This window comes from Poecilia formosa, unplaced genomic scaffold, assembly GCF_000485575.1.
Source record: "Poecilia formosa unplaced genomic scaffold, Poecilia_formosa-5.1.2 Scaffold250, whole genome shotgun sequence".
Taxonomy (NCBI): Eukaryota; Metazoa; Chordata; class Actinopteri; order Cyprinodontiformes; family Poeciliidae; genus Poecilia; species Poecilia formosa.
In genome coordinates, this window is record NW_006800189.1 from 631,479 (window position 1) to 688,747 (window position 57,269).

Genomic DNA, 57,269 nt, shown 5'->3' on the forward strand with positions numbered 1-57,269 from the left:
ATCCTTCCTTCCTTCAAGTTCTATCCTTCCTTCCTTCAAGTTCTATCCTTCCTTCCTTTAAGTTCTATCCTTTGTTTTGTCCATCTTTCCTTCCTGCTTCCTCTTTCCCCCCTTTTTCCTTTCTTTCCTTCCTTCCTTCCGTCCATCCATCCGTCTGTCTGTCCATCCCTCTCTCCCTCCCTCTGTCCATCCATCCACCCATCCATCCATCCATTCATGCTTCTTTAAGGCTCCAGTGGCCCCTCAAAGTGTGAATAATATTCGGTAAGGAGTGACGCCTAAGTGGGAAAGCTTTTAGCACATTATCCACTGCCAATTGCGCGGTAATCTCATTTGCCAGTGCAGGTCTCTTATTAAATATCTGCACCAGCAGATTTGCATTGAGGAGTCCCCTAATAGGTTTAGCTGCTTGGCCGCTCTTTGGCTCGCTGCTGGTGTGAGCCGCCGTTTCGCTGAGGGGAATAAAGGTGACTTTGAGGACACACGCAGAAACAGGCAACACAGAGGTTACTGCTTTGGGAACAAGGTGCCAGGTGCTCCTGGAAATAATCTCGGCTTGCATTGGATCGACTGTTTCAAGACAAACATTTACATGTTTTTGCTTCCCAGAGGGGGAAAATCTTGTGTTGGGTTTGTTTTTTATTAGTGACTAAAGTGAGTGACGGTCAGATGTTAATGTTAGGGATTCTGCATATTTTCAATCTGATACTAAGTAAATACAGGACCCATATCATCAATATTAATACAATATTGTATTTTTTATTTAAGTTTGTCATGTTTTTATGGTTTTTCTTTAAATTGTTTTGTTCAAATCTAAGATAGAATTTGGATAAAGTCAATCAATATCTATAAAAATGCTTTAATAACATATTAACAAGATTTGAGTTCACCTTCCCAAAGTAATCAAGAAATATTATTTGAGAGCAAATTAAACAATATGTTTTTTTGAGTTAGAGTTGAGAAACTGCAATTCAAAAATAGTATCAAATTTCAAAACGGGAATCTGAAACTAAAGTATCAATCTTACCAGGCTGATATTGATCTGATACTGATATCGTCTTGGTATCGATATTATAGATATTTTGGATTGATCCGATTTGTGGTGCTGTCTTTTTAAATTATGATTTTGCACTGAGATTTCTGTTTTACAGCCCTACTAAAAAGTGACACTTGATTAACTGATGACAAATCATTGATGATGTGACGCTTAACAGATTATAGACTTTTCAAAATAAATAAACTAATAAGATGAGCGCAATAGCGCAACAATCTGCTGGTGCCTGCCACACAATGGCAACTAATTCAAAGTAATTTTCCTCTCAAGTTTCCAAAAACCTGCCAACTGTGTGAAAAGCAGCCCAACTTTTTACAACCTGCCCAAAGCACACAGTGGCTTTCAGTCTCCCTCCAACCAGTCTATATGCACTCTCTGGAGGCGTGTGCGCAAAATCTGGCCACTTTTTAAAAAATGCATATTTATCTTTATTTATTAAAAGAGAGAGTTGTTTTGATAAAACAAAACAAAAATTACAACCCAGCAACAATACAACCAATTCAAAAAATGGACTCATATTAGCTTTTGTTAGCTTAGATGAGTCAAATGAACTAATAGCAAGAGCAAGTTTTATAATATCTGGAATGGGAATAAATCATGTTGTTTAGCAGTAGATCACACAAGGATTTTGTTTTCATCTGTGAGTCAAAGTCTGATAGACCATTGATTTCTCAAATGACCTGGATGGGAATCAATCAACACGGACACAACATAAAATGTTCCAATAATGATCTACAAGGAAATAAAAAATAAGATTAGATTTTTTTTTCTACATTTCATCAAAAATACCTAATTACTAGCAGAATTAAACTAAACTTTGCTCAAACTATATTTCTCAGTTGTTATTTATTATAGTTTGGAGTGTGAGTGTGCTGTCTGTGTTTGTTTTTATCTTTACTTGAGTTGCAGATCGTCCACCTGTGGGGCGTGGTCTGGGCAGGGGGCGTGGCCTGTGCAGCGTGTTGCCCGGACCACGCCCTGTTGTCAGACCACGCCCCCTGCCCAGACCACGCCCTCTTTGCATTCTCCTAAACCACCACAGAGCAAAAGGGAGCTTGATGGTCAAGCAAGGATTGAAGAAAAGATTTCTCAGATTTTTCAAAGCGTTGTTCCATCTGAGACCTCAGTGTCCTCCAAAGCTTCACTCCCGAGTCCTCTGCCTGCTGGTCTATTCAAAACTGTTTATCTCGTCCTGAGTGGTTTCCTGCATGTGGGTCAGAAAATTACCTCACACCATGACAACATCAGAGTTAACGGGGAACTTGCTGCGTTCACCAGAAAAGACCTGCAAAAACGATCCATGTTTGTTCAAAATCCAGAAACAGCTGACTTTCCTAAATCATTGCAGGAAATACATTTTTGTTTGTTGCAGCCTCAAAGTAAAGCCTCACACTTTTAGTTATTCATCACATATCAGCTATTCTGACAGATCTATTTGATTAAAATGTGTATTTTAAATGTTCTAGGCATCACTTACACTTCTCGACTTTAAGATATATATATTTTTATTTTCTTGTGCATGAAAGATGTGACACAAACCTCAAATATTTTACACTTTCGCATTTAGGAAACCAAACAGTAAACTGCTGCATGAAACTACAGCAGTACATAATTAATAAAATAAATATAAAAAAAATAATGAAAACAATATGCAGGTTAAATCAGATTGCTTATATTTTTGCCAAAAAATATTTAAGTTGTTTATTTTTATTTATGCTAAGTCTAATTTTTTGTGCAAAACATGCAAAAAACAATCTTGTTATGAAAAGTTTGATAAGTATGTGCATCAGAAATATTTTTTCTGAAACATTTACCTAAAATCATCAAACAAATCACAATATTTTCAAATAAATTTAAAATGTTGACAGTATAGTTGCACAAATGATCTTAAATGTACCCTTAAATTTTTTAAAGTTAACAAGAAATAATAAAAATAATTATTCAAATCATTTAACACATGAGTGAGATTTTTATTCTACAATTCAATTTCAGTTTCTTCTTTGGTAACTTTCACTCAACAGTCTGACTTGATATCTAAAAGAACTGAGAGAAAATAAAATCTAAGGAAAGGTTAATACAGACTTTCTTTTATTTTACAGGACATCAAAGGATTTTTCCTGCATATATTAGTCATTTCAATCTGTCATCAGCCCCTGCAGTCATAAAATTCTCACATTATTACTTACAATCTCCCTCTCTTCTCTGTCTCTGCCTCCCTGTCTGTCTTTGGCTTGAAAAAATAAAAATAAAAAAACAACAAAAAAACAGAAAGCCTGGCAGTAGCAGGTGATTTAATTGGCTGCTCGCTTTCAGGGCCGCTGTGAGACAGTGAAAGCGTGACGTGGAGCCAGAGGCAGCGATTGGAGGGCAGACTGGAATAATAAGGGGAGGCTGGACCGGAGCAGACTGAAGCGTCCCAAAGAGCCGCCGGCCTCAGGTCTGACAACCCCCAGGAGTCAGCCGTGCGCTCTTCCTTCACCATGAATCCAGCACGACCCCCACATCGGCAGCAATAACACCTTTTTGCTGGCTTTTTGAGTGCTGATTGTTAACCTGTCTGCGCCTGTAAACTCTGAACGCAAGAAAGTCCTGAAATCTGGGAGAAACTGCGCGCGTAATTCCCTCAATCTTTACTTCCTTCTGCCGCTTGGAGCCGAAAGCGGCCGGTATTTCTGGAGGTTTTCTGCTTTTATTTTATCAGAGGAGAATATTTTTGCCTTTTGACACACCGACATGGAGTACACGTCATCCCCGAAGCCGCAGCTCTCATCCCGGGCCAATGCTTTCTCCATAGCCGCCCTGATGTCCAGCGGAAAGTCCAGCAAGGACAAGGAGGCGGAGGAGAACACCATCAAACCTCTGGGTGAGAGGGGAAGAAATCCAGCTTTACTGTTTGAACATTTGTTTCAGTTTGTTGGGGAAAATAATTACAGTTTAAGATTTTGTACAGTGAAGCTCCAAAATGTGAGAAAAGTTAGTGATTGTATTTAATTTTCTTCTTTTGTGACGAAATCCTGTGATTACAATGAACTTCCTTTTAAGCACTCCTATTTATTCAAGACGCCAATATTTACTGATGGAAAATATAAAATCATAATTTTATTTTCTGAAAATACAAGGGCCTTAAATATATATATATATATAATTTTGTGCGACAAAAGAAGTCTTCGGAATTTTGCAGACGAAAATGTGTAAATAGGGATATTTTTTCCTAAAAGTGATGTGTAGTTTTCACAGAAATCCGGTTTTTGTTCATTTATTTATTTGTTGTTCTTAGTGGACTTACTTATTATAAATGATAATATAATATAATATAATATAATATAATATAATATAATATAATATAATGTAATATAATATAATATAATATAATATAATATAATATAATATACATTTATATGATTGTTTTTCCAATTTCTGTTCGAACTGTGATAGATTCTAAAATATAAAACGTAAATTACATGAAGGATTTGTTTTTTTCTGTTTGTTTGTTTGTTTGTTTATTTGTTTTAATTCTGTAGCTTGTGCACGGTTTTATTTTTGGAGTATATTTAAGTTTAGAAATTCGTATTATTGATGCTTTTATAATTTTAGAATGGTTTGTATCTCTTTTTCTTACTAAATAATTTTAAAATAACATCAGGACGATCCTCACGCTTACTCTCCATTTCTTTTTTCATTTTTACGCATCCACGTTTCTGATAAAACCAGAGCAATTTGTGGAGAAATCCTCCTGCAACCAGCAGGCTCTGGCTGACCTGTCATCCCTGGACGGGCACGGGGACTTCAGCGGGAGCGCGCCCGCGGTGTGCACGGAGCCCCTCATCCCCACCAATCCCGGCATCCCCAGCGAGGAGATGGCCAAAATCTCGTGCAGCCTGGAGACCAAAGAGCTGTGGGACAAATTCCACGAGCTCGGCACTGAAATGATCATCACCAAGTCTGGAAGGTAAACTGGATGTGCTGCTCTGTAATCACTCCGATCATATCAAATACCACAGAATACAAAATAAAATGAGGAAAAGTAGAATAATGATATAAATGTTTGTTTTTTATATAAAGACGAAAATGCATGCGCAACTCTCAATTTTGTTTTCTGAGACTGCGGAGGAATAAAATGCACAACAATATCGCTTGCATGTTATCACCATTTGCCAATTTGTTGGGTCACACACGACAGAGGTTTAGGTAACAAAATATTTAATTGACAGTGAAAGTGCTGTTAATTATGTTATATTTGGAGGATAAACACCCTGAATTTTCTGCATAATTCATGATGCAACTGAAGGGATTTTTACTCTGCGCACATGCAACTTCCTTAAATGTGACATAATTCAAACAGCTGAGAAAATGTCACTAAATGGCTTTATTATATCGCAAATCCTCCACAGTTGGGAAGTCTCGCCTTACATGTGGATCTAACATAGTTCTCATAATGTGATCTTAACACAATATTAGGATGTAATTTTTTCAGTCGTCCAAAAATCAGATTTCAGTTCTCTTACTGCTGTTTGTCCATATTTTGTTTTACTTTAATTCTTACTTGTTGCGTACTGCCTTCTGTGTCGTGTTTTATGCGATTGCCTATTTTATTGTCTTTTCTGGTGTCAGTATGTTCAATTATTCTTTTTATTTTACACCCACCAACATTATATTGTTATTTGTGACTAAGTCAGAATAAAAAAAAAAATATATAGACTACTAATTTAATATTAATGTTGTATTTTATTTAGTTTGAAATAATATTTTATGTTGCAAAGCGGGACTTTTTGTTAATCTTTTTTTTTAAATAAATAAATAAATAAATAAATAAATAAATAAATAAATAAATAAATAAATAAATAATATGTCTCATACAGGCGGATGTTTCCTACCATCCGGGTCTCTTTTTCCGGAGTGGACCAGGACTCCAAGTACATCGTCCTGATGGACATTGTTCCGGTGGACAACAAGCGGTACCGCTACGCCTATCACCGTTCCTCCTGGTTGGTGGCCGGCAAGGCCGACCCCCCTCTGCCCGCCAGGTAAAGACCCCAACACACTCCATCTGTCCAGGTGTCTTCAGGATTACTTTGTCGAATAACTGGCAAAATGTAGTCTTTAGTCGTTTTTAGCTCTTTAAAATTAGTGAAAATGTAAAGATTTAAACAAATATTATTTAAGTTCGTCTTAGAGGCGAATTGAACGTATCAAGTCTCAGTGAAATTTTTGATTGGGATGTCTGGAAATAATAATGCTAATAATAGAATAATATTAATTTAACATATATTATCCATAACATTACCTAATTAAAAGTATATAAGCAAATTAAAGTTGTATTTTTGTGTTTTATTTATTTATTTTATATGCAGGATGATTATCTGTGTAGTCTCCATGTAACAACCATACGTTTGGTGCTTACCTATTATTTGTTCAGAAGGCCAGTAGCATGGTCGTTTCTTTTATCTATTGAAAAAAGAAACGACCATTCAGTCATCTATTTTTCATGTAATTAACATGCTATATAGCTAGTTATATAGCTAAATTATTTCAGGATCTGGATAATTATTCAGATTCTGAACACAGTCAGTTCTTACTAAAAATAAATAAATAAATAAATAAAAAATCACGTCAATATTTTCCGTCGTTACTATACACCTGTATGTTAAGAGTAATGTGCATAAACGGCGATAATCAGCGTGATATCATAAATCAAATTCTGCAATTTTTCAAGAAAAACTAAATATTTTATCCTTTAAAAACGAATTTCTTCCTCACGACAGGTTTAATCAGAGGTTTTACGACGAAACGTTTGATAAGTGCCAATTAGAGTCAATCAAGATCCGCGCGTTGATTGGTCGTGGCGGCTGCGCTTGAATGCCTCTCGGCCAATCAGATGTGAGATGTCGTGCTCTCCTCCGGCAGGTTGTACGTCCACCCAGACTCTCCGTTCACCGGAGAGCAGCTGATGAAGCAGATGGTTTCCTTCGAGAAGGTCAAGCTGACGAACAACGAGCTGGACCAGCACGGACATGTGAGAGCAACTTTTATTTTCCTCCGAAGATTACAACAAATAGGTTTTTATGGAGCCGTAAAAAGAATTAAAATAGCAAACACAGCCTGACTTCGGTGTTACGGTCAGACAAAAACATACAAATAGTTCCTAGAATGCACAAAGCAAACAGCTAAAACAAGGAAGTACATAAACCCTCACGGAGTCATTCATGTCCAACAAAAACAGAAAAATACTTTTTTTAAAAATCCAGTTTTATTTGATCATACTGTCTTAATGTTTATACATTACTTATTACTTTAAGATTCAAAACCTTAAAGTAAATGAAATAAAAAATAATAATCTACCAGGTTTAAGACATTTATGGGAGCGCAAATTAAATCCACGCAACAATTAATTCATTTTGTTTATTAATTTTAAATACATTAAGCTGTAATTTTGTAACAATGTGATCTATTTGTAGCTGATACGATTATTTCATTTATTCCTTTTGATCAGATTTTAGAGTTTTGCTTTTTTTGTTGACTGTTTGCAATTATGACCTGAATTAGTGGATAAATAAGATCTGATTTGCAGGCTGAGAACAAAACTACTATTTTTTTCTCTGCCCACCTCTTTTGAGTTTCCCCTTTCCATTCTTTGTCTTCATATTATATTTCTCTTTTATTTTTACCAGATAGGCCAGGAGTCTCCAGAGCCTTCAGTATGTCTCTGAACCTTGCTCAAAGACTCCTAATAAATCTAAATCTGATAAAAAGTGATAAAGAACCAGTCAATATTTCAAAAATAAATATATAATAATAAATGCAGGATTTGAGTTTCAGTGGAATAGTTGCTCTAAATAGCAAAAATGCCCTAAAAATACCAGAAATACTGTTTGTCATTAGGTTGGAAATATGTGAATGAGTTTTATTCAGCTGGACTGACGACAAATATGGGTCTTTGAACGGCAGAGTTTGCAAAGAATTTGACAATTTTGTCCAACACTTTACTGACCTCAGATAATGATTTAAGAAACCATATCATCAGAGTGTGCCTCTTTGTCAAAGGTTCAAATTTCCTCGATTTGGGAAACTTTAATTCAAACTGAAAGAAAACTGAGAATAAACACAAATTAACCAGCATCTTTACTGGGTTTTGTTTTAATTTCTGAAATCATCTTCTTACGTGGTGTCAGGCAATGAGAACAATCATGTTTTAATCATGTTATTACTGGGTTTATGCTGAGCTGCAGTTTTATTCTTTAGTCATTTTCTCTTTATAATGTGTTTATACATGTATAAGTATTAAGAGACCAAAGCCTTTCGGTTTGTCTGTTGTCCTCAGGAACAACAACAAATTAGCACAGAAGGCAGCGCTGCATCTGTTAAGGACCTGGAGGTCGTCCAGTTAGTGTTGGTGGGAGTGATTTACAGTGTAAACAGTAACGAAGGGTAATGTCCGGTGGTCCAACATGCGAGGCTGACTGATAGGCCAAGTCAAGGAGAACAGTCAACTCCAACCTCTCTGATGCAAAATAAGAAAATAATTTATCAGGTTTTGAGTTTATTCTGTTGTTTGCAGTATAAAATACCTTCTTTTCATCATATCTTATTTTTGCTCTCTTTGCAGATCATCCTGAACTCTATGCACAAGTACCAGCCACGAGTTCACATCATTAAGAAGAAGGACCACACCGCCTCGTTGCTCAACCTCAAATCGGAGGAGTTTCGCACCTTCGTGTTCGTCGAGACGGTCTTCACCGCCGTCACAGCCTATCAGAACCAGCTGGTGAGTAAATTAAGTCAAATCACGACTTTGTATCTCTGCTTGTCGTAAGGAGCGTTTGAGTTCATCACAGAAACCTCATCAGCACAGGAGTTATGTGTAAACTGAGATCAAAAATGTGATCTGAACCAGAGGGTGGCGATTTTAAAGTGATAATCATAAATTAATATTTATTACCATGTTGTAATCTCTACAACATGTGATACACAAACTCACAATAAAAGTAGATGACAGACATCAAACATACAAACAAAATATCGAGATGCTGCATCTTTTTTTTTGGAAGAATCATTAAAGTCTTACAGCCTTGTGCAGCATGAAGGTCCGGATTTTGAATCCTAATCTGGAGTTTGCATGTTCTCCCTGAGCATGCATGGGTTCTCTCTGGGTACTCCAGACTCCTCCCACTTCCAAAAACAAGACTGTTAGGTTAATTTGTCTCTCCAAATCATCCTCAAGTGTGAGTGTGTGTGTGATTGTTTGCCTTGTGTTCTGTTGGCAGTGAAAAACCTTTATTTGTGGCGCCCCCTGGTGAGCAGTTCGGGGTACTTGTTCTCAAAATGACCAGGCTTAAGATTTGTGTCTTTTTATCAAGTGAAAATGATATTTGGAACCACAATAAAGTATGGGAACATACTGTAAAAGAATTTATCAATTTGAGTTTATTCTGTTGTTTGCAGTATAAAAACTTGCTTTTCATTGTGTCTTGTATTTGCCGTCGTTGCGCCTTGCAGATTATCCTGAACTCAATGTTTCCATTAAAATATGGAAGCACACTTTAATGTGTTTATAATCTACAGTTTCTATTTTATTAAAGCATTTTTTGAAAAGTATTCTTAATTTTATTAAAAAAAACTAGCATCATTCTGAGCAAAAAAGGTTTTAATTTTATGCTATATGTTGTAGAAAGGTTTTATAAAATAGAAACCAGGACAAGTGACATTTATTTTTTATTTATTTATTTTATTTTTTTTTATTTTTTTTTACAAGGAATTGTGTTCATTAAACATATTTGTAAGTTAAAGAATAACTTATTTTACAGCATGAAGATGTGCCAATCATTGATTTTTAGAAATTGCTGACAAATATTGACTCTAGATTTGATAATGTGGCACTAAAAGAATTAAGTTTAGACACAAAGGAGTGAAAAAAGAAAAGTATTTTGGAGCAGAGAACAGAAACAGACATGTCTAACATGTTTTCTGCTGGGGTGTGTTTTTTCCAGATAACCAAGCTGAAGATCGACAGCAACCCGTTCGCCAAAGGTTTCAGGGATTCGTCGCGGCTGACGGACATGGAGAGGTACAGGGGATTCTGGGCCCAGCACTGTTTGTTGGCCTCTCATAAGACACACACGATTTTATTCATCAGGATCTTTCTTGTTTCTTTCACATCTTCCTCTTTTCTGTGTTCCTTCACTTCACTCTTCTAAATATTTAAAATATCCCTTTCCTCTAGTGTTTTTTTCATGCTGATCATCCAAGTTTATACCATATTTTTCACTTTTTACCCTAATCCATGTTCACTTCATTGTTGAGGATTTTTGTTCTTTTTATTTTTTTATTTTTATTTTTATTTATTTATTTATTTATTTATTTAATTATTTATTCTGTTTTCCTTTTCTTTTTCATAATTGTAACCGCTCATTTCTCTTTTTGCCATTTGTGAATTTTTTCTCCCGTCTTTTCCTCATTAAGAACTTTGTTCCTCTTTCCTTACAGCTCGTACTGATCTGCTTTGACAGATGGGTCGTTTTTACCTTTTTCTTTTTAGCTTGAGTCTTATAATAAAATTGAATGAAACAAATAATTTTATTTGATTTATATACTTATTTACCTGAAACAATGCAGCTAAACATAGTGGACACAGAGTGTATATAATGGTTTCCATAAAAGAAACATAGCAATTTAATAATTCAAAGCTAAAGTCCCTGGCTGGATTTGCAAAAATAAATAAGCTTTTACTGAACAAGTACAGTAAAACCATATCAACAATAAAAAAAGGTCTGCATGACGTGGAAAAGTACACCAGCGGATTTACACAAATATGAAAAGTTTGAGCTAATTAAAAGTGTGTAAAGTATTAAAAATGGGTGCAATCTTCTTTGGCTAAATGTGAATATTATTAACACAGAGGGGCTCAACTGCAGACATTCTAATTTTTTAAAGATTAAACATAAGAAAACTAAAAGAAATCAATTAAACATTGAAATATCAATAACTTATCTTTTCTAACGCATGACAATGATGCCAGTAAATTATGGATAAGTTAAATTACGTATAAGTAGCAACGACAATGACACTTCTTATTGATGAGGTTAATCATTTGATTGTATATTGACTTTATTACTGAAAGGGCCATTTATCTTCTGAAATGAGGAAAGATCACATTTATATTAAAGCTGCTTAGTGTGGCATGTAGCTGAAAATGTTTAAAACTTATTTGTTAGATATAATTGACATCAATCACAGACAAATGTGAGTTTTGGTGCCTTAGAAATTCAACTTCAACTTTAAGTGTGTTGTTTGTTAAAGTTCTTAATTTAAAAATACCTGAAAAAGTTATTTTTAAAATTGAGTAATAGTTCATTTTAAATGAAGCACTGAGTCATTTAGTAAACAAACAGGGCATTACTGCATTGTCCGCATAAAGTTCACATGTCACTGTTAAAATGAGAAACTTAAGGTGAGTTAATAATTCATAAGACAGGTCACTTTTAAAATAAACTTCTCATCTGTTTCTCAACTCAAATTTCTACATTCTTTAAGTTTGTGCCAATGAAAGGCTTTTTTTAGTCAAAACATTGTTTTGTCCATCTTCACATTTCCTTCTGCTACTTTTTTCTTTTCCTTATTTTAGTTTTCATCCCAACAATATAATGCACAGAATTCCCAGAGAAACGCAGAGACTATGAACCGCCGCGCCTCTGCCGATTTTAGCAGACGCAGCCAAAACACAAACTTCTCGTAATTCCCGATTCCGGCACTGTGGCCAAAATCAGCTGACAAAATCAAGCCATCTGCCCATTTCCCTCAATCAAAGATCCCAAACAGAGACCGCCGAACGCATCCAGACGACCCTTCCTCCCCCTTGTACTTCTCCGTCTTTCTCTTTGTGAGGGCTGTGAATTAGACCTGATCAATTGGTCTTCGGGAGCTGCAGAAATCACATTAGTCTGGAGTCGGCCACTGCACTAAAACACACTGTAATTCAATTGGCTGCAGTGACTGATTGAAACCAGCATGCCCCGCCTTTTCCCCCCTACCGCCATGCACTGTGGGAGTTTGCTTTGGCTTCTGCGCCGCGGGGGCCCAACACTGATAAAAACACACACATTTGTACTCCTCTGCTGACAGATATTGCACTTTCCTAACCTAATTGGAGGGTTTCGGGCTCCAGAGGGGTGGGGCTGAGGAGGGACGCTGCTAATGTGGACGCATTGGTCTGATGATGCACACACATGAACACACACCGCCTCCCCCAACAATATCTGTCACTGTGGTTTAGAAGTGCTCCCTGAAAAGTCTCAAATGAGCTAATGCAGTTTGTGGGACTGTGAACACATACATGACACACATGTGCCTGAATCTACACACACCAGCTGAAAAACAAAGTAAATACACAACCTAGACACACTCATAGCAATGCAAGAGCTTATTTTACTGAGTGACGCCACATAAACAGTTCATTGGGAAAATATTCAGACCTCTTGAGCTATTTCATACGCTGCAAAAAACATAAAATCTTACCTTTGCTCTAGGTTCTACTGATAAAATGTTAGTACACTTAAAATAAGACTAAACTAATTTGCACATAACTTTTCACTTATTTTAAGTCAGAATTTCCTTAATATTGTTTAAAACTGGTAGATTTTGGACCATCGACATTTTCCCCCAGAAGTTAGATTTTTTTCTAGCAATTTTTTTACTTTTAAAACTTAGAAATTTCCACAATTTCTTCAGAAAATTTTTTAGATTAATCTCAAAATTTTGGAGTTTTCTTTGGCAAAAAGTTCTGTTTTTTTTTTCTTTTTTCTTTTTTATTAGCAATAGCCCTGACACGCCGTCAAAGCTAGCTTATGTTTTTATCATACCAAAATAAGCTTATTTTTAAATTTTGGATAAAAACAGAAGTTCCATCTGATGATTGATGACTCATTATCAAAACTACAATATGTTGACAACTCTAATTCAAGAAGATTTGATTTGATCCTTGATGTGATAAAAGTCCAGTAGGAAAAGGAGGTCAGTGGGATATGGGAGTGTTCTTGATCATTTATGCCACATTTATTTTGTTTTATGTGTCTTTATCATTTTTTATGGCCAAATTAGAAAAAGAGGACAAAACTGACTCAGAAGTCACCACTGTTAAAGTCCACCTGTGCAGATAAGAAAACTTTGCTAAATGATTTGTCTCTCCTGTTATCTTTTTAAGGTTGTTGTAGAAAAGATATCATACAATTGTGGCGGGAATTGAAGTCTTTCCCATTGCGTTTATGTGTTTTACGTAGAAAAAGCCAGAGTCAGTGTGTGTTGAAATCAAAGCTAGATGCTACTGTGTAACTCAGACTTAGTAATCTAGCACTGGGTGTAACCTGCACATGTCACTGCTGGTGCAATGATAAAACAAAAGAAACAAAGAGATTTACTTTGGGGCTCTCTCTTTGGCTTTTGCTGCAGGGAAAGTGTTGAGAATCTGATCCACAAGCACTCGTACGCCCGATCGCCGATCAGAACCTACGCTGGCGACGAGGAGAACCTGAGCGAAGACGGACACACCACACACACCAGAGGTGAGCGCTCTGAAAAGCTCATTATTTTCAGTAACTCAATTTGCTGAGTGAATCATATATATTACACATACAGTGATGCTTTTTTGTGCAACTCTGACTTAGTAATCTTTAAATATTTTTAAAGAAAAGCCTTTAATTTTTATTTATTTATTTTATTTTAATGATTATGGCTCACAGATAAAAATCCCCTTGTCAATGACTCTTAAAATTTGGGTATTGTGAAAATTTTACAGCATATTCATAGAAAATTGCGTGAAAGGAAAATGTGCACCAGCAACAGGGACCACTGTAGCCACGACCGGTTTGTGAAGAAAAATCTTTTCAAGAATTTGGGGAATCTTCAAGGGAGTTGACTGAGACCGGAGTCAGTGCCTTAAAGCTGAGCTCCAGCATGTTTGGTCAGCTGGTTTTACCGCTGCATGTGCAGTACAGTGAATACTGGAAAAGACTCACCATTCAGAAAGCACTTGCTGCATTATTGTTGGTTGTGCAGCAGGCTACACTTCTGCTTTTCAAAGACATACCTGTTGTATGATTGCAGTTTTACATGCAAGTGTAAACGTTCGGTTTGGGTTTTGTGTTCAGCAGCAGCTTATTTGGGTTTAAAGTGACAAGAGACCAGAAAGAGTTTTGTTTCGCTCATCCTAACCTGTCCAACGAAGCATAATATTCACCTTTAACTAATCTGATCAGCCCATTGTTTATTTCTATCTTCTCCTCCTGCAGGATCAGCGTTTACGGCCTCAGACAACCTCTCCCTGAGCTCCTGGGTTACCACCACCTCAGGCTTCTCGGGTTTCCAGCATCCTCAGACCCTGTCAGCCATGGGGACTGGAACCGCCTCCTTACCCCACCCCATCCAGGGATCCCTGCCCCCGTACAGCCGGCTAGGCATGCCGCTGACGCCCAGCGCTCTGGCTGGAACCATGCAGGGCAGCGGGCCGTCCTTCCCTTCCTTCCACATGCCCCGCTACCACCACTACTTTCAGCAGGGGCCCTACGCTGCCATCCAGGGACTCCGCCACTCCTCCACAGTCATGACGCCCTTCGTATGACTTCACACAGCAGAGGGCTAGAACTCAGTCTGACCTTCAAAAGGGTGCAGACCATTAATCCTCATCACTCCTCATCTGGCTTGCACCTGTCCCTCCGGTTGTAAATAATTCACCTGCAGCGAGTGGGGCGACATGAAGAGGAATCTGCACACTGAACTGAGGCAGACTGTGCTCCTCTCTCAGAATCTGACTCCTAAGAACAGCTCCGATGTAGGAAAAGACTGATGACTTCATTGCAAAGCAAATGCAAGACAAAAATACGTGCATGCATGTTTTATTTCAGCCCTCGAATACAAAGTACACTTTCTAAATGTTTTTAAAATGGCAGCAAAACCCTGCAGGGTGCGATTCCTAAAAAATGACAGACGGAGGGTGGATGGAACAAGCAGCCATCTTAGCTCCTCTGTGTTAGGAGAGCCATATGTACAGTTCAGAATAACGATGACACACTCTGGGATCCACTTACTCAGAGGTTTCTCGCTGTAAATTATTTAAAAAAAAAGAATCCTAGAACGCATGCTGACTGCAGTAGACACACACATTGCTTAACTTTGTATGTTTTAACATGGAATGAAGGACTTCACGTGTAAAAGAGCTAAATGTTTTTGTTTTAAAGGCCTGGTCACACCAGGAATTACAAACCTGCTTTTAACCGAGGCTGTGAGAGCAGACTGCGTCATCAAAGCTGGATGCAGCAACTTATTGTTTCCCCAAGGGTTGTACTTTAGACATATTACACACAATCTGGCGAAGGATGAGACCAATTTGTCAAAACTGTTTTTGTTTTCAGTTCAAAATGGTTCAAAGTCATTTCAAGGAGATTCCAGAGAAAGTGCAGATGTTTGAGTTTTATCCCACTGTTTGGAGGATAATCAGCACTAACCCTCTCTCACTTGTTGCTACACACTGCTGGTCAGCTGGCTGAAGGATGGCTACCATATATGTCAGCCATGCTTACAAGAAAGGAAATAAAAATGAAACGTCACCCACCACACTTATTAAGCTAATGCTGTTTTAAACCATTTAGCAGCGAACTGCAGGCTCTACACAAGCAAATAGCTCCACTAATTACATTTTTAATTTTTCATAAATACTGTGAAATCATAATAAGTCTTCATACCATGAGAATCGCATTCTGGCTCATGTCTACTTCACACCATTAGCATAAAATATAATTAGTGATGGCAACAAAGCTGAATCTCACACCTTATTTCAAAAACTTTCCTCAACAACAGAGCTGAGAAAGAATATAAGAACGTATTTCATCCTCCTTCGGTGCACTTGCAGAGCTCAGAGTCTAGGCCAAATGAATTAAATCAAAAAAGTAAATTGTATCTGATCTTAATGCTCCTACAGTCTTCTTAAGAAGGAAACATTTAAAAGTTGCTTCCAGGCAAGCAGTCAGAAGTAATAATACAAACATACGAGAAGAAAAACAGCAACATCAACTGGTTGAAATGGAGTCAATTTAAGAGTAGAGAGAACTAAACGACCCAATTTAACTGTTTAAATTGGGTCAAGCTTTGCAGAGATTTGGTGAAGGTCTCTGCAACCTTCAGATGGGCTAAAACTACCTGCAGGTGATATGCAGCAGGTTGAGTTGATTCAATGTTTACAGCTTGAAGTAATGACTCTGTGTCCTGATTTAAAAGCACAGGGAGAGGAAAAATGTGGAAGCATGAAGAGCTGACATGTAACTCGCTATTTTGGTCGTTTATTTAAAATAGAGAGAGGGAGACCAGATTTGCAATTCTGTCCTGGTAAAACACCAACATATTCCTGAGTATTTAGATTTTTAGTCCATGCAGGTTTTTGTTCCCACTTGCAAAAGGCTGAAATGATGTGAGAACAATTACCAATGTCGATTTAGTTTTCAGCTTTTTGTGAAAACAATGAAAGGTGTTACTTCTAACAATAGTCTGTTGCTGCATGAAAGTCAGATTATTCAGAAATGTTTCAAGAGAGCCAGGAAAACAAACGCTGTACAATGACCTGTGCAACCTTTTCACATCCACAAGCCGTTTATGGACGTTTGATTTGATCCTCTTGGATGGCAGAAGACTTTCTTTTTCAAAGACGTCTTTATCTGATGTCCAGCTTGAACTGAGTTTTGGGTTTTTTTCAGTGTACACGTAAATACCTTTGGGTTTTGATTTTTTTTATTGAAAATAATCGTTTTTGTTTTTTCTTAATGTTTTGTCTGGCATAATCTGACCCCAATAAGTTTTTGTTTTACTGATTTTTAAGTGCAATATATTTATTTTGATCTGTGGAAAGAATCTGTAATGTTCTGTATCACATTTAAAGTTATTTGTAAACCATGAGAAATATATATATATAAATCACAATCAAAACATTTCCTGTTTTTTTTAATCTTTTTTCTTCCTGGATAAACTATCTAGGAAAATAAAATAATTAGGGATGAAATACTATTGAGTATTTTGAAAATTCAATTTATTGAAAACATTTCAATGAGGAAAGTTTCATAAGCGGAAACATAAATGAAAATAATATATTGGTCTTTGTGATTACATCCTACACCTTTTGGTCTAAATATTTGGAAAAACTTGCAAAACATCAGATTAAGGATTTTTTTGGCATTTGATGAATAGCTGCTAGCATTAGCACAATTTAAGCTTCCACTACGTTTCAATTCTGCAATTCAGGAATGTCTTTTAGTGTAAAAAAATAAAAGACAAATGAAATGAAAAATTATTTAAAAATGCAAAATTATGATCTTAAACCTTTAATTAAAATGTCAATTAAGAAGCAATAATTTGTCAAAGTAGATAGTAAAATGGTGGGGTAATTACATAGAATCCATTAATATTAATAGCAATTAAATGTTCTCTATGCTTCATAAGTATGTTAGTATAATGAGTCTTTTGTAACTTAATATGCAATAAATGACCATATGAAATATACCCAGATGACAAATGGCATCTTGTCAACAGACAGAAATCAACAAATAGTTAATTTTTCTTGCAGAGTTCTTTAACTGGCGTTCCTTTAAATATATTTTGTAATGAGAAAGCTTTTACATCATCTTCTTGAGTTATGATACAAAGCACAATTGTGGGTCCACATCTTAAAGCAGGGGTGTCAAACTCAATTTCACAGAGGGCCACTTCAGCATATTGGCCCCCCTCAATGGGCCACATTGACGGTACAGATCAGGAGGGCATCCCTGCTAAAACACACCTTAGACAAAAGGTTGACTTCCCTCATTCAGTTCTGTAGAGGCTTATAATGACTCAATGGTCCAGGTGTGTTAGAGAAGGAATGCATCTAAAGCTGCAGATGGCAGCTCTGGAAAACTAGACTTGGGCAGCCCTAGCATAAATGTATAAAAATACAATGTTAAAAAAATAAATTAAACACCACCTCATATTTGTTATGTATTGATTTTATGTATTGAAGTTTTAAATATTACATTTGAGTTTCCATGGATGTAAAATTACTGCTCAGTTTAAAAATTACAATATTTAAATCAGTGTTTAAAGGTAAGCAAACAAATAATAAAAACAAGTCACATGGGCAGACATTATAGACTTTATGCAAAGATGACCTTGAGTTTGACACATGTGCATTACGCCATTGAACTGCCAATTGGTAATTGAAGTAAAGTAGCTTCGATTTCAAAGAAGCCGACATTGAAGTCGATTGGCAAATGAACCATCACAAAAGAGGAAGGCTCTTGTTGTCTCATTGCACCCCAAGAGATGCATAACCTACAAAAACCATTTCTGTCTGGTTTTGAACCAGAAACCTTTTGCATGTAAAGCAAACATAATAACCATTACACTACAGGAACTGAACTTCTCTGCTTTGTTTCAGTTTGAGGTTCCAAAGTTGATGATGCATGAAACGCATGAAAATTTAAACTGAGGCTTGCACTCAGATGCCTGGAATCAGAGTACAGACCATGACACCACAGAACCCTTGTTGACCTTTAGTAAACACCCGTGATGAATAGAATGTGCAAAATCTGTTTCTGTCTGGTTTTGAAACAGAGACCTTTTGCGTGTGAAGCAAACATGATAACCACTACACTACAGAAACTGATGCTGTTTGCAGTGTTCCTGGTAGATGATCCACATTTTGTTAGAGACTAATGTCAACGAAGGGCATGGAACAATGTCAAATACTTACAGATCCTCTCAGAGAGCACAGTAACTTGGTGAACAAACTTATACTTGTGCCTATTTTCACATTACAGTCCATAAACTAAGCCTGGGATCAAAAAATTGTATTGAAGATGTCATTAGCAGAGACAAATGGTTCTACAGAGACTTGGCTAAATGGCTATGAAATAAAATCAATACTTACAAATAAAAAATGGTTCAAAAATAAAATTAACACATTAAAATAAAAAATATCTCTGAAATACAATCAACACTTGAAAATTAAAAATGGTTCAAAAATAAAATTAACACATTAAAATAAAAAATATCTCTGAAATACAATCAACACTTGAAAATTAAAAATGGTTCAAAAATATCAACACTTCAAAATACAAAATCTCTGGAAAATACAATATTATGTAAGTTGTTTTGAAAAACATTAGAATATAAGCACTTTTATCAAATCTTCATTGTGGTAAGATCATGTAAGTTCTTCTTAAATCCATGGAAACCCAACAGTTTGTAAGGTAGGTGAGTTAGCTCAGCAGGTTAGAGCACCGTGCTGGTAATGCTGAGGTCAACGGTTCAAACCCCATATGGGGCAATTCATGTGTAAGGTCCTTCAGACAATCAACACTTCAAAATAAACAAGGTTTCAAAAATAAAATCAACACCTAAAAATTAAAAATGGTTCAAAAATGAAATCAATACTTACAAATAAAAATGGTTCCTACAATAAAATTTACAGTTCAGAATGGTGTCTGTTCAGTCCATAAAGTAAGCCTGGGATCAAAAAATTTATTTATAGCAGAGACAGAGTTTTGGCTAAAAAATAAAATCAATACTTACAAATAAAAAATGGTTAGGAAGCACATTACAAACCTTTGGTTGAATTCAAGTCTCCATTACAGATCAACTCATAAAAGAGAAATCAACGTTGTGTTAATCCATTTGAGGAGCCGGCAGTTTATCTTGAGGAAATAAATGACGACGCAGAAGTTAATCAGACTGTAACATGCGGAGTCCGCTGATCAACCACTGCGGACACGGCTCCGCCGTTGCGAAGAATTAGAAACCGCTGGGAGAAACTCATCCAGCGGATTTAACAAATGGAGCCTTCTGGGTTCACGTTACCCAGGAGAGCGGCGNATCTCTGAAATACAATCAACACTTGAAAATTAAAAATGGTTCAAAAATAATAACACTTCAAAATACAAAATCTCTGGAAAATAAAATATTATGTATGTTGTTTTGAAAAACATTGGAATATAAGCACTTTTATCAAATCTTCATTGTGGTAATATCATGTAAGTTCTTCTTAAATTCATGGAAACTCAACACTTTGTAAGGTAGGTGAGTTAGCTCAGCAGGTTAGAGCACCGTGCTGGTAATCCTGAGGTCATCGGTTCAAACCCCATATGGGACAATTCATGTCTAAGGTCTTTCACACAATCAACACTTCCAAATAAAGGGTTCAAATATAAAATCAACACTTCCAAATAAATAAGGTTTCAAAAATAAAATCAACACTTCCAAATAATGGGTTCAAATATAAAATCAACACTTCCAAATAAATAAGGTTTCAAAAATAAAGTCAATACTTACAAATAAAAAATGGTTCAAAAATAAAATTAACACATTAAAAAAAAATTATCTGAAATACAATCAACACTTGAAAATTAAAAATGGTTCAAAAATAATAAACACTTCACAATACAAAATCTCTGGAAAATAAAATATTATGTATGCTGTTTCAAAAAAACATTAGAACATAAGCACTTTCATCAAATCTTCATTGTGGTAAAATCATGTAAGTTCTTCTTAAATCCATGGAAACCCAACAATTTGTAAGGTAGGTGAGTTAGCTCAGCAAGTTAGAGCACCGTGCTGGTAATGCTGAGGTCATCGGTTCAAACCCCGTATGGGGCAATTCATGTTAAGGTCTTTCAGATAATCAACACTTCCAAATATAGGTTTCAAAAATAAAATCAACACTTAAAAATGGTTCAAAAATAAAATCAATACTTACAAATAAAAATGGTTCCTACAATAAAATTTACAGTTCAAAATGTATAATGGTGTCTGTTCAGTCCATAAACTAAGCCTGGGATCAAAACATGTATTGAAGATGTCAATAGCAGAGAGAGTCTTGGCTAAAAAATGGTTAGGAAGTGCACTACAAACCTTTGGTTGAATTCAAGTCTCCATTACAGACCAGAGAAAACTAAAGAGAAATCAACGTTGTGTTAATCCATTTGAGGAGCCGGCAGTTTATCTTGAGGAAATAAATGACGACACAGAAGTTAATCAGATTGTAACATGGCAGTCCGCTGATCAACCACTGCGGACGAGACTCCGCCGCTGCTTAGAATTAGAAACCGCTGGAAGTAACTCATCCAGCGGATTTAACAAATGGAGCCTTCTGGGTTCACGTTACCCAGGAGAGCGGCGCTCTGGAGGAGCTGCAGACGTAACATCTGTCCGTTTCGGAGAAGCGAAACCACGCAAATAAATAAATAAATGAATAAATAATCCGGACCGCTCAGGGTAAACACTCACAGACAGAGTTCAGTTGATCTGTTTGGATCAACTGAACTCTGCACAAATTCAGACATTTGCACAAAGACATTTAAACGATCACATTTCTGGCTGCAAAGCAACACTGCTAACTGCCTGATCCACAGCGTAGGCCTCTGCTCATCACAAGAGACAAAAACACATGACGTGAAAAACCAAACAAAAGATTAAGTGCCGCAGCTTGATAAATATGTCTGCATGTACATTATTGACTTCAGGGCAAACACCCATACATATAAACACACACGGAGCAGTCTATCACCAGAGCCATCAGCCGCCACCGCAGACGAACTGACGGATCGATGGCGGGACGTTAGTCACCGTTTCACCAGGAAGAAGCCACTACTTCTGCCCTGATAAGAATCGGTTACATCCTTCGAAAATAAATAAATAAACAAATAAATAACATCCAGTGTGGCTCTGATTGGATTAAAGGGAGAAGGGAAGGGCAAGACAAGCCACCATGAGGTATGGCCAAGCAAATTGGAGCCAACAGTTGGGCCAGAGAGTCCATTTTGGGGTATAATTTACACAGTGAGGAGCATGAGCTGAATCTAATGTCATTTCCATCAATTTTGCATTTTGGCCCTTTTTTCCCCTTCCCTAAGGCTTTTAGCGGTCATTTGAATCATCTGGAGGAGGACAGCCGGCAAGCACTACAACGTCGGAGACGACATTTAGCGCAGCGGCAGAGTAAGAGGTGGTTCTTTATTGTGTGGTGACTGGCTGCAGGATTGTACATCCGCCGCTGCACCATCTTGGAAATGGCTAACAATATGCTAATAGGTTAAGAGCACCGAATAGTCCCAGACAAGCCACTTAATGGATGTTTTATCTGCAGGTCAGGAGTCTCATCAGCTGCCATCTCTCCTGACAAGATGTGCCAAGTCAAATTTACCGATAAAGTGCTTTTAACAAACAGGCCACAAACTGCTTGGGGCAGGACAAAGGACACAGACACGGAAATGTTTGTGGTGAAACGTGAAACCTGTTGGCAAACAATGGAAAATCGTTTGAGGGGAGATTCACATTGAAAGCAAAATGATCCGAGGACAAACAGAGATGACAAGGCTTCCTGTCGGAGCTCAAGCTTATTTAACTTCATTTACTAAACTGGTCCCATTTCAAATGGGGACGATTTTTGCCACATTTAGTTTGACATTGAGACCAAAGCAGAATTTCCTGTAACGTTTGTTATTACAACATGAATTTAGCAAAGTAAAAGTGAGCAGCAATATCCTTGACATGAACATTTAAGCCTTTACTCATATAAGACTTGGAAGTTTAATAAAATGTTTACAATTTTCTTCCTATCCCCAAATAAAGTAAAATCGACTACAGGTATATCACTGACAGCATCAAGTTTGGGAAATCTGATCTTGTGTCTGTAAAACAAACAAAACGTAGAAAATGTTGCTTACTCATTTTTTAAGCAAGTAAAACTATATAAACATAAAATCTTTCAAAATGGTGGTGCACGCACATATAAACATATAAGGGCTGGGTGATAGGAACTTAATCAAGATATTTTTTTTAACTAAAACTACTTATTGCTTCTTTGCAGTCTTTGTTAGGTAAATCTGTGAGAGTGACTGCAGGGCACAGCAACAATAGCCTGACAAATACATGAAAAACGTAGACCTACCATTTAAAATATGGCTCTTCAGTTTGTCTGTTACATAAAAAGTGTAATATATATATATATATATATCACTAAACCACACACAGTCACTGCAATTAATTATATTTTAATATTTATTAATGCTCTCATAAAACCAGAAGAGAAAATAATACAAATAAGAAATCTGATAGTAGCTTAAACATACAGACAAAAGTGTCTTCATCTTAAATGCAAAATGTATGTATATTTTGTAAAGTTTGCTCTGAATTTGTTGTTTTTCAGTCTGTATAATCAACGATTAATCGATTACTAAATTAGTTGACAATCATTTCAGTAATCGATTCATCATGATTAATCTGATTCTTTCAGCCCTAATTCTCATTCAAATTTTCAAAAATAAAGCAGAAATAATAATTTTCATCTAAAATGTTGATTAAAACACAACATTCGATATTATCTGCTGAGATAATCACTACAGTGATATATATACATGGGGCTACAGCTGGAATATAAAGTGCAGATGGCCCTTTAGGGGTCACTTTTACTGCTGCAACGCATCACCATCCCATCTGCACAGGTGTCACCCTCCATCTCTCCTCTCAGTGCCCCTAATAAACTCAGCCTATCTCCTCCTCTCTGCGCGGTGGCAGGTGTCCAGCCCAACTGCGGCCCCTCCAAAGACAACAAGGCCTGATAGCAGGGAAACAGGAGTGAGTTGACTGCATAACAAGGACTTATTATGATGATGAAATGTCCTACAAGGTCCCAAACACCCTCTTAAAGAAATCTCTACCTCTGATAAGGGGAGTCTAACAGTCAGCCACCCTAAGGCATGCGCGGGAGGAGGGACGGGTTCTAACCTGATTGGATCGGCGGCTCAGAGGGGGCGCATGTAACAAAATCAAATGGCCGTCAAGCCTGTGTCATGCATAATTAATTGGGCCTTCTACGACCAAGTACAGGAAAATCCATGGTCATTTGATTAGAGGGGGTTTGGAGGACTCTGAAGTGCATCGCTGTCTGAGCTGCTTCCACACCATCCCCGTGAGGATGGTGTCACAGAAACTTAAAGTTCAAGTTTGGTTTCAGCTGGAAGTTCAAGTCAAACCTGCTCTCACTGATGTTTGGAGGTAGGATGAGCTCATTAAGCAGGAGACGCATCCAAAACAGACAGACAGAAATAATCTAATGCTCATAATTGAGCAAAGAAAAGAAGACAAGCAAGCAGAAATCAGGAAAGCTCCACAATGTTAGCGTTTATGGAAGAATGGTAAGAAGAAATATTTTTTCTGGTCATTCCTCTATCCAACAGTAGCTTTTCAAAGAACGGCAAGAACTCCTCTCTGTTCAGTTTTCTACAAGCCAAATACGAACAAAGTGGAGGAAGATCTTCTGGATCAGTTGAGACAAAAACTGACCTTTTTGCCCAAATGCAAAACAGTGTGTGCCAGAAAACCCGATGCTGAAACCTGCTTTAAATTTAGGATTCTGCTAACCTTCCTACTATGAAGATGTATTTTTGTGCAAGTATACCTTGAATTAAAAAAGGTTAAATTTCTTTCATAACTTAAATAGTGAAACTTATGCAGTTTATTATACAGAATGATGCATTTAAAATGCATTTCAGTTCATCAACTGAATTAAACATAAACCTTCTGAATATCATGTACCAGCTAGAAGGAGATGCTGATTTTGTAGTGATGCTTCTTAGTTACAATTTTCACTTTTTCCTCCTTTTACCTGCTTTCTTTTTTGTGTATCTGCTGTCTTGTCTTTTTTAAGATAAGACACTCATTAATTGTTTTGAGGTTCTGTATTCTTCATAGAAACAACATAATTATGAAAATATCTGAAGAAATTATAGTTAAGACAAAAGCTAAAGCACTCTGCTTCCTAAAAGCACCTAAAACATTTGTGTGAGGATGCTGCCATCTGTAGGACAACTAAAGAACTACACAGGGTAATCGAGTCGATTTTTGTATGCAGGCAGAACTTTATTCAAAAAGAATATATACTGGAATTATAGATGAATATATTTACACATGTAAATAGATGATAAAATGTGAAAAATTGAGCTTCAGTTGCTGAAACCTCTGTATGCACCCTGTGTGCATATGGAGATGTCTTTCAGAGGTTGTTTTTTTTAATAAGGACAACTCCCTCTCATTCTAGGGAGATTTTCTGATGTTATCGTTAAATCAGTCACATGTCTCAAATAAAAGAAGAAAATAATCCACCATCATGTGCCCATCGCTGCTCGAAATGGAAGACAGCTTCCATCTGCGTCTCGCCATCATCTTTCCCATCGCAGCTGAGACATTTACTCCACAGACAGTTTTTTTTTTCTTTTTCATTTTTCAGTACCTTTATTTATGTACTTTCAGTAGTGACACTCTGGATCTGCTCTCAGATCCCATTAGTAGGAGCCGCTGTCTGGACCAACCGACTGCTACCGTCCAATCAGACTCGAGTGATTTTGTTTGGAGACTCAACTGGGTGTTACAATGAAGATGAAGGTTGGAAACTGTAGCGCGGTACCTGCTGGCAGTAGGGAGACGGGCGGAGTGTCTTCCTAGTTAGCCAGGTGGGGCTGAACGTCAGGGATGAGTGAGGTGAAGAAGGTGCTGATGAAGGCCCACGCCACGGTGAGGATGTTTGGCTCTGGCAGGGCCGCACCCAGGTCTTCGTTTTCATTGCCTCCTCCTCCTCCTTCCTCACCGCTGTCATCATCCTCCATCCCCTCATCCATGAGTCGCTCCTGGGACAAACGGACACAATCAGAGTCACATACGTACTCATGTTTTCAAGGCAACAACAGTTTTTGTGCAATCCTGTTGAACAATCATTTATGTTAATAGATTATAGGATAATAAATAAAAATGTGCAAAGTACCTAGTTTGTTGTTGAATGAACTAAACCTCCAGCTTTGCACATAGATGAACTATGCTTACAGGAGTTTCTTTTGCATCTTCTGTTATCAAATCAATTATTTTTCCTCACATACGGATTTTCTGAAGAGTCAATTTTGAAATACAACGCTGAGAGAAACAAAAATATATATAAATAGATGGGATACAGATACAAATACATTTGGAGGTGGATTTAATCTCTTGGGCTTGAGGCTTTTGCAAAAAAAAAAAAAAAAAAAAGTACAATTTAACATGTCATTTACTTTCAAAAGCAATGAAACACAGAAAACAGGAAAATGATGCTTCAAACTCACAATTTCCTGCATGTCCTGCTGCCTCTGCGCTTCTCCTGGAGGAGCGCCGGCCCGTTCTCCTCTGACGTTCTGCTGTTCTGGTCTGAAGGGAAACCACTGAGCCTGGTGCCTGAAACCATGAAATAAAAATAAACCTAAAATTATCAAAAAAGAAAAAAAAAATGGCATCTTAAGCTTTGGACAACAGACGGAAAATGATTTCCTCCACATTTACCCAGAATTGGTAAAATGCTAAAAGCTAATTACATATTTCTCAAGACTATGTATGAACATGTATCAAATGTACCAAATATGTCACATATTGGAAATGTTATGATTGTATTTCCATATAAGGTGATTTCAAAACAGATATCAGGAATCCAGACCTCAATATGAGCAGTGTGGGATTATTGTCATTAAGAACATAAAACAAATGAAGGATCTAAAGAAAAACTATTTTTACGTAAAAGCAGAACAAAGGCGGCTCTTTAAACTCTGTTCTGACCTCATTCTATGTGTTTCTGTGAGAATCTGTTCGGCCCGAATTTCCTGACAATGCACACAGAAAGCATGAGTGACTTACAGATAGATGAGCAACATGGCGCTGACCACCATGACAAAGCGACTGAAGGAGGAGTAGAAGTAAACGATGCTCAGCAGAACTCCAGCCCGTGAAACCGTGTACAACCAGTCCAGCCAGTCCTGGTTCAGCTCGTCGTCGTTCAGCACCGGGCCGCCCTGTGCGTTCATCTGGACCGGGTTGGCAGGCAGGTTCTCTTGTAGAGGGTCCTGGGCTGGGTTCGGGCCCAGCGGAGGCTGCACAGGTTCATTGGGCTGAGCGGGCTGATGAGGGGATGAGGAGGGAGGCGAGGAAGGAGGAGCGCTGGGAGGCTGTAACGCAGCTACTGCTGCCTGACTGCAAGGAGAAGAAACAACATAGATGTCAAGATTGAGAGGAAGAACAATTACAATTGAAATCCAAGGGAAGATTCCCATAAGGAAACTTGTTCACATGATGAGGTTTCATGGCTGCAGCTAAAGATTATGATAATCTATGATAAAAATTATCCCCTAAAATGCAATAACATGGCACTGCTTTAGTGAACACTTGATCATTTGTAACAATGAATGCATCTGCAGCTAAAAAAAAACTCAGGGAAGATAAATCCTGTCTACTTGGTGTCAGAAAGAATAATCTGTTGATATATAGAAGTTTAATTCACCCATCTTAAATGCAAAATGTATACTGCATGCTTTATTCTGTATACTCTAGTTAATTATTCAATTATTAGATGATGATTATAACTGATTAATTGTTTCCTACCTATAAGCTTGTAGAGGTGAGCCCTGGTAACACACTTACTATTGCATGTAGTAGTGGCGTGCGTACATCTGCTGCCACCACAGCATCTGCATGGGCATGCTGGCAGGAAGGCCCCCTTGTAGAGGCGCTCCATCTGGGCTGTGGAATATTACAGTTTTATTAGTTAATATAGTAACACTGAGGCACAGAAAGTAGAATAAAAGCACACATTAGCATTTGTAGAAAATGTATTTAAGCTTCAGAGTGTTGCCAGGATTTTCCCTCAATGTGAGGTTTATTGAAGTCAAACATATTTTACAGTTCTGTTTCCAGGCTTGTAAAGAACAAGACGTTCCATTCTGTAAATTAATCAGTATGCTGGGATGTCCTACTGTTGAAGTATATTATATGGCCCAAATGGTTGGGTTTGTGTCTGGTACCTCTTAAAGTTCAGGAGGTTTTTCCAAAAAAGCTGAATAGAAACTATTTACTAAAAGGTCACCTTATAAAAAGAGAATTTAGTCCTGCCGATGTCTGATGACGCGAGCAATCTCCTGTTTTCATCTCTCAGACAAATGTATTATAATTATGTCAAGCAATATTAATAAATATTGCTTAATTGGGAATATTTATGCCAATAAAGCAGGGTAATATTAACACTAAAAAAATCAGAAAAAAATGCTGCTCATGCCACTTAATTAGTTCAACAATTTATAGGTATTTAGAAAATAAAGAGAAGGTATGACCAATAACCATTACTTTCCTTTTCTGATTCCACTTTAGCAATCACAACTTTATGGACTATTTTTCCAATTCATTGTATGAGTGAGTTACAGGCTAAGAAAAAAAAATTATTATACGAATAAAGTCAAAATATTGCAAGAAAAACATTGTAGTGTTGCAAGAATAAAGTCGTAAGCGGAAATAAAACACCAAAATAATATGAGCATGATATTTTCATAATGAGAATAAACTCATATTACAAGAACAAAGAGAATAAATTCACAATATTATCAAAATAAGTAATAATAAAATTATACTACAAAAAGTCAAAACATTATAAGAATAAAGTCATAATAATATGAGAAAAGTTGTAATAACAGGAGAATAAAGTCGAATATAATATTACTAGAATGAAGTAGTAATTTTATAATAATACATGAAAAATAGTCAAATAAAATTAAATCATAAATGTTAAACATCTCGTGAAGTTATACTTTGGTTTTATAAATACAGACTTAATGTTGTCACATCAGATCTTGATAACTATTGAAGCTTTGCTCTCATTAAAAACTTTTTTCCAAGTAATTTTATGACTTTCTTCTGTTATTTTTGTGTCTATTTTGCAAATGTATGACTTTATTCTCATGATTTCAAAAACAACAACATCAACAATAAAAAATTAAGCCCTTTATATTACGGTTTTCACTCAAAACCTGCTCACCAGTGAGGAACTCCGTTGGTTGTCTGAGGATGGAAGGAGGGAAGGCCAGTGCGACGCCTCAACTCATCGCAAGATCCCGAGGGTGATGAAGAGACAGAAGAGGAGGAGGCTGATTGGCTGTCCAGGTTTGGCTTTGAGGCAGGTGAGGAGGAGCTGCTGCCATCTGAACTCTGCAAAAACATATAAACACTGATATAACCAAACAAATAAGTTACATTTGTGAAGAGGACAGATTAATCTAAGCAAGAAGTCTAAAAACAAAATCTTCCGTGAAGTGAAATACTTTGGTCACAGAAAAACATCCAACTCGATCTGGTTTCTGACTGGGTTTCTTTTAAACATATTTACTCACGCCGGCGTCAGAAGCAGGGGAGTTGGAGGGAGTGTGAGGCATTGGCGAGCCTGAGGGACCAAAAGACGGATAATCCAGATGCATCACGTGGCATTCATCCTGCTGCAGGGTTGATCATGCTGCAGACAACCAAATGATTTGAGAGGTGAGAAAGGATAGGCAGCAAAACAACAACAGAGACAAAGCCAGAAGCAGAGGAAGAGGAGAGATTACAGTGGAACAGGATGGAAGTCACACACACAATAATCCCCTTTTGTTTGTTTGATCAGCCATTGTTTGACAGGCAGCCTGTTTCAGTTCCCCCACAGGCTGAGGCACAATGAGGCAACTAAATACACAACGCTGCAGTTTCCCAGCTCATAGACAAATTGCATCTGCAAAATTAAATGTGTGTTTCTGTTTGTTCTTGGTATAGTAACACCCTTCAATTTATTAATAATGGTCTGAAGCCGTGGGACAGCTGCAAAACAGAAAATGTTCTTCATGGTTGTGTGATCCATATATCAAAAAGTATTCATAAAATCAAACAATTGTCAAATTATCATATAAAGCACTTTAAGACATGCAGAAATTACAGAAAAACTAGATTGTATCTGGTACATGTAAGAGCTCAAACGTTCAGTGTTACTACAAAGTCAGTTTCATTCAGAAAAAAAATACTTATGAAGTTCCAGCTGAGAAAAACTTGTCAAGTAACCAACAGATAAGATTATAAAAATGGAAATTATATATTTCAACCACAAACAAATGTGTGAAACGGTAAGCATAATGTATTACTCTCATTTTGATTTAGCTACCATTCCAAAACAGCAAAACTGATCACAGTATAGATTCAACAGTCAAACACAAACACGACTGATAAAACAAAAAAAAACTTAAACGAGTTAATTCATTACACCAATTACATTAAATAGTGAAACTGTTAAGCTAATCAATATCAACAATCATGTCTAAAAGGACAATAACATATTGTAAAACAGAGCAGCATCACTGGCTATTCTTTCATGAAACCCACAGTGGGAAAATAGTCTGAACACAAAACTCCCACAATATTGTCAATTTTTGGGGTTTCAAAACATTATCAACTTATATTATTTTCATGGTGTGAGTGACTAATTCTTCTTTTGGTGAATCAGAAATGTTTTTTTAAACTCCGATTTGAAATTTCATATTTTCACATAATGTTCTAGCATTGCTTACCTCTATGATCGCATTGCGGTCTTCCTCAGTAAATCTGCTCCAGTTTTTTGGATTGCTGCAAAACAAACAAAACATTAATAATATGATGAAGTGAGGAAGAGTGTTACAATTTAAATTCGAGGGTTAATAATTTGCTAAATTAAATTTTTGCTTGCTTGATTCAGGTTACCTAACTAGAGGGTCATTAACACACCATGCAGTAAATTTGAACACAAGTTTCAGTCACTGCTTGAAACCCAACATTTTATTGAATCTTAAATTAAGTTGAAAAGCAGTTCAGTGAGCCTAGATGGAATTGGAAAGATTAGCTTTTTTTTATTACAACCCCATTTCTGGCAAAAATGCTCCATCAAATGGATGTTTTGAGTACAGTGGTGGCTGCACAGTGGTGCAGTTGGTAGAGCTGGTGCCTTACAGCAAGAAGGTTCTGGGTTCGATTCCCAGCCTGGGTCTTTCTGCATGGAGTTTGAATGTTCTCCCTGTGCATGTGTGGGTTTCTCCGGGTACTCCGGTTTCCTCCCTCAGTCCAAAAACATGACTGCCAGGTTAATTGGCCTTACAGTGTCCCTAGGTGTGAGTGTGTGCATGCATGGTTGTTTGTCTCTGTGTTGCCCAGACTGGCGACCTGTCCAGGGTGACCCCACCTCTTGCCCAGAATGTTAGCTGGAGAGGAACCAGCAACCCTCCCTAAGGAACAAGGGTGTTAGAAAATGGTTGGATGAAGTACAGTGGCTTGCTGATTCAATTATACTAGCAGACTGGTTTGGATTTCAAAGCATATTCCAGGTATCTAGCACAGACTCACTTCCACGCAGCCAAAGAAAAAACAAACAAAAGGAAAACCTATGTATGTGGAAACTGTTGGCTATTTTCCAATTTTTTTTTTTTTTAAAAAGAAGTAACCATCTGTATGTGGCCAACCACAAGGCTGAGCTAACCAGAAACCAATTCCTCTGTTTAACTCATAGCAGTTTGACTTTAAGATAAATGTATCCAAATCTTCTGGTGAAGGCGATCCTAAAATTCCACTTATGAGTACACACTTTTTCATGACACAATCATGAACTGAACCAACGTAAAAATGAATGTCACATAACTATATTGTTTATCCTGAAAAACGTGTTCTAGTCAAGAAGTCTTATTTGCTGTAATCTTTATTTGGTCTGACAAGGATAAAAACTGTAGGATACTTTATATAGATAAATGTGGTTTTATTTTAAAAATAGAATTCAGATAAACAAAAATGAAAGAAAAATTGGAGAAATGCAGAGTTTGAATGAGAACATTCAGGGTTAGGGAGAACATTCAAACTCCATGCCGAAAGACCCCGGGCTGGGAATCAAACCCAGAACCTTCTTGCTGCAAGGCAACAGCTCTACCAACTGCACCACTATACAGTCTTATTAAAAAATAAGTAAAATAAATTGGTAAAGTATATTTAATGTGTTGTGTTTACTAACTACATATTTTAAATTAGCTGTAAATGAATGAACATAATTTGTTTGGTAAGCTCTGGGACAACGTTCTTCTTTATATAAAAAAAGCCTGTAAAGAAAACAATATAGTTTTTTTTTTCCTGAAGTCTTTCTTAGTCGTTTGTCTGTTTAGTTTTAGAAAAGGAAGTGCAGAAAAGGAATTTACTTTTAAATGATACATGTAAGATTTTGAACAACAGCTAAATCTTAACAGTTACTTTATCATCAAAACACCTGTTTTCAACTATAAAATACAGATTTTGGAAACACTAAGAGAGGCTTTACTGTTTTATGACATTGTGAAAACTAAAAAATTTTATTTAATATTATGCAACCTAACACAGGAGAAAACACACAACAGGTTTATAGTTTACACATATGTTGAAATTTGTTAGTTGCTGTTCTGTATTTCATAAAACCTGATTCTTTAATTGCAGAAATACACAAAACAGAGGTCAAAACAGAAACTAAATGTCACTGAGGCGCAGTTTCAGGGTTTCTATTGACTCTCACTGCCACCTGCCATGTTTACTGGCATTTCAATCTTCCCTCAAAGAGGCAGAAGCCTTGGGGGGTCCGACGTAATAACAGCTACCTAAACAATTAGGCATTTTCAAATTAAAACCTCGCTTTTTAAAAGACAAATGGATAGTTTTAAAGGAAGTTTTTATTTAAACCCTATTCATGAAGCTACGGTTAGCTTGCCAGCTTGTTAGCCAGTTTAACTAGCCATGTATCACATCGTTACTTCATTGACAACATATTTATCCGTCTGAGTTTTATACATATACTCAAAAAATACTTTTCTGTACCTGTTTCCTCCTTTAACAGCGTCGTCTCCGCACCCCTGCTAGTCTCGGCTCGCCTGCCTTGTTTTTATGTCGACTATGGGAGCGGAACCCACGTGACCTCCGCCTTCATAACAGCTGATTATGACGTCAAGGAGCTTCCTAGCTGGCCATGTTGGAGGACACACAAGTCTGAAGCGACAATGAAACTGTGATGCGTGGTCCTTCATAGATGCACAATGCCGAGTTTCTGTGCTATAGTCGGCTGTGGAAACCGAGGACAAAGGGACGTGAAGAGCTTCTTCCGGTTACCGGCGGTCATCACGAACCAGGGCGAGAAAACGGAGGGCTTGTCCAGACGGAGGCGATGTTTGTGGTTGTCAAAAATAGCGAGGGATAATCTGCGAGATTCAATGCTACCTTACATCCGCGTCTGCTCGGATCACTTCACATCAGGTTAGTCTCTATTACAGTTGTAGTTCCAGCATGGAATAAGGTGAGTTATAAAGTAAAAATGTAATTTACTGTTGTCAGGGCAACAAAAGGTAAGTGTCGAATTCCCCCCCCCCACTTCCCATCCCCACTATTTCCTCTGTAAGGTGTATAAATGTTATTGTCTCTAAATGCCACCAAACTTCTTTTTAACACTTAACACATAAAACCTATCACCTTTTCTAAACAGTTTTGCTTAGAGACAACAATAAACAAGCCAGGACTAGTACAGCCAATGTTTTTCCTGTTTAAAAAATGGACTAGTATTAAGAATTTTTATTTTATTTTATATTTTTAAGTAGAAAACGGTTTAGGCAAATTAACTTTCATCAATAATATGGAGAATTTACATTTAGATCTAACATATAGGTATAATATTTTTATTTTGATTTAACATTTAGTTTTAACATTTAGATAGAAATTTATTAAGATAGATATTTAACATTTAAATCTAATATTTATATTAACATTTAGATTTTATAAAATAATGTGTAAAATGGTAATTTCATGGCATGGTAATTTCTGATTTTTTAAATAGACATTTTAATTAATAAAAGATAAAAAAAATTTCTGCTATTTCTTTTGCATTCATATTTTACACTTGAGATTTAAGGATGAGCAGCAAAAGCAAATGACGTGGATTAGCAGTGCTTTCCAACAACTGATGACGTCATCCAGGAAATGTTAAAGTGGATGACATCCCACAGTAGAGTAGCTGGAGATTGAGACTGTCATACAGCAAAAGTCTTCAGTCAGAAGTCTCTTCAGATTTGTTGCAAGATTGACTGCTACTGGAGATCTTTCCTGCCCACAGCATCACCATCCAGAATGACTCTGATGTTATTTGAAGTTATGACAATAGTCATTTTCCCTTTGGGATAAACAAAGTATTTTTGAAATTTTGTGTAATTTTAAAGTGAAACATATTGTGCTGAACTTTGTTTTCTCCTAGGCCGACCTTCAGCTCTGTATGATGATGCCAACCCAGACTGGGCGCCTTCTATAAATCTGGGCTGTGATGGGAGGGATGAGGTAACCATTTCCACTGGTGGCACACAAAGACGCAAAAGGAAGCGTTTTTGGAGAAAAAAGATTTTAGAGCAAGTTGCTGCTTCAGCATTGCTTGATCTAAGAGATGCTGCTCATGAAGACGATGAGGAATATACTGAACACAGGAAATCAGTTAACGTTCAGACTGATCTCACCTCTGAATGCATCACTTCAATGCAGATGGAAATAAAGAGACTCATAGAGGAAAACCAAACTTTGAGGAAGGATGTTGCAGCTCTAAATTTAAAGGACTTTTAATTTCAATTTGAATGACTTGTGAAAATACAAAGAATAACAAACTTTGCATAGAATAATAGTTTTGTTTTACTGTAGCCATGTTCCTCCTTTTCAGATGTGGACGGAGCTAAAAACTCATCTGTAAAAGATTAATTTGCAAGTAATACTGATGAGGTCACCTTATTTATTAGTGTTTTTGATACTTGACGTTAGTTAAGTATCAAGTCAACACCAATGATTGTCTGTTTGAGCTCCTGATCATCCATGATTTGCAGCAGAGACGTTTTGGTTTCTGGGTGGAAGTAAGTGTTGTGACGTTCTCTCATGTCCCACATAAAGGAATAAACAAAGGCAGAGCAGGCTCTGCTAAAGACAGTTCTGGTCTGAAATCTATATGCATTCATAACTGACATGAACAGGATATTAATTTGGTTCTTTGAGTGATTTATTTCAGCTGCTCATTTTAAAGATGAACTGGACTGAAAATACCTTCATTAAAAAAGAAATAAAGGACTTGATTTGTACACTTTGGCTGTGTTGTGCTTCTATCAGAGAAGGCACAACACAGCCTGAGATTTCCTGAGATTGATGTTTGATTTGACTGTTTAAGCATACAAGGATCACAAAACTTTTTTAAAAATGTGTAAAAGCTACTTTTGATACTTATTCATTTTAGAAAAGTAGCATTTTTTTTAAAAGTCTTTATTATCCACAGCTGACCAAACAGAATGTTAGATAGTACACAGCAAAGTAAAGTGCATGAGGTGGCTTGTTTGGGTGGCTCTTTTCAATAAGAATTCCCATAGTCAGCTCTTCTTGTTTACATTACAGTTCACAGTACGGCACCAAATTATCTGTAGTTCTGATTACTGCTTCAGTTTGCGCAGAACCTCCCGGGTCAGCTGCTTACTGTACCGATTGATCTTCCAGTGTCCCGGCATCCATCCTAGGAGAAAACGATGGAAATCCGTCCACGCGAATGCAAACATCTCTCTCCACTCCTTCTCAAGAGCATTAAAGTTCACATCTTTATTAACAAATGCCTTCAGTTCTGCGAAATAGTGGTCCAACAATCCCGGTACCCGTTTATCACATTCCCTCTCATCCATGCAGCTACCGAGAAAATACACAACATCTTTCATCCCACAGCCGCCGCCGACGTACTGAAAGTCCACGGCGGCCACTTTGAGTCCGCTCTTTGAGAAGCAGAAGTTGGCCAGCTTGGCGTCTCCGTGAACGATGGTTTTAAAGTTACACTCGTTGAGGATCCTGTCGATGTCGCCCGCTGCGGCTTTGAGCTCAGCGTTGTCCATGGCTTCCAGCTCATCTGGCTGGGTCTCCAGGTGCCAGTAGGTGCCGACTGGCCACAGACCCTCTGGGGTCACACCCAGGAAGAGGGCATGGAAGTGGGCGAGCCAGCTCAGGCAGGCCCTTATCTCTTTGTCCTTCAAGCTGGTTCTGCAAATGAAAACATGAAAAATCACATTTCATCTGCAATTTGGTAAATAAAATCACTGATTTGTAACTACTGTATCCAATTGGAGAATTGGTTTGAAAGTTCAAAAAAGCCTTTTTTCAGATAAATTATAGAAAAAAAATACAAGAGCTCAAGAACAAACGTATTTGCTTTTTTAAAATTTTAATTAGATTACTCGGTCAGATCGGTGCAAAGACCTTTAATAGACATCCAGCATGCAGCGTTGGACACTGACATTAGCTTAGGGGACGTCTGTGCAGCTTCAACATGTTTTGCATTGAGATCCTATTTTAAGATTTAATAGCTTCGGTGATAGGCCTACTCCTTTTTGCATACATTGCTCATAACAAAAGACTTTTCCAGCTGACATTTTTTTTGAAGCAAAATTAACCCAAGCGGGTCAAGAGAAGCAGCTGTGTTCAATCAAAGGCACCCCTAAAAAAATGAAATGGGCTTTTATCCTTCATTTAAAGGAACTCAGTGTTTCAGCTGCATTGCAGTTTTATGCAAGTTTATTTTAGATTAGATGAGCATAACAACTGAAAGCTGCTTTTCCATGTTTGGTGGGATCTAGGGATGCAGCGTAGAACCAGTCATCTGAAAGGTTGATACATCAAATCAGAGTGCATAGAGAGCGTATAGTGTAATATTAAAGGGGCAGGTGTTGTTAATTTTTTTATACAGGTGTGGCAATGATGATTTTGCTCTGTTCAGATGAGAACAACAATAGAGGCAGTTTGCTCAAAGATTGTGATTATAAATTGTTTCATATTGGTGGTTAATGGTGTATAACTCTTCTGGTTAGGTGAAGCCATTTCAGAGATACTCACATTTACAAACTGCTTTAATTTTGACTGTCTGTGGTCATACCTTCTCTGGTCATAGCCCTCCACATCCAGATCTTCCAGAACTATCAGCATCTCGTCGCCATAGGAACGGGCGGCAAGGCAGGCGGGGATGCGGCAGCTCTGATTAGTGGAGTAGTTCTGGTACCAGTGGGTCTCCACCTGGTAGGACCTGACTTTACGGGCGTGGGAGCGATTCGTGTTCCAGCCGCCCGGGTGCTCTGCGTCTTCCGGAAACTTGACGTGTTTGACCACCACCGAGGGCCGCCCACAGCCCTCAAGGTGCAGCCGCACTATCTCCCCGTAACCGCTCCACAGAGTCTGGATCTTAGCGCCGACACGCAGCGATGAAGCACCGCATGTCTGCAGGATGAGGTCCTGGTACTCCTGCTTCATTTCCACGGACAGATCTGAACCAAACGGACAGTGGAGCGCAGTGTTTGAGTCACGTTGACAAAAGACATTTGTTGTCTTTTGTCAACAAATGATTAAACTTGGGCGATTAAGCAGGAAAACCAAAAGCAAGCAGTTATGGCAAAGAGTTGAAAAAAGAAAGCAAATGCATGACATTAAATGAGGTACGATATATATAAAAAAGGAAAAACAAGAATCGATTATTACAAGTATTTACCCTCAGCTTCCTGACGGAGACACCCTTTCTTCTTCAGCTGTGTTTATTTATTTGTTGGCGCATTGCCGCCACCTACTGGACAGCAGTGGGGATTTGAAAAGGAAAAACGCTGAAATTAGATAATCCTTACTCTCTTTTTCTTTCAAGTCTTACACAGAAAAGTCGGAACTCTTTCGGAATCTTCAAAATAGTGTTTGTTTTAATAAGTCTGCCCTTCCAATCTGGTATTTACACCTTAGGTATTTATCCAGTACATTGTTTCTAATAGTAGCATGCTGCCCCAAACAGAGAGGCAGTTGACTCTCTTACTCTTTATGGCTTTGTAATACTTCCTAGTTACTTTGTTCACTTTCTGCTCCACTTGCATTACTGCTTTTCATCTTTCATTTCCTTCAAGGCCATTCACTGTGCTTACCTTCCCTATTATGCAAAAAATTTGCAAAAACCACAGCATCAGTCTCCAGTGTCATTTTGTTCTCCATCCCCTCAGAAGTAAATGAAGTGTTGCTGATTGTTGTCCGGACTTATGACTTAAAGAACAACACTTATCTGCTTAAAGGCAAAGTTTTAACAGTGCTACATACTGATGAAACTTGTTTGCCCTGTCCACAGTGATGGTGAAAGGAAAATTTAACTCTTTCACAGCCAGGGTTTTTTCTAAGGCACAAATTAGCAGTTTGTTGCAACTTGCAACTCCTCTACATGGCAGTTTTAAAAATCTGTTGATTCATTAAATGAAGCACTTTTACAGATTAAGAAAACACTGATGTTGTAAATCCTTTATTTGTAATATTTTTTGACATGTAAGATTTGAAAGTCATCATTCTAACACAGAAATGTTTTTGTCTTTCAAAAATGAACTTTTTGAACTGAAAAAAGAAACAATCTTCACGAGAATGCTTATTCTAATTTATTGAACTTGACTCTTTATTATAATTTTTTTGGAGAAAATATAAACATATTCCAAATTAAAAACACCCACAATTTCTTTGAATAACCTTTAAAGTTTTCTATACCATCACAGTAATTAATTCAGAAGTAATTAGAAATGATGAAAACAACAATACCCTGGAAACCTGCCATTTCCTTCTTTTTGCATATTTAAACACATTATTTCCATGAGATCACACACTCGTGGAGCTCAGGAAATATTCATCTGTTTCTCCTGAGCAAATATCCTTTTTAGATATTTGAGTTTTGGACCTGGCAAGTAAATAATACTGGACATCTACACACAGAACTGATATCAATAATCTACCAATAATCTATCAGCCAATAGCCACAGGTAGGTGGAAGAACTGATCACTGACTGAAATATGAGCAGGCATGAAAACAAAAACAATCAGACTGAAACCCTAAAAGCAGGAAATATTTATTCTGATATATTGTCGGTAAGAAATAGAAAGTTATCTGCCTTTTATAGTGAAAGTAAATATCTGATCTTGCCTTTAATTTTCAAACTGCTTTACATAAAGATTAGAAGACGAATGTCTTGAGATCTGATTGTCACAAAGCCTTCATAACAGAAACAGTTTCTCAAAAATGTGAGAAACAAATTTATCACATGTGAGCACACCCTAAATCTCAAAATTATTGCTGGTGATTTTTATGGTCATACAGTTTTTGATTATTTTTGAAAAATGGAAAATGTGTAGAGTTAGAAAAGCACAAAAATCTGACTTTTTACATAAGTATTTCTTTCCTACACACTCAATGTTGTTGAAACATGATGATCCAATATTAAGTTGCTTCTGAAGGATTACATATCAGTTGTCTTTGATCATCTGGGCTTTCCCAAATTGTTCAAAGGCAAAGTATGTAAACATTTCACTTTACAGAAAGTCATAAAAAAATCCTATAAAATCATGTTATTCTGGCATTTAAAAAGAGACATAATGTTTGTAAAACAGTAAATGTTTCATCTTATTTCATGTCAGTGAGGAAAAGGAATATGGATTCCTGGTCTTTACTGTCATTTCCATACTGATTTCCATACACAGGAAGAAAAGCAGGTAATTTAAGTCATGACTGTCACAAAGTGTCCACCACAAACTATTCAGAGACAGCTTCAAACATGCTTTGCACAGCTGTCAAAGAGGTTTAATTCAGAAGTTAATTTTTAGTAGCCCCTATTATTGCTGAACATAGGACTCAGAAAACACAAGGTAAGACTCTTTCTAAATCTTATAATATTCATTGTTTATTCATTTATTAACAATTTCTTTCACCACATGTAACAAAGACATTACAGAAATTATTTTCCATTTACTTTATGCCTTTATTTTGTCATCCTGTACTTTTGTTATTCTTCTTTTGCTTTTCTTTTATCTACAGCAAAGCAAAAGAAGAAGGAAAAAAATATGAAAATGTTTTTCATTTAGTTAAATGTATGATCAACTATTAAGATAATATGTTTGTATTATATATTTCAAAACAGACATTTCTAAATAAATTCAATCCACAGATTGAAATCATACATGACAAAATACATTAACATCTCTCTACCACTTTTATAAGCCACTATTGCACTTTAGTAAATACTTTGCTATATAAATAAATTCATCTCAGTTTTCTTTCTTCCCGTAGCTTCATAGCAGCCATGGGAAATGTCATAAAGCTAATGATTCTTGCAGGTTAGTTTCTCCATTTTCTATACATTTGTTTTATACATGTGTAAAACATGTGCCACCTCCAAAGCATATTTCCTTACAGGAAAGAATTTCCAGTATTTCCAACTAATCCTTGTTGCTCTTTAAACTCCTAACTTTTTTCTACAGGACTTTGTTCTCTTTGTCTCTGTGTGTATCAGTACCAATATGTCTTGTTTCAAACTCCAAAAACCTGGACCGATGCACAGAGCTACTGCAGGGAAACATGTGTTGACCTGGCCACCATGGAAGACATGAATGAGATGGAAATGGCTCTTCAAAGTGTTGGAGATGACTACAGTGATGCCGTATGGATTGGGTTGCACAAAGGAAGCGACCCAAAGTGGCACTGGTCTCTGGCAGACAAAGATTTCTACAAAGATGGAGAAAAACATTATCTAATATGGAGCTCGTTAGGTGACAACAACTGTGGTCTTTACGGTTCTGGAAAACTTTCTACAATCTCTTGTGTCTATGCCAAATATGCAGTCTGCTTTGATAGTGAGTATTCCTTTTACATTTTTCTCCTAATAATATACAAACACTGATAATCAATTATGTATATCAAAACACAAATGAACCTTATTGTGCTCAATTACAGTATCAGAACATGTTTACATAGAAATGTTTGTGTCATTGGTTTCATGTAATGCAAACAATCAGGAGTGAAAACAAACATATTATTTCAGCAGCCATATTGGATATCTAACCAATATTATCAAACGTTGTGTTTGACCAAATGCCGTTTGACCAAATGCCCACCTTGTACACTCTAACATGAAAATTACAGCAGCATTAAGGTTTTCTGCCTGGTCAGTGATGTCCCTATCAGCCTGAGACTGCATTGGGATTCCCCTCGAACGTTTTGGGGAGTGTTGCTCATCAGAGGGATGTCTGCGTTATTCCTGAGACCCAATCTCACATAAGAGACAAAAGATGGATGGATGTTTTCTGCTGCATTTACGCCTCTTGTCCACATAGAAACTGACATATGTCCAAAGTAGATTTTTAATAAAATCGTTAGAATCCTTTTTGTGATTTATCTGTGTGAATTAAATAGTCTAAGTTTAATTCTGTACATGCCTGCTTTGTGGATGCGCTCCACTGTTTTTGTTGTAACAAACACAAAAATGTTTTTTTCAGGCTCAGAACAGGGAGCAGCTCAGTACATCCTCACTCCAAAACCGATGACTTGGACCGCCGCTCGAGATTTCTGCAGACAAAACTACACAGATCTGGTCAGCTTGAGGAACGATGCAGAATACAAGACAGTCCAGGAAGTAGCCAATGGGAAATCCGTATATGTTGGCCTCTTCAGAGACCCCTGGGTTTGGTCAGACCTGACTGACTCTTCTCTGAGGTACTGGAGGGAATCCCAAGAGATAAATGCACTAAGCAGTGAATATTGTGTTGCCATGCTGAAGAATGAATCTGGCAAATGGGGAGACAGGGACTGCACAGAAATGCAGCCTTTCCTCTGCAAATGCAGTATGTAAAATTTCTAATCAATACAGACTGACAGTTATGGATAAATGTGCAAACTGTAGAACCAGCTCCTAAGCAACCCCGACATGATTTGGTTTTATTTTGACTTTTAGGAAAATCTAATGTGCAGTTTGTGAAACTGCGGCTCAGCCTGCAGGACTCAACTTTAGATCTGAATGACCCTGCAGTGCAAAACAGCATCTTGGAGAAAGTAAGTCTTCCAGATTTTGGCCTTTACATGTAGGAATGCTTTGATTCAGTCAGCTTAAACTACATGTACATACTGGTTAAAAATGATGGTTTCTTTACCCCAGATGAAGCAAAGGCTGAGTGAAAATGTGAATGATGTCATCCATCTTAACTGGAAAAATCACTCAGATGGAAGAGTTTTCATCAAGGAGACAGAGGATCACAACCCATGAGAGGAATACAGGATGACTGCTAAGATTCTGACCTGACGATGTAAAAGTCCACCAACCAGGGTGGTAACAAAAAAAACATTTAGCTGTTGCTGATAAAGCTTTAATAAGAATTTTTTTCCAGAAAAAATACCTAATTTTGGAAACAATGTGATAATTATTCTAATTATTGTTGTTGTTAAATATCAGAAAAAATAAGAATGCAGAAACTTATCCCAAAAACTTGTTTCAAAGCATTATTACTAAATGGTTTAAAACAAAATCTTTTTATTCCTTGCTGTCCATTTGTCTTTTAAGAAGAACAGAAGGTTAATTTCAGATTTTTATGAACCTCACCTACCCGAATTACTAACGTAATAAGTTTCTTTATTGTTATTTTCTATGTTCTTCTAAAGGATGCATTAATCTTCAAGTCAGTTTAACTATTTAGCCTATGATTATGTGAATTTATATTCTACTATTTGTTCTTTTGCTTGAGAAACTGCTTGTTTTCCCAATTAAAACCCCAAATCCATTGCAGACACCTGTGATTTTCTGACAGAAAAAAAACAATCAGCAACATTTCATTCGCTTCTGAGGGGAAAACAAATGACACCAGAGACTGATGCTGTGGTTTTTGCAAATATTTGCATAAAAAGGAAGTGAAACACAGTGAATGACCTTGAAGGAAAGGAAAAATGAAAAGCAGCAACTCACTATTGGCAGAACTAGAAATTAATTTACAGGTGGGCAAATCATTTATCATACATAAACTCCCATTTAAATGTCAAATCCTGTTTGGTTATGAGAGCTCCTTTAGGAGATCTTGTACCAAGACAAAGCATCTAGTGAAGCAAAGAAAAAAATATGACAGTTTCCATATGTCAGTCTCCAACAAAGTCCAGGTTGGACTCTTTTACCCATCAGAACTGCAATCCTGTTCATGGTAGAGATTCAACTAGGTGTTAGAAACATTCTTTAGATATATTAACATGATACCCTCACAAGCTTGGATCAGATCGTTGCACATCTATGAAACAAATGAAACCACATCCCAATGATGCTCTGTTATCATCAGACACTGTTGCACAGTTTATTCCCAATTGCATTGAGTTACTAGCATGTGATTTGCTGATTTTCTGTTTGTGTCAACAAGCAATTTAACAGAAAATTAAGTAGTGTGCAGTAATAACACTATGTACAAATAATCCACAACCAACTTTGCAGACTCATCATTATAGTGATTTATTAAAGAAATACACACCAGATTTCAGACAAGTAGAATAAACCACAGGATGAATAAGACCTATAAGACAGATCATTAAATCGTCTGATTGTCTGATAAATATGATAATCAGTTTGACAGATTCTGTTCAAAAGACAAGATTTTCAAGAGTTAGACATTATAGCTCTTCTTTTTAAATTAACTAATAAGTTTTTTTTATTTGCTTTTCAGTCTGTAGTCTCAAGTTGTTTCTTATCTTTCAAAATCAGACCCATAAAGCGTCCCACAGTTTCCCAGAAACAGGTGATTGGTTCATCAGAGGCTGACCCCAGCTCAGAAATGCTTTTCCCTTAATGAGTTTAATTTTGGTTTTCAATACAATCAGATATTCATAAGGCTTTTTTTACCCTTTAGTGGTCAAAATGATTCATTCAGCTTTAACTATAAACCACAGTGATGTCATGAAAACTTTAATCCAGTCTCGATGCGTACACTTCCACCTCACACAGAGTGAGATACTCGTTTCTTCCAGGTATGACAACGTTGATGTATCGACCATCCATGCCGTTGCACTGAAAGGTTTCAGTAAAACCTGGAGCGATGGTTGAGATCACAGCACACCTGTCAGAGGAAAGAAGATTTAAGATTTCAGAACATACTTAAAGATACATTAATTTAGCAAAAATTATCATGAGAAATATAATTTCTATATTTCTCATGATTCAATTGGATTCAGTGTCTTGATAAAATGGCTGTAAACTACCTGGGATTGTTATTTCCGTTGTTATCAAGTGAATCTCCAATCCGAATTTCAGCTCCATCAATTCGAGTGGGAAATTCTACCCGATTGGTTATGTTAATATTGAAGACTTTATGGGTTCTTCCCAGGTCCAGTCTCCACCAGGGGCTAAAGTCATTATTTGTAGCACTGCAGGAACTCTGGCTCAACAGGCCTTCACGATACCCATCAATAGCGTAGTAGGCGATGGCTCCAGGATAAACTGTTGACTGTGAAGCTTTTCCATAAACTGCCACATTTTCTTCTGCAAAACAAAATGTTAAATGTCAGCTATGATACATAATCTTCTAATATGCTCTGGCTATGTACGTATTGACAACTGCACATCCTTATTTAAAAAGTTAACTTTTTTATTTGTTAAAATAGCCCATTTTGTATTTGATTGATGCAAAACATATTGTTTTCATATTTGAATAAGAATTGACATATAATTTGTTATAGAAAATAAATATCTTTCTACTTTTTGTGACAGTACTCCCAGCAGGTGCTTTCCCCCCCAATTTTTGTTTTAAATTCCCAACAATTTTCAGCAGATAAGCTACATTTTAAAATACATTTTACATTCATGAACAGTGTTGACATTGAGAAAACAGTTCTTTTTTGTCCAGGCTTTATCTTATGATTGAGTTAAATATTGGCTAAGGCTGTCTGTATAAATCTCTTTAATTGTTTTCACTTTGTCTTCAAAAAGTCATAAAAACAACACAAATTAAAAGAAAATGGTTTTGTCATTTATAACCTTTAAGTAAATTTTATTTTGTAAATACCCCGATTCAGGCATCATAATAGTAAAATATGTATTTTTTATTGTACATCAGTGTGAATGCAGTTTTAAATGTTGGTCAGAAGATAAAACACAACGAAGTTATTGGAATTTAAACTTGAGAAGTTACAAGATGAGCAATCAAGTATACCTGGGTTAACGTGGTCTAATCAATCAAGCTTGTCAGTGGTGCTCATTGATCATAAAATATGATCAAACATTCTCACCAGTTGGGGCGCGGTATCCGTAGACCTCCACTTCACAGACATGTAGAACCCTGTTCACACCAGGTGCTATGATGGTCACATAACGTCCTTCAACACGCTCAGTAAAATTTATTGCATAAGAGCTTCCAGCTGCAGCAGTAGAAACGGTAGCAACCCTGGAAAAGAACAGTTGTATTGGTAACATTCATGATTTAGTAAGAGTAATCCCCACAGGGTTTGCTGAGGTGCTTAAAATAACAAACCCAAATCTAATGTGAAAAATCTAATTTAGATTTTTTTGACAATTACAAACTTTATTTTAATAATCTTGGTATCGATATGAAGATTATATTTGGAAAAGTCCATCAGAAGTGAAAGGATCACAGCAGCTGATAGAGTTTCAGGGAAAATGAGGATGGAATCGGCAGAATGTTTTTGCAATATACAGACTATAAACTTTTAGAAATATCATAAATAAGGCTAAAACCTTTTGGAAACCATAGATCCACCACTGGACATCACCTGTGCAAAGATCGATGCAGCTAAGATAAACAAAAAAAAAAGTTGTTAAAATCTTAGGTTGTTTGTTTGTTTTGGGTTTTGTCATTATTTGTGTTCCTTAGTTTCTCATCTATATTTGTTCTGCCTTGTTTTATTGTTAATTTTGTTTCTACTTAGTGATTGTAGAGTTTTCTTGTCTAGTTTTTCTTGCTCAGTGCAGTTTTATTTTGTTACTTTGTTTAGTTACTTGGCAGTAGATTCAGATTAATTTCCCAGTGCACAGTGTGCTCTCCCTCTGCTCTCTCCCCTCACACCCATCCCCTCATCAGCCCAGGTCTATTGTTCCTGCATTCACTCTCCCAGTATTTAATCACACCTCTTTCATAATCCATTTTTCTCCTTGTTGGCATTTACATTGTGGATTATTGACTCCCTGTGGTTTTTGTAATTTTGTTTGTTGCAGAGAGCCTCCTACGTCTCTTTGCATTTGATTCCATCAAGTGTCACCAAAACATGAACATTTACAAAGTTTAAAGGAGTTTTGCTCTAAAACTGGAGATTTCCTTTATTTAACTCACTAAACTTATTTTTGCATGTCTAAATCTTTTTATTTTAATTACCCTCATCTATTTCTTTTAATCTGAAACAATTGTTACATTTCCGTCTAATCAAAGTGTGTTTTTTGGAAACACAGTGTAACACAAGAAAAATTACAACTATAAACACTTCCAGAGTGTGCTCAAATGTTTATCAGCTTGTAGCCAAGTCTGATGTTTCTTTGCATATCAAGTATGTTTCTGTTTAAGGGGAGGTGCAGAAATGAAAAAAATTCAAATCTGAGCAGCATTGAGCCTCCCTTGTTTCATACTGTAGCCATGACATAATCACTCACAGTGGGTTTACAGTGCCATCTTGTCGTAAAGAGTTTCCGATGCGAACCTCCACACCACTGAGTTGCTCTGCACAGCAGTCTCCTCTGTTGGTGATGACGACCTGGGTGACTATATATGAGTCCAGCAGGTCCACTCTCCACCAGGGGTTGTTTTCAGTATCAGTGTGGGTACAAGATCCCTTTGTAAGGTCAGCATTTAGGTTTCCATCAATAGCATTGGAAGCACCTACAAATGCATTCCAAGGCTCCCCTTTGTACTGAGAAGACTGTGTAGCTTTGCCACGTAAAGCCACATTTTCTGAGAAGATCAGAGAAATTCAACGAAGAATAAATTAATCACAATATTGGTTGTTTTGCTTAAGATATTTATTCTAAATTTACACAAATACTTTCACATGCTACTTACGGTAAGTGTAAGCTGAGCAGATTGGCAGGAGGAGCAGCAAATGAAATAGTACATCGTACCTCATGATTCTGACAAAAACAGAGAAAAACTGGGATTTAGAATAGTATAACTATTTTATAACATTTTATGCTATATTATAGTAAATCGTGTCCTTTTTGTGAGAATTTTTGGTAAGAATTATTTATGAGAACTGAGAAATTACCTTGATTCTTAGGTGGGTTTGCTGTTTGAGGAGAGAGATTTGCCTTTGAGCGTTTGCTAAGTCCTTCACTCATCTATTTATATCAGGTAAAACTCACCTGTTGTCCAATCACATCTCAGAGAATTCAACTCCTACAATTCTCAGTAAGCTTCAGCTCGGAAAGTCCAGCTGTCACTGGATTCAGTTATTGACTTTGCCATCTTTGTTTAAACAGGTAATGGGTTAGTTAAACTTTAGGTAGACATAGTAAAACACAGAGTTATGCCTCCTAAATAAAAGCAGTCATTATTGCCAACAGTAAAATATTTACTAAGGTTCAGGACACTTTCAAATTCACTGTGAATCTGAATGTGGATCTTTTAAAAACACTAATCATCCTCACAACAGAAGAGTAATATGATCATTGTAAAAAAAAAAACCTGTTTATAAACTTTATTTTAAAAGGAACAACTTCCATTAATTCTGTTGGAACTTAAAATATTAGACATCGAAAATATAGTTGAAGATGTAAATGAAAGTAAAAAATATTGCTTTGGCTTACTGTTACTCAGTTTATAAGTTCTTACAAGCTATTGTCTGTAACAATGTTTAACCCCTTCTCTGCAAAACGGAAATATTTCAAATTTTAGATCCAACAACATTAATCAGTTGGTCAGGGGAAACATGTTACAGGAGTTTGTAAGAATTCCAGTGTTGATGAGAAATGATTAAAGTAAGACCTTAACATGATGATACCGAGTTATTTGTTAGTATAATTTATGTTTCTTTCAACTCCATTATGAAGTCAGTCTGTGTACGATTACAGATTCATGTAACCATTGTGATTTGTTAGTCTTAAAAGAAAAACATTTTTAATCTTTATACAAATAAAGCATTTATTGTTTTATTTTGTGTGGTTTACTCCTTTCTGAATTGTGTATGGGAAATAATTTCTGAAAAGTCCACCAGCTTTTTTCCTCCTTATCAATTTAAGGCCTAAATATGAAGAACTCTGCTTCTGTCAACATAATATATTCTCTACAAAGCCTCAAATATCTGGAGTGGGGAGTAGGTGAAGTGGTTGTTTTTTAGAAGTGGCTGACTAATAATAAAACATTCAATAAGATTGTTTATAGAACAAATTACAAGCCAAACAGATCATATTGTACTCATGTTGTTAGGACAATTTGAAACATGCAATACATTGTTGAAACTTACTTTACTTTTTTATTCACCTCATTATAAAATAATTTTTAAAATATCTGCAAATTAGTTCAATACACTGCAGTACTACAGTTAAAGGAGTCAATAGTTGTTTTTAAATGAGGTGCATTTAGTTGTTGAGCAACACTGAAAATCCCAAGCTGTGTTTACTTATGTTGTCCCAGATTGGCTTGGCTGTAAGAATAAGGGCAAAGTTCTGAACTCATACTAAAAGTTCAGAAATATTTTTAAAACTGAATCATTTCAACAGCACACGTCTGCAACTAAACAGAGTTCAAAAACAAATGAAAGACAAATGCTTTAAAATGCTATTTAAGAAGATACTTTGCACTGGGATCACACACACTGGGAATGTGTGGGATTTTTATTAAACTATGTTTTGCACAGCTGATCCTGTCACTCTTTAGTAATAGCCTTGTTCACCTTCAGCTTCTCTTGCTAGAATGGCACAGATTGAACCTTGAAACTCTTATGATTCTGCTGAATGAAGCTGCACTTGAGAATCAATGCTCGCTTGTGTCGCTCTCTTGTTTTCACAAGAACCTTATCTGTGTTCACAAGACAATTAGCATATGTTTTAAATTCTAACAAAGATTTGTGTAGGCAAATACTTTACAGTGTTTAGTTACTGATTAGCCTTGTTTGACATGTCCACTTTAAACAGTCATTGCAAAAAGACAAATAACCCCATTTAAGCCCAATGTTTTCTCTAATACTGCAAGGGTGTATTACAGTAAGCTTTAAACCACAGATAAATAGCATTTTGACCATATAAGCAGGTTTTGTGAGAAAGTATAAGTGGTTGTGTCATGCACAAAGAGATATTTAAAATGAAACAGGTTTTAGATTTCAGGTCTTTTCTGTTAACACCAGTAACTGCAAAACTTACCTACACGTCCTTTTACACAGTTTTATTTTATTTTTGATCAGACTCTCCTTGTTTGCATGAATCAACAGCCCCTTCTTTTCTAAAACACTTATGAATAACTGAGTTACAGACATCCCTATAGCCATTGTTTTATGCAACAAATTGTAGAATTAAATGCCCTGATTTAAGGTTTCTTTTGCAGTTTTACGTTGCAGTTTTATTATTTTGGATCAAGCTTATATTTATACATTCTTCTTTTATGTATCCTCTAGATTGATCTCCTTTTAGCTCTTTATTTATTTTCTTGTTGACAATTTGTGATGGTGTATTACTAACAGGGCCAGCCCAAGGCATAAGCAAACTAAGCAGCAGCTTAGGGCCCCAAGGCCACTAAAGGGCCCCCTCAGTAGAGCTGATTTTTTAAAGTAATAATTTCTATGTCATAATATCAAAAACACACAATTTCACTATAAAGTGATTTGTTTTTACAATGATATATCTTTGATAATGTATGTAGAAATTATAATTTTATTGATAAAAAGAAAAAAAAATAATTGCTCTTGGGGACTCCTGGTGGTCACGGTAGGTATCGCACGCTTCGCCGGTAATATGAGCTACTGTGCTTTGAGCATCCAAACGTCCAATGCTCCGGTCAGAAGTTAAGTCAGCAAAACAATGTCTCAAAAAAGGACTTATCCTTCAGGGAGGGAGAAAAGAGGAAGAATAGAAAACAACCAAGATAAAGTTTTTTTTTAATGTGCCCTGGCAATGTAATGTAAAATATTACTAAAGCTGCTAATAGATAATTAGCTTGATAGCGACCTGGAACGGTCCAGTTCAACATTCCAGCGTCTTTGTGTTTGTGTGAAACTGAGTTTAAACTTTAAATGAGTCGATTCTCCTGCTTGGCTCTGTATATTTCTGAGGTATTTTGGCTTCAGAACGCCGTGCTTGACACCGTTTGATAACAATAAAACTTCTCAATGTTTGACGAGCAAAATGCTTTTACGTCAGGCTACATAGCTGCTGCATCGATGAGCTACTCTATGCTGTAGTTGGGGATATGTTGTTTGCTGCTGAGCATAATCCTTTTGTGGCTAAAACAAACTTTTTTTTTTTACATCAATTTATGTGAAACTTTAGTTAAAATCATTTGAAGGCACAGAATCAGTCCAGTACCGGTCCACATTCTCAGGGGAGAAAGACTCACCTGGTATAAATAACATTTTTAGCTGTTGGAGTAACGCTTAAGAGAAATTCATTTAATAAAAGAATGTGATGAATATATGTGTAGGGCTGCACCGATTGCAGTTTTCTGGCCGATCCCTGGTTGCCGATCTTTAAAAAACCAGACCTGCTAATTTTGATTTTGGTTGATATGAATTTTTTTTGTCTGAAATGTCGCTAAATATAGCAAGAAAGTCACGGTTATGGTAACAGTGGGTTGAATATTGTTAACTGTAAACGTGCAGACCTGACCTGGTTGGCTGGTCTGTCAGTCAAACCTCTCACTGCAGAGCAGAAGAGGACAGAGGCTGATCTTTAAACCTTTGAAGATAAGATTAGGGGATAATATGGGCTTCACATGTAAGTATCAGCCGATCACGACCCCCAAACTTAAGGAAATCAGCTGGTCGAAAAATCAGTTGGCCAATACATTTATCCTTTTATACATAAGGATAGTATATAATATGAACAGCACTGCCAGAGATGCAATAAGTTTATAGTAGGTGTGTGAATGATCTAATGATCATTGCAGCCAGTTCACACTATTAGCAGAACTAGAGGGCCCCAAAACCACATTTTGCTTAGGGCCCCATGGAGTCTTGGGCTGACCGTGATTACTAAATATGTATAACTAAGTGAGAAAAATGTTACTTTTCAAACTCAAAACAATTCTTTCTTTTTCTAGAAAATTTCTGAGATTAATCTAAAACTGTCTGCCTTTTTGATGGAAATGTACTCCTTTTTTCAACGACGGCCCTAATATGTTGTCATAACAGAATGTAAACATGTGATCTTCTCTGTAATTTTCATATGGTTTTCCATACATAAAAAGATAAGGACAGTCATGACTACCAAAGCAGCCTCCACACACGTTAAGCACACTCTGTACTGCTAAAGTAACAAACAGTAGCCATTATTTTTCTTGAACACTGGACTCAGAAAAATTAAGGTAAGAAGCTTTCTAATTCTCAATATTTATCATAAATTTTTCATCAGTTAAGACAATAAACAATTCTGATGCACATTTGTAGTTGTATTTATTTCAAAATAAATACAAAAGAAGTAAAATCCTAAACCACTCATTACAATGTTATCTCTCCATCTAATTTATAGACCACTGTTATGTGAAGTCTTCCTATAAATTAATCAATTTTCTCTCTTCCTATTCCCTTTATTACAGCCATGGGAAATGTCGTATGTCTTATAATACTTGCAGGTTAGTCTTATACATCTGTGCTAAGTGTCTAACTGACACAAAAGAATCATAATCGTCTCGGACAAGAACATTTCCGACTAATCCTTGTTGCTTTTTACACTTCTAATTTTTCATCTACAGGACTGAGTTCTTTCTGTCTCTGTGTGCATCAGCATCAATATGTCTTATTTCAAACTCCAAAAACCTGGACTGATGCACAGAGTTACTGCAGGGAAACATGCATTGACCTGGCCACAATCGAAGACATGAATGAGATGGAAATGGCTCTTCAAAGTGTTGGAAGCGACTACAGTGATGCCGTATGGATTGGGTTGCACAGAGGAAAGGAGCTAAAGTGGCATTGGTCTCTGGCAGACAAATACTTCTACGAGGATGGAGAAAGAAATTATATAAAATGGAGAATGCCTTTAAGTGGTGATAACTGTGCTACTTTCAGTAATGGAAAACTTTCTACACTCTCCTGTCTTGAAGATAGACATTCAGTCTGCTTTGATAGTGAGTATTTCTTTTGCATTTTGATCCTAATAACATGTAACGAAAACCACACATGCATGAGTTCTCCATATAAAAAAAACAAATGAGCCTATTATGAATGCCAGCATCTTGGAGTTGATATTATTTGTAAATTTTGAACACAATTACATTTTGAGTTGAGAAAATTTGTTTAAGTTTACACTGATATGCTTTATTATCCCAAAGGCTAAAAGTGTCATTGCTTGATTTAGTTCCAATAACTTTGGATTACTATTTGCAAATAAGAATGTTTTCATTTTATGTGAATAAACATGTTTTTCTACAGATGTTGTACAGTATCTTCTGATACACTGCCTTAATGTGATGTAAACCATAAAAAAAAAAAAAAAAAATGTTTATTTCTGAAAGTTTGAAATTCCTTCTATCAGCACAGCCGCCACATTGGATATCATCTCACCTATTGTTTTTATTGTAATNAGTTGTTGTCCAATCACATCTCAGAGAATTCAACTCCTACAATTATCAGTAAGCTTCAGCTCACAAAGTCCAGCTGTCACTGGATTCAGTTATTTATTTTGCCATCCTTTTTTAAACAGGTCATGGTTTAGTTAAACTTTAGGCAGACATAATAAAACACATCCCTCCTAAATAAAATAGGTCATTACTGATAACAGTAAAATATTAACCAAAGGTCAGGACACCTGGTTAATATTCAAGATCTGAATGTGGATCTTTTAAACAAACTAATCATCCTGAGAATAAAAGAGTATTATGGTTATTGTTAGATAAAGCTGTTTAGAAACTTTTTTAAAGGAACAACTTCCATTAATTCTGTTTATTGAGACTATTATGAATGTCATCATCTGGGAGTTGATATTTTTGAAATTTTGGGCACAATTACATTTTGAATTGAGAAAAAATGTTTAAGTTTACAATGATATGCTTATTATCCCAAAGGCTAGAAGTGTCATTGCTTGATTTAGTTCCAAAAACTTCGGATTCTACTTGCAGATAAGACTGTTTTCATTTCACTTCTAGAGTGAGAAAAACATGTTTTCCTACAGATGTTGTACAGTATCTTCTGATTCACTGGCTTAATGTGATGCAAACCATAAAAAAACTGTTTATTTCTGCAAATTTGACATTTTTCTATCAGCACAGCCACCGCATTGGATATCATCTCACCTATTGTTTTTGTTGTAATAAATATAAAACATTGTAAAATTTCTCATTTCAGGAACAAAACAAGGAGCAGCTCAGTACATCTTCAATCCAAATTTAATGAAATGGACCGCCGCTCGAGATTTCTGCAGAAAAAAATTCACAGACCTGGTCAGCCTGAGGAATGACGCAGAATACATGGCAGTCCAGGAAGTAGCCAATGGGACAGCAGTATTTGTTGGTCTCTTCAGAGACCCGTACGACTGGTCACACCTGACTGACTCCTCACTAAGGTACTGGAGGGAATCCCAACTGGTAAATACAGAATATCATCAAAATTGTGTTGCAATGCTGAAGACTGAATCTGGAAAATGGGGAGACGGGAACTGTACAGAAGTTCATCCTTTCCTCTGCAAATGCAGTAAGTAAACATTTTTAACCAATACAAACCTATTGTAAAATGTGCAAAATAAGGAAGCAGTGCAAAGCAAATAATTTGGATTTTTTTTATTTATTTTAGTACAAACCAAACTGCAGTTCATAAAACTGAGGATCAGCCTGCAGGACTCAAGTTTGGATCTGAATGACCCTGCAGTGCGAAACAGCATCTTGGAGCAAGTAAATCTTCCAGATATTCATGCATCAATGCAGGTACACTTTGTTTCAGTCAATATAAACTTTATTTAAAAAAATGAGCTTTTCTTTTTTCCAGATGAAGCAAAGGCTGGGTGGAAATGTAAGTGGTGTCAACAATCTTAAGTGGAAAAAACACTCAGATGGAAGAGTTTTCATCAAGGAGACAGAGGAAGACAACCCATGAGAGGAATACAGCAGGACTGCTAAGATTCTGACTTGATGATGTAGAAGCACCAACCAGGGTGGTAACGAAGAAAAAAACTTTTCAATAGGAATGCTCCATTTAGTCGCTAATAATATAATGATTATCTTCAATAACGCTGTGAGCTATTAGACCTAACAACCAAAAATGTAAGTCCTTCATGTACATTAGTTTTACTGCAAAGCAATACTCAGAGGGAACTGAAGAGTATTTCAAGAACCTCTGGAGAAAATGAATGCTGGCATCTCTGAAGTTTGATGGATCTAGACCAACACCAGACATTGTTGAACTTCCTTCAGGTTAACCAACTGTCAACTATTGCTACTGCAGTGCTTCAAACTGTCAGCAGCCATATTGGATTTTGGGGACGGGGTTGATGAGATGACCTTTGAGTTTAATTTTCCTGCTAGGAATTTTTAGTTGAATGTTTTGCTACAGACATGCATGCATTTTTAATCTTCTTCTGTTTTTGTGTGGGAATAAGTCCAGCTCCAGTTTTGGTATTGTTTCAAAACACCTTCACAATGTCTTAGAAAACTTTAGAATTTATATTAATTCCTGTATAAAGATGTGTTATTTGTAATGATTTAAGAACTACTGCATCATTGTAAGGTATGACACAGTCAGTAGGTTTGGATATTGATAAATGGTTTTAAACAAAGTTTTTGCCAATTATTTGTCTTGTAGATGCATAACTAGCTAACTTAAGATGCTTCCTGTATTTTTACTTAATTTTTTCCAAATTAAAACTTAATGAAGTAACTTGTTTGGCCTGGTTTTATTTAATTGTTTTGCAAAAATTCTTAAAGTTTCTAAAGATCAGAAAAAACTACACTTAATCCCAATTTGAAACCAAAATCCCTTGCAGACACAGGCAATAATCTGATGGGATAAATTCCATGAGCAGCCAGACTTTATTTACGTCTGGGGAGAATTAAAGATGGCAGCTGAGACTGATGCAGCTGTCTTTGCAAATAATTGTATAGTAAATAAATTATGAACAGTGAATGCATTTGGGGAAAAGAAGAAATCAAAAGCAATAACTAACTCAGTGGTCGATTGTTGATTTCAATATCTTAAAATTATTTCACTTGAAATTATGGGGGCAGATCTTCTTTAAATTCATTGCAGATGTCATTCATGATGATAACTTATCTCAAAATGCAGATTATCAAGTCAAACAATCTTGTAAGACTCCAGGCAGCATAATAAAGCAAGTATCTTCTTTAAATGCTTTAAGTAAAAAGCCATTTATTTTTTCATTTTTAAACACAAGCTTCAGCATGAGATACAAATTATTTTAATTTTATAAATATACACAGTTATAAAACTCTTGAAAGCTCATCATTGGTGATGTGAATAAATGTCTGAAGGAGAGCTTTGACACTTAATTCATTGTGAGGATTTTCTGCCATCTTGTGGTCACAATTTTCTAAGATTTGACTATAATTAAGTATGACAACTTCATAATTTATATTGTGGAGACTCCTATAAATGAAATGACATCCCTGTCATGTAATGCCTAGACTCTTTAGTTCAATCCAGTTGGGATGCGTACACTTCCACCTCACACAGGGTGAGATACTCATTTCTTCCAGGTATGAAAACGTTGATGTATCGACCATCCATGCCGTTGCACTGATAGGTTTCAGTAGAACCTGGAGCGATGGTTGAGATCACAGCACACCTGTAAAAGGAAAAAAAAAAACATTTTCTTTTCAGTGTTTACTTGAACAAAAAATGGCACAAAGTGAATCAGTAGAAAACATATTATCCTGTAATATTTTATTTATTTTAAAAGAGGACTGTAAACTACCTGGGATTGTTATTTCCATTGTTATCAAGTGAATCTCCAATACGAATTTCAGCTCCATTAATTCGAGTGGGAACTTCTACCCGATTGGTTATGTTAATCCTGAACACTCTATGGGTGCTGCCCAGGTCCAGTCTCCACCAGGGGTTAAAGTCATTATTTGTGGCACTGCAGGAACTCTGGCTCCACAGTGCTGCACGGTTCCCATCAATAGCGTAGTAGGCGATGGCTCCAGGATAAACCGTTGACTGTGTGGCTTTCCCATAAATTGCCACATTCCCTTATGCAAAAAAAGAAAAAAAGCAAACAAAAAAAACGATAAAATAAAATAAATGTTAATTCTCATAGTTTTCCTCTGTTAACCTGTTTTTTGAATGTTAGGATCCAGAATTGAAGCAGTTCCTTACCTTGTCTGCCAAAGTTTGTTTTTTATCAGTCCTGAACTTTTATATTACATAGCATCCCACACATATTCACACATATGTGAATTAATTTTAACAGGATTTGAAGAAAATGTTATGTATAAACTTTAATGTTATGTATAAACTTAAAACTTTGCATGATGCAAAGTTTTAACTCAAGCTCTAATTGAGCCTTAGAATGTCTTTCTAGGTTCCAACCACATTTAAAAACAGTTTGATGTTTTATGTCTGTTTTTCATACCAATGAGAAATTCATTTACAATCTAAATGTTTATGAGCTATTTTCTTGCTTTACACTCACTCTTAGCATGACAAAAGCATCTCACTGCATTTTGAACATCACTAAGCCTAATAAAGTAATATGAAGTATATAATGTAATTTAAGTGCTTTATAGTGAATATGTAAAACCCAGTAACAGCATAGGCCTCACCAGTTGGAGCACGGTATCCATAAACCTCCACCTCACAGAGAGTGAGCATTCTGGAAGCACCTGGAAGCACAACAGTCACATAACGGCCTTCCACAAGTCTGGTAAATGTTATGGTTAAGGTCCTTTCTGCTGGGATATGAGAAATGACAGCAACCCTAAAACAGAGAATGTTAAAGGAACATTAGGATTTGTTTCATGATAGTAATCACTGATGTTTCAACATAGCTTATTTTATCACTTTCTAAATAGTTTTGTCACTTTAAATAAATGTATTCCTATCTATCTATCCAGTTAAACATGATGGTAACAACAATATCAGCAATCCTGCATCAAAATAAAGGTTAAACATCTAAGAATAGAGATTACAAATAAGTGTTGATCTTTTCTTCACCACATAATTAATGGACTTTTAAGTTGGTCTAAAACCCTCAAAGTATTAACCAGGAGAAACTACTAAAATGTTCAGAGTTCATTGTAGTTTTGATTTTGCTTACAAATCCTTTTTTTTTTCTTTTCATGTATTTTAACCAAATTTTAACCAGTATCTAATACCTTTTCTGTTCTAAATTCACAAACCAGGTTGAAATAAATATTTGCAAAGATCTCTATTAAG

At 36.5% G+C, this 57,269-nt stretch overlaps 6 protein-coding genes and 1 long non-coding RNA gene across 9 annotated transcripts in view; 3 read left to right on the plus strand and 4 right to left on the minus strand.

Annotated features, from left to right (window-relative positions):
• Nucleotides 1-3,415: 3,415 nt before the first annotated feature.
• tbx20 (T-box transcription factor 20) lies at nt 3,416-15,151 on the plus strand. 2 transcript variants are annotated; one of them, XM_016680636.1, is made up of 8 exons: nt 3,416-3,917; nt 4,766-5,003; nt 5,914-6,078; nt 6,959-7,067; nt 8,658-8,816; nt 10,039-10,115; nt 13,490-13,605; nt 14,332-15,151. In XM_016680636.1, exons 1-8 carry the CDS (start codon nt 3,788-3,790, stop codon nt 14,658-14,660), a joined length of 1,323 nt encoding a protein of 440 aa, XP_016536122.1. In that variant the 5' UTR covers nt 3,416-3,787; the 3' UTR covers nt 14,661-15,151. The 2 variants fall into 2 exon arrangements, with proteins under 2 accessions (XP_016536122.1, XP_007569941.1); XM_007569879.2 differs by having other exon boundaries at nt 13,493-13,605.
• A 10,171-nt stretch (nt 15,152-25,322) lies between these two features.
• herpud2 (HERPUD family member 2) lies at nt 25,323-32,859 on the minus strand. The gene is made up of 8 exons (XM_007569880.2): nt 32,771-32,859; nt 30,484-30,538; nt 29,284-29,402; nt 28,932-29,101; nt 27,548-27,646; nt 26,768-27,100; nt 26,206-26,314; nt 25,323-25,740 (listed from the first exon to the last, which is right to left on the minus strand). The coding sequence occupies exons 3-8, from the start codon at nt 29,365-29,367 to the stop codon at nt 25,555-25,557; spliced, it is 981 nt and encodes a 326-aa protein (XP_007569942.1). The 5' UTR covers nt 29,368-29,402; nt 30,484-30,538; nt 32,771-32,859; the 3' UTR covers nt 25,323-25,554.
• A 2,320-nt stretch (nt 32,860-35,179) lies between these two features.
• Nucleotides 35,180-37,584, minus strand: pkdc (protein kinase-like domain containing). Its single transcript, XM_007569881.2, has 3 exons — nt 37,479-37,584; nt 36,873-37,257; nt 35,180-35,983 (listed from the first exon to the last, which is right to left on the minus strand). Exons 2-3 carry the CDS (start codon nt 37,241-37,243, stop codon nt 35,392-35,394), a joined length of 963 nt encoding a protein of 320 aa, XP_007569943.1. The 5' UTR covers nt 37,244-37,257; nt 37,479-37,584; the 3' UTR covers nt 35,180-35,391.
• Nucleotides 37,585-39,396: 1,812 nt separating this feature from the next.
• Nucleotides 39,397-42,618, plus strand: LOC103150315 (macrophage mannose receptor 1-like). The gene is made up of 6 exons (XM_007569882.2): nt 39,397-39,643; nt 40,065-40,111; nt 40,256-40,627; nt 41,270-41,614; nt 41,725-41,822; nt 41,926-42,618. Exons 2-6 carry the CDS (start codon nt 40,078-40,080, stop codon nt 42,031-42,033), a joined length of 957 nt encoding a protein of 318 aa, XP_007569944.1. The 5' UTR covers nt 39,397-39,643; nt 40,065-40,077; the 3' UTR covers nt 42,034-42,618.
• Nucleotides 42,619-43,238: 620 nt separating this feature from the next.
• On the minus strand, nt 43,239-47,085 carry LOC103150317 (fucolectin-7-like). Of its 2 annotated transcripts, none has more exons than XM_007569884.2 (6): nt 47,004-47,085; nt 46,802-46,869; nt 46,396-46,693; nt 45,024-45,178; nt 43,998-44,277; nt 43,239-43,855 (listed from the first exon to the last, which is right to left on the minus strand). In XM_007569884.2, exons 2-6 carry the CDS (start codon nt 46,863-46,865, stop codon nt 43,705-43,707), a joined length of 948 nt encoding a protein of 315 aa, XP_007569946.1. In that variant the 5' UTR covers nt 46,866-46,869; nt 47,004-47,085; the 3' UTR covers nt 43,239-43,704. The 2 variants fall into 2 exon arrangements, with proteins under 2 accessions (XP_007569946.1, XP_016536123.1); XM_016680637.1 differs by having other exon boundaries at nt 46,802-46,889; nt 47,004-47,028.
• Nucleotides 47,086-51,208: 4,123 nt separating this feature from the next.
• Nucleotides 51,209-53,339, plus strand: LOC107838407 (uncharacterized). The gene is made up of 4 exons (XR_001664464.1): nt 51,209-51,250; nt 51,482-51,517; nt 51,638-52,012; nt 53,229-53,339. It is a non-coding gene; the product is annotated as an uncharacterized LOC107838407 (long non-coding RNA).
• Nucleotides 53,340-55,230: 1,891 nt separating this feature from the next.
• LOC103150316 (fucolectin-1-like) overlaps nt 55,231-57,269 on the minus strand; it is a 5,558-nt gene continuing 3,519 nt past the window's right edge. The window contains exons 4-6 of the mRNA XM_007569883.2: nt 56,657-56,811; nt 55,807-56,083; nt 55,231-55,677 (exon numbers count right to left, since the gene is read on the minus strand). Of these exons, the coding sequence (XP_007569945.1) occupies nt 55,527-55,677; nt 55,807-56,083; nt 56,657-56,811 (583 nt within the window). The 3' untranslated portion in view covers nt 55,231-55,526. The remainder of the gene's footprint in view (nt 55,678-55,806; nt 56,084-56,656; nt 56,812-57,269) is intronic.

Coding starts and splice junctions, on each gene's coding strand:
- tbx20 (XM_016680636.1), top strand. CDS start 3,788: ATGGAGTACACGTCATCCCCGAAGCCGCAGCTCTCATCCCGGGCCAAT. Junction 6,079..6,958: donor GACCCCCCTCTGCCCGCCAG/GTAAAGACCCCA, acceptor CTCCTCCGGCAG/GTTGTACGTCCACCCAGACT. Junction 13,606..14,331: donor ACACACCACACACACCAGAG/GTGAGCGCTCTG, acceptor CTCCTCCTGCAG/GATCAGCGTTTACGGCCTCA.
- herpud2 (XM_007569880.2), bottom strand. CDS start 29,367: ATGCATCTGGATTATCCGTCTTTTGGTCCCTCAGGCTCGCCAATGCCT. Junction 29,102..29,283: donor CCCCTGCTTCTGACGCCGGC/GTGAGTAAATAT, acceptor ATGTTTTTGCAG/AGTTCAGATGGCAGCAGCTC. Junction 27,647..28,931: donor ACCAACGGAGTTCCTCACTG/GTGAGCAGGTTT, acceptor AATATTCCACAG/CCCAGATGGAGCGCCTCTAC.
- pkdc (XM_007569881.2), bottom strand. CDS start 37,243: ATGAAGCAGGAGTACCAGGACCTCATCCTGCAGACATGCGGTGCTTCA. Junction 35,984..36,872: donor GAGGGCTATGACCAGAGAAG/GTATGACCACAG, acceptor TTTCATTTGCAG/AACCAGCTTGAAGGACAAAG.
- LOC103150315 (XM_007569882.2), top strand. CDS start 40,078: ATGGGAAATGTCATAAAGCTAATGATTCTTGCAG. Junction 40,112..40,255: donor AAAGCTAATGATTCTTGCAG/GTTAGTTTCTCC, acceptor TTTTTTCTACAG/GACTTTGTTCTCTTTGTCTC. Junction 41,823..41,925: donor AAAACAGCATCTTGGAGAAA/GTAAGTCTTCCA, acceptor TCTTTACCCCAG/ATGAAGCAAAGGCTGAGTGA.
- LOC103150317 (XM_007569884.2), bottom strand. CDS start 46,865: ATGAGGTACGATGTACTATTTCATTTGCTGCTCCTCCTGCCAATCTGC. Junction 45,179..46,395: donor GATGGCACTGTAAACCCACT/GTGAGTGATTAT, acceptor GTTCTTTTCCAG/GGTTGCTACCGTTTCTACTG. Junction 44,278..45,023: donor CGGATACCGCGCCCCAACTG/GTGAGAATGTTT, acceptor TTTGTTTTGCAG/AAGAAAATGTGGCAGTTTAT.